The 72,089-nt window shown below is 42.8% G+C and overlaps 1 protein-coding gene across 1 annotated transcript; it reads left to right on the plus strand.

Moving 5' to 3' along the window:
• Positions 1-13,443: 13,443 nt before the first annotated feature.
• On the plus strand, positions 13,444-22,840 carry PLEKHB2 (pleckstrin homology domain containing B2). The gene is made up of 7 exons (XM_065675521.1): positions 13,444-13,510; positions 14,112-14,264; positions 15,007-15,109; positions 16,030-16,069; positions 18,440-18,529; positions 19,669-19,783; positions 20,437-22,840. Exons 1-7 carry the CDS (start codon positions 13,474-13,476, stop codon positions 20,571-20,573), a joined length of 675 nt encoding a protein of 224 aa, XP_065531593.1. The 5' UTR covers positions 13,444-13,473; the 3' UTR covers positions 20,574-22,840.
• Positions 22,841-72,089: the final 49,249 nt, after the last annotated feature.

Consider the following 72,089-nt stretch of genomic DNA (forward strand, 5'->3'; position numbering starts at 1 on the left):
CTGGTAATTCTCCTCAAGTACATTTTTTCCTTATCTGTGTTTCTGCTTTGACAATATAATGAGAGAAGCATGCTCTAAGGAAGTGACTTATTTCCATCAGAACAAGCTTCCTGAGAACCACAAAAGAGGCAGGGAGATGACCACTCGCCCCAGAAACTTTTAGGAAAATTCTAAATGGGAATCAGTTGGCAGCATGAACTGAAAACAAGTTATTCCTAAATAAAACATCTACTCAGTGAGATTGAAGCAAGCACAGAGGCTGGAAATCAGAAGACTACACAGATGGTACCATCTGTCTGTCTTCAGGGAATCATTCTGGTGCTGCAAAACCCCTTCAGAGACAGATGCTCAGAGCCACAGAAGTGTTTGCTAACAGACACACATGCTACACCTGGCAATGCTGTGTTGGATCCCCTGGGTTCACCAGGTTATCTGTACACAAACAGGCCTGACACATTCAGTGCTCTAAGGCTGGACAATCAGTGAATGAAAGGTCTGGTTACTATAGAATGGAAATGTCATTAAAGATGTGGTTAAAATCCTGTTTCCACAGTAAATATTGCAGCTCTTTGACCTCTATCACTGTCCCCATCTCAGGGAGTGAAAACTGATGACCAGTTTCACTTGTTCCATCAAGCCTTGTGTTCAAAAGAGGGCAGCAGACCAAGAGCTGCAGGCATGTGGATGTACACTGAAACTTTATGACAAGTATTTACATTTCTTTGATATTACTTCTTTATCTTTTATACAGTAAGTTTGCTCCTTTCTGTTATATACACCAGCTTACAAGCCAATAGTTCATTTTACACCACCACACAGAGCCCGATTTATATCAGGTGCAATTTACCTATTTCATTGGGAAGAAGTGTTGTTATTGTTCTATGGAAAGAAATAACATTTTCAAAACTCCTGAACTTGCTAGTTTTAATTCTTCTGGGGTACAAACTCGTTTCCAAAAGCTGTGCTATTTGATAGCTGAGTGCCCTTCAGCTTTGTCACTTTTCACAAGGTTTTTAAAGTTATTCCAAACTACTGAAATTACTGGTAGTGAGACACCGCACTGAAACACTTTCAGATGGCAATGATTCCACATTCTGCTCTGATAGATACCTGTTTCACACCTATACCTAAAACTTTCCTTAGTCCTCTATACTGCCAAGCCTTGTGGCTTGCAGGGACAAGCCTCTGATCTTGTAACACCAATCCCAAGTAAGAGAGTCAATTATTTAATTGTTAATTAGACATTAGCCACAAGGCTGACCACAGCTGTGAAGATGTGAGTAAGCACACGGAAATGGAGTTTTGCTGTGTCTGATTTGGACAACACTGAATACGTTTCACTTTCCAGTGCAAAGCCTGACCTGTCAAGTTGGTGCCTCCCTCTCATTTGTAATTACCAGTCTCATGCTATCTGTTCTACAAATAAACCTTTATCAGGTAAGTGTATTCACCCCATATCACTTTCTGCATCGCTTGTTTCTTACTTCTGAGTAATACATAGGCAAGTACTATATGTTGAAACTCCATTCAATAGGGATATTTTTCATGATTCTGATGCTGTGAATTATGAAATCCTGTTTTGGCTAACTCCCTCATTAAAAACAGGTCCAAACCAACATTTTAATGATGAGGTTAGGCTACCTTTAATGAAATAGCTCATGTTTCATAGCCCTCTACCACAGGAAAATACAGTTCTTAGTTGAAACCTTCATTTACCATCTGCTATTTTGCATGTGGCTCTGTTTAGTGAATAAGCAAAGAGTGACACTTCACTGAGCCCAGTCCATAAGACATTAAATAAATAAAACCACTGTACTGCTTATCTTGATATAAATAATGTTTTCAACTGCGATCTCTGATACTTGATGTTAAACTACCACATAAAATTAAGACTTCAGATCTTCATGGTGCCTTGGATTGTACACTTCCATTTCTGAATTTGCTATCAGATATTTTAAAAACCTCAAACAGAAACTCTTCCTACATTTATTAACCTAAGAAGTGCCTAAAATACAATTGATTCTACCAAGTAAAATAGGTAACGTTTTCAAGACAAGAACAGAACATTACTGCTTTTTCAGAGCAGTAACTAATGTGTCAAGTCTGCGACCAGCAACAAGAAGCTTGTGTATCAACCAGTTTTATGCTTTTTTAAACATCGTGAATATGTAATCCTGTGATTCTTTCATTTTCCTTTTCCTTTCCCTTTCTCTTTCCCTTTTCCTTCCCCTGCTGCATTTCTGCAAGTATCCAGAAAATGCCAGATACACCCTATCTAAACAACCTCCTGGTACATGACCTTGTGATACAAGTCTGATCAGTCCTATGGAATTTCCCCTGCACTTCCCTCCCAGTCCAGCTGGCTGACCTGAGTGTCAGTTTTTTCTCTGCCAATGCAGAAGCATTCAGCAGCAAATATTAAGAATAAAACAAAGCCCTCAAAAGTGAGATGCTCATGACACACATGGTGGCTACAGCGGCACTGTTCTTGGTTCATTCTTAACTCATCTCCTGTTCCTGAAGCCACATGACAGCGGTCATCTGCCCTCCCACTGCCTCTGCCCACATCTGTGTGCCCCCAGAGCCATCCCCTCTCTCCAGGCTACAGCCAGGGCATAAACTGCTGCAGACACGCAGAGCTGTAGGACGAAGAGAGAATGCAAACTGCCCTGATGTTACAGACACAGGGCACCTTGCTGGGCTTTGCTGAAACAGCCTAAAGCGGATATAGGTTTTAATGTGAAGCCAAATACATAAACAATATAATCAGTTATCCCCTAAACTACTGTTTCCAAGCAAGTCCAAAGCAACCATAGACATGCTCCTGCTAAGTACATATTGGTAGACTGCATATCCTCTGAGGGTTGTATTTCCGCAAGTTTTCTATTTAGACAGGCAGTCAGGCATTTTTAAGATACTGCTGACCCCTACCAACTGTATCTCACTGTAATAACAGCTCCTAGAGTGAGAACCCTTCTCTGCACAAGTGAGTCATGATGGGCTTTGTTACACTGGATCTATTCTTCCTGTGAAACTGAGTTTTTATAGAAATCAGTAATGCCTTTTCAGCTGCAGTAAGCATCTTCCATATGCATGCTGCTTTCATAGCACTTAAGCATGTGACAAGAGTGCTGGAGGATGTAAATCAAAAAAGTATTCTCCTCAGCTGTCCCCATGCCCTTGAAAGCTGTTTATTCTGTGGTAAACTGGGTGCATTCAGTGTATCACTGACAATGAAAATAATTAGGCTACTGTCCCCATCTCTTCAGTCTGTACCTTACTTCTCGCCAGTCCTCTCAGCTGAGGCTGGCAGAGATGACTCCAGCAGTGGTGATTTTTTCATCATGGTATAGTGACAGCAGGAACCAGATACCCTCCTCTTTCCTGGCTGGCAGTCTTTTGACCCAAGTATAGAATGGCAGTCCTGTTTCAACTTGGCATCATTTTTGTCTGCATTTTGTGTGAAAGCAAAGTGTTCCCAGGAGGTCAAGGAAAGTTATGATGAGGGCAAGCGCATGGAGGTAAATAGGAAAAAATCCATCTGCAAAACCTGATGTCTGTGTTGTATTTCTGTTATGTATTAGATGTGGGGATGATGTGTTTTATTCCCACGTGTGTTCCATGAATGAAGATAAAAGAAAACCAGCAAGCTCCTAAGTAAATTGTTGGGGATGCTTTTTACTGCCTCACGAGGAAAGGGCAATGCTGTAGGTCATCTAATTTACAGCTCTTCCTGTCATCATCTGCTCCTGAATTCAAAGCACAGAGGCTAGGGGTGAAAGCATTAATGACATACAGAGATTCAGTGGATAAAAACAAAAGGATAGCATACAAGTCAATTAGCAGAATGCCTCAGCAATGACACCAGCCAGCCTTCAGAGACACAAGTTTCCAGGAATGATTATTACAGTGCACAAGAGCTAGGGAATTCAGCTCAGCAAAAGGAAAGCATACTAGACTCAGATAAAGAATGTGCTGTCATCACCTGCTTCTGTGCACTTTAAGGGTAATATAAATATTAATGCCTTCCAGCAGTTTTTAAATGTACCTATGCTTTTTATAGGGACAAGTGTTATTTAGGTATGGGGGGACGGACGACTCTGTGCTATTGTAAGGTAATGCAATATTAATGAGACTACTATATATAGTTCTAAGCCCTTCCCTCTTCACCAGGGGAAGAGGGAAGATCTTTATGCAAGACTGGGAGAAATGACTACTCTCATGCAGTGCAACCACCTCAAGTCAGCAATAGTGAGTGCAATGTTCTCTTTGGGTAAAAGTGAATGCATGACCCCCCCTGCTCTATGCTCCCCAAGGAAGAAGTCAACTTGGACCCCATTTTGAAAATATTTCAAGATGAAATGAGAAGCCCTAGATCCAGGGTTTTTCTACTTAGCTGTAGGCCCCTTTGTAGACCTAAATTAGGAGAAGGAGCACTCTCACACTAGGCTGTTTATTCAAAGAGAGGTAAAGGCACCCTTAAGGAGTGACTGAAAATAAGATGGGTGGATGCACTCCCTGGAGAGGCCTTTCTGTTTTCTGGAGGTTACAGAGAGAATCTAAAGCACTGTCCCAGTGTCTGAAGTGTCAATGAAGTGTCTGAAGTTTGATGGGATGAATTGGTACCGTAGACATACTTGAAAAGTGCCTCAGATAGTAAAGAAACAAGATGATGCACCTCCTTAGATTATTTATAAAACTGATTCCTAACTGCTTCTGTAGGCACCTCATAAGTTGTCAGGTCTGGACTTCTAGCTATGCAAATGGGGACAGCATAAGGAAGCTTCCAGGAAATAATACTTTACATTATAACTTGGCTGGCTTCATTTAGGCTCAGTGGAATTATCACATTACAGTGGCTCAATGGCTGGCAAAGAAAAGGGCACCATGAAGTGACTCAAAAATGAAATGTCTCCAGATTAGCAATTACTTTCATTGACTCATAGAGTTTGAAGCCAAAAGCACATTAGGTTAATCTGAATTTCTACACTACATGTTCACCCATGTATGCAGCATGTTTTCCTTCTCCTTTACAGAAAGCTGTCTCACTTTGAATATAAAACTTTAAAGAATGACCAGTGAGCATAAGAAGTTAATTTCAAGAACTACTCACTATGCCACTGCATCAAAAGCTCCTGTTAAAATACTCTCTCTGCAATTCAAGACTCTCAACACCAACTTAAGGACTTTCAGGTTCTGTCATGCCAGGAATTTAATTTAGGGGTAGAACATTCTCATTTTAAAGCTTGATCCGGTTAGATACAAACACCTCAGAGCTCCAAAAAAGTTAGGGAAGACATATAGATATGCTGATGTGTTTGTTGCAAATGCTGTGGAAGGAACATGACTAAATGGCTGCTTGGATCTTTTGTATGGAGATCCCATGTCAGCTCCAAGTCTCTGAGGTGTTGTCAAATGCCAGTCAACAGGAGCCAATCCTTCTGTACATGAGGGATGGGGATTTTGCTTATGTATTTATTTTTAGTGCACTGTCCTAATGCTTAAATTCAACACAGATGCCGTGAATATGAACAGTCTCAGCGAAATCAATGCCTGAAGCAGACACCTTTTAGACACAGAATTAGGACTACTACTAGATGTCAAACCATGTTGATGTTGAGGGAAGATAAACTCTCTTATTACGCCTTAAACTTTGTAAGTGCCTGTTCTGCAATAAATTTTTCTCATAATTATGTTACAGTAAGGCCTGGCTGAGTCCAAAGCCCATTGTGTAGGGTACTACACAAAACGTAGCGGGAAGAATCCACATCCCACAGATCTTACATTTTTTTGGACGGTTTGTAGCTGTTTTAGAGTAAATTGACACTTGAGCAAAGAATGTTTGAAATATTGCCTTAACTCTTATGGTTTTGGCTGAAATACTTTCTTTGAAGATATGGATGTTGGCTGAATGTTAACGCAGAGTTGGAAATCAGGCAGTGCACCCTGAAATACAGACAGAGCTGGCAATAAAATCACAGCGAAACCACAATCCCTGAAATCACTCTGTTTTTCTTGCCTGAATGGTTTTAGAAAACAGCTTTCTGCTTTGGAGCCAACTTATCAACCTGTTCAAAATAAGTAAACAGCACCTTATCCAGTGAGTTGATTTCAGAGATGTGTTGTATTACTCCTGTTTTGTACCATGTCAGTTAAATGCTAAGTTACTGGGGGAAGGGCTTTGTGTCTGCATACAGAGCACAGAGATGCCCAAGCCTCTGTAGTTACTGTGATACAAACAATAGAACTGTCCATTTCTGCTTTTTGTTAGATCATGGGTCAAGTAATGTAAAGAGCTTTTAGTATGTGCTCAGAAGCCTTTTTTTTTTTCTACAGATGGGGTTTTCAGCAATTGATCCACACTCTAAAAATCGGTTGCATACTGGCTCCATGCCTGGAGGTTGATTGTTCCCATCACTGTTTTCTGGTGAATGCTTTCTGTAAGGTACATAGAAATTGTTGAGTAATTGTCTCTTAAGCTTTTGTATATGCAAGGAATGTACACTATGGAGAACATTATCCTCTCTAGATTTACCAGTTACTGCACAAATAGGCATGGTCAGTAGTATTTTTCACTACATTCTAATTAAGGGCTGCCTCTTCCAGTGCTGGCCCAACACATTAACAGGGGGAAGTACTTTCAGTGTTTCAAATGCAAATCTTCACAATTTTAACTTTGATGGTGTTTTACAGCAACGTGTAAACACTTCTATACCTGACACAGTAAAGAATCAAAAGGAGGTAACATCTCCCTCTGGCTCAAATCCAGTGTGTTGATCTTAGCAAAGCTGAGGTTGCCAGACCCTGTATCACTGTTGTGCTGTCACATAAGGGGTGAGGGAGAGAAGGAATGATTCTTAGTTCAGCCTAGGCATATACTTCACTCTTTGCAGCCTCTTTAGAAGAGGGAAACCTAGGTACAGAGTGTAAGGGAATTACACTGAATGCCTGTTAGATTCAGAGATAGACCATTCCAGCTTGATATGCAGTCTACAGTTTTGTTTAGACAGACTGCAAATATATGGTGGCTTTGCAATGGAAGGTATAGATCAATTTCATCACATTGGCATAGATTTCCTAAGTGACTGTGTCTAATTCTTACTGTCCCTGGGCTTTAGTCCCTTCGATGAAAATCAATTGCAACTGCTTTTGATTTCTCCCTCTTCCCTTGCAATGTCTTTGGCTATGAGTACAAATCCTCTCCTTGGGTATGCAGCACTGTCTTTAAATGCTGATGGAATAGTACAGCCAATGTAAAGTAAAGTTGAGAGTCAGAGCCCAGATAATTCAGAGGAAACACTCCCACTGATGCTGCCTGTCTGTCGGTTATTAGTGGAAAACAAAAATGTGTTGTACAAGGGTTTTTTCCTCTTCAGAATGGCTGTGATGAGACAGAAACTTCTCTGCAAGTTGCAAAAGACCTAGCCCATCCCTGATAATCCTGTGCTTTTAAAAACTGCCTACAAATACAAGTGAAATCCAAAACTCTGTTCCTGCCAAAAAGGCCACATGGCTAACAGTGAAATGGTTTTCCAGTGGCGTGACCTGCAGGGATGTCTGATAAGCATGTAGTCTCACTCCTGCCAGTTTGGTTTTAGTCAGATCTGAACGATAGAGGCTGACAATGAAGTCCCAGAGCCTCACCCAGAAAGTTCCTCGGCTTTTGGCTGAATGCTTTGTTTGTCTGTTGTTCTTGGTGTACTCTGCAATCTGCTGTGTGGAGATCTACACTGGCCTTGCACCAGGAAACTGCAGACAGCATGTTATTTGCATATAACTCTCCACACTGTTTCCTCTGGAATAAATGTCTGAAGAGATCACTTCACTGCAGAAGCATACTGAGGTGTCTGGAGTGCTCCACAAAGCAGAGGCCAGGAGGCAAATGGCAGGAAGCATGGTTTCAGTTACAGGTCAAGAAGGAGCACCCTCTACCTCCACCACAGCACTTGGGCAAGTCTCTGTCTTGCTGTCAGTATGCTAAAGCTAATCAGACATTGTTCTCCTTAAAGGCGTGTCACATTTTCAAAAGCAACTTAGGCTCTTCTCAACTCTGAAGCCTCAGCCCACAGACTTTCCCAAGACAGAGGTGTCTAAACTCTTGAATTACTTTGAAAACGCTTATCTGTTCTGTCAAACCAGTTGGCTGTTGCTCACGTCACCTCTCGGAAAATCCAGTTCTCAACCTTAACAAGAGCTAGGAAGACAAGTGGCAGAGCCCTTCCAGTGTGTCTGCAATCACAATATGCCTCCACACTCCACGGAACCTTGACTTCGAGCACAAGGCACAGTGTGCAGTGCTGGGGTCTATTAGTAGCTACATCCAGCTGGAGCAGAATGTTTGTGCAGTCTGCAAGAGAACTTTGTCTTCCAGATATGGTATACAGATATGTTATGCTTTGCAATTACATGTTATGTTTTGCTATATTTATGTTTATGCTATATTTATGTTTTGAAAATGTGAGTGGAAAAAAGCCCCCAAAGAGATTTAAAAATCCAGGCCCCTCACTTCAGCTCCTCACATGTAAGACAATACTGTTAGGAGACCTGCCTGGACTGTAGTTCTTCAGAGGGAAGGTGGTCCTTCAACAGAAGCCTTCACTTCCGCACATCACTGGCAAACAGTCTGAAAACAATCCACATTTGTAACAGTATTCATCTAAATATTCTAGTTCTTTTGCTCAGGGTATTATGGCTCAGGCCTTCAGCTCTGCAGCACAGCTAGTTAAAAACTTCCTGATGAAGGTTTCATCAGCAAATGCAGAGCCAATGTATTGCATTCAAACGTTTCAGAATTGAATGAGATGATAACCCTCATACATTGCCTGGGTTTCCAGCAGTACCTGAGTTTCTGGCAGACTGAAGATCTGGTGTCTTCTGGATTGTGCCTCTGTTGTGAACACTCAGACAAGACTTGAGTGGCACAAAACTTCCATGACAATGGCCTTGGCTCTGGGTTCTTAACTGAGTTTCCAAGGTTAGCACAGTAGAGGAAATGGTCCCAGAAAGCTACTAAACAAAATCTTGATGTTCTGAGCCCATGGAGGTCATTCACCCATTAAAGAACATGAAAGTTTCTCAATGAATTTTAAAATGCTTTTAAACCTCATTGAAAACTAACATTTTTTTGTGAACCCTGAACAGTGCCAACACTCTGCACACACATACATACACACACACACACACACACACACACAAAGGCAGGATCCACTGAAGATCCCAAATCCTCACATGGAGTATTTTTTTGTTCCAGAAGAAAACTGCTCCCTCCCCCATCTAAAGATTGTCTTGCCTTCTATTTCTAAACCAATACCTACAAGTTTCTGAAAATACGTTTTCAGCAATGAAAGGTGAACAGTTTTATCTTCGGAGAAAGGACACCTACATAAATAGAATTTGATCTACACAAATCTCATTTACTGGTTGTTTCTGAAACCTGCAGTTCTATTCACACATAGAGGATCTCCTGGTATTGCTTCTGTTCTGCCTTCACCACTTTTATGGCACTTCAAAAATGTATCGAAGCATGGACTACACTATAGCCATGAACAACACTATAGAAGAAAAAAGTCCAAGTGCCTTAGCACGATGGGGTTGCCACTATCCTGGCTGAAAACTACAATCTGAATTGTGAAGGTGATTAAGTAGTGACAGATCAGGTCAGATCAGATCAGATCTATCCATCAGATATATTTTTCAGTGTGTGGGCAGCACTGACCCAAGGACAGCTTAGTGCTGTCATGCAGGAATCGCTAAGGTGCAGTTTCTGTCTGTATAGATGTGCTTGCAGACTAGCTGTTTTTTTCCACCCTTGAATACTTGTGTGACTGCTTCAGCAAAGTGACCCTGCCATTCTCTGATACAGTCCCATGACATGACATCAGCAAACATCCTTTTCGTACTCATAAACAAGACGGAAAGGAAAAAGTCCAGGTATCCTAGCGCGATGCGGGTGCCGCTGGCCCGCCCGCGGGCCTGTGCAGGACATGCCTCTGAAATACTGAGACACGGCGCGCCGTGGGGGGGCAGACACGGCCGGCCACGTTCCCCCCGCGGTGCCGCGGCACCCGGAACCCGTGGCGGCGCAGCGCTGCGGTGTGACGTCAGGCGGGGCTGGCGCTGCCCGCTGGCGCACCGATCGGGCGGCGGGCGCGGGGCCGGTAGTGGCAGCGGCAGCGGCAGCGGCAGGTGGGTGCGGCGGAGGGCGGCGGTGGGTCACACCGGGCTGAGAGGAGGCCCGGCCTGGCCTGGCCTGGCCTGGCCTGGCCTGGCCTGGCTTGGCCTGACGCGGAGGTCAGTGGGCCCGCGGAGCAGGCCGGGTCGGCGCGGTCGGCGGGCCCGCAGCAGCCGGGGCGGGAGGGGGCTCCCCCGGGAGCGCTGTCGGGCTGTCCGCTGTCGGCCCGGCTGCCGGGAGCGAGGAGCCGGGGACGGAGGTTTCGGGCAGGGCTCGGCGGACTCTCGTGGGGAGGCGGCAGCGCCCAGGCCGCGGCCCGGCGGCGGGTGACGGGCAGGGAGCGTCCGAGCGCTCCGGAGGAAGGCGGGGGCAGCGACAGTGCCGTTTGCCTGGGCCAGGCAGACCCGGCGGGGCAGAGGGGGAGGGAACGGGTCCGGGGCATGCACAGCACCCGGTAATTCCGGTGGAGCTGTCCCCGGCGGGACAGGGAGGACGGGGACGGTGCTTCTCCAGACCGGCTGTTCCGAACACCGACTCGCTCACGGGTGGACAGGTTCTGCACTGAGCCGCATCTTTCGGTAGAACTAGCCATTGGCTAGTTACAAGTAAAGGCAGCGTCATGGAAAAAAGGCCTGCATGGAGCTAGCTGCAGAGCCAGAAAGTTCCGAAAATAGAAAACTTGGTTTGTTTTGAAGTGGGGGGAAAGGGCAAATAGGGTTACATCTGAACACTCCTCCGAGCCCGAAATCTCGGGAATGAAGTAACAGCGAGGTGTCAGAAGGCACAGCCGGTCACTTGGAACTCGGCTCCGTGGTTAAACCCCTTCCACCTGCCTGGACCACGGAGTCGGGTCCATTGCTAGTTTGACTGCATTAATCAAAATGGCTGTGGTAATTGCAAGCTGCAGGTAGAAACACTTGATTTGTTTTGAGGTTTGCTCTTACTAGCAGCCAGCCACGTTTGAGAACAAGAAGTGAACTGGAATAGATTGCTGGATATTCCACTTTGTGTGACAAAGGAAAACTGCTATTCCCGGAAGCAGGAAGGAATAGCCCCACCTACTTTGCTGCATTTACTCTTAACCTGTGTTCAGTTTAGGGTGCTACTACTTTTAGATTTCAGTCACCAAGGAACTTCTGTTGAGGTTGGTGATAAACTGATTTATCTTTGTTTAAATCCCATTTCCCATGTTGGTTGCACTGAGCTAGTTTAACAAATAATACTCAGTTGCATCTGATCTTGCCAAGTATCTCCTATCTCTGCAAATATTCTTTTAAACATAATGTGGGTTGACTGTGAATCAACAGGACTTCAAGTGAGTCTTGTGCTTAAAAAGGACCAGAGAAGAATATCTGATAGTCTTTGCACCTCCTACTTCAGTGCCAACAGATTGTTCTGTGCGATTCCTTGCTCTCTATGCACAGCTGAAGTTTGGGGTACTAAACTCTGTGCTGGAAGATGTTGTTGCATCTGGGATTACATGTGAGGTGCTGTACAGCAGCTGAAGCCTCTTGCTGTTGTAGCCCTAGATAGCTGTGAGCCATTCTGTAATGTGAGACTGAATTATTCTGTAATCACAGGCAAAACTTGTCAAGAGTAATGTTTTCTTCTTCATTTCCTCCTCTTTATGTGTTTGAGCTAAATCTAATGATGCTGTTGTATGAGAGTAGGGTAAATGCAGCAACAAGCATTCAATGGCCTAATCTAGCACTTGCAGCAGAACTGAAGTTCGTGCAAGTTCTTTATTGGCTCTTAGACTGTTCTGGAAATATACAGTGATTTCACCTTAGTGGACAAACTAGAAGACATAGAAACACTATTGGAGAGACCCATTCCTGTGAAAACGAGGAGTAAGAAGGCTATTTCCTTGTAAAGGATTATCCAGGGGGAAAAAAAAATATACTGGGGTGGTGGGAGGATGATACTCAGGCCCTTTGTAGTGCTTTGTTACTTTGGAAGAATAAACCGGCCTCCATTTCTGAAGCTGTCTCTCTGTAGGAGGGTGACAACAGCATGCTTAGACCTCAGAGCAGGACTGGGTGACAGGATTAAAGCAGGGTAGGAGTTTGACACTCCCTTTCAGCGGGCTGTCAGCTAAATGTTTGTTTTCCCAGCAAGCTGGTACAAAAGCCAAGAGTAAGAGGTTTACCTTGGAGTTTACACTTCAACTGCAGATGGTTCTCACAATCATACCCAGCCCTGTTCTGGATGTGGCATTCCTTCAATATGAAATCCTACTGCTGTAATCTTGTGTGTGATGGTATTTGCGCAGTACTGTGAAAAGCACACAGCTAAAAGTAATATCCAGTAGATGGCTTATATATGTATCTATCAGAAAATAAAGGGATGTTGCTAACTTTATATTTTACTAGAAGACAGTGAAACTCTTCTCCGTCCCCTCCCCAGCTTTAGAGACATTCCTTGTCTGGGATAAGTTTCTTTGTTTATCAAATCTACTATGCCACCTTCCCCACCTCCCTCCGCCTTACGCTGCTACAAGTAGAATTATCTGGTAGGTTTAAGTATCCGTCTCTCATATTGGCTTACAAGCCCCACATATAATACCTAAAAAAACCAGCCTTCTCAAGGGAGGCTTGTAATGCTTCTCTTCTTGCTTTTCTTGTTCATTTACATCCAGATAGTTGTGGTTTTATTAATCCATTTTAGAACAAAAGTCTCTACATCATTATGCTATAAAATAAAAACATCCAATTCATCTTGGAGGAAGCTAGTGATGATTTGGAAGAAATACAGGTCATAAAACTGGCTTTCTCCTTCCTCTTTAAGATAAACTATTTCAGCTTTTGTTTTGGCTGGACTTTGAGCCCGTGAATTAAAAATAAAACTGAAGAGGAAGTACAGAAGAAGGGAGGTAGGGAAGAAATGAGGGTGCTTAGTAACTTGAGACTGCGGAATACAGGAAGCACACGTATGTCCAGAGAACAGTTTTGCAAGGAGCTGGTGGTGAGTCAGGAAGCAGTCACTGCAGCCTGTCTTTTTGCCATGTTTCAAGAGTGGTACCTGTAAGTTTGTGCGTTTTCCAGTTAAACTTAAAAATGGTCTCTGCTAGTCATGTTCAATTGCTACAATTACATGTGTTAAGTCCTAGCATACTCATTGTGCCTTACTGAGTATCTTCAGCTGAGATCTGCTGTGTCTGTCTTCAATACTAGCCAGCTACACACAGCTGTAATATACGATACTATACCTTGAAGTGCCTCTTTCTAATGTATGATTGTGAAATACTGACAACTGCTTTTCCCCCCCTCATCTTCCTCTTCTGTCCACTAGATTCAGCAACAATGGCATTTGTGAAGAGTGGATGGCTGCTGCGGCAAAGTAAGTCACGGTGGGCCGTTTGCCTCTTTTTCTCCCCAGTGTGTCTACCATCACAGCAACTTAGTAATTCCCAGGTCTTTCTTAAACAAAGTCTCTAGCTCTATGGGTTGTTTTTTGTTCTTTTTGTTGGGTTTGGTTTTTGACCTTTAGGACACTTCACAAAAAGACCTGTCATGACAGCATTTCCATGTGACCTTTGAGGTATACCACTGGGAAACAGGATATACCATATCTGAGGTGTCTGACTGGCATTCAGCTTCAGATGCTGCTCTGTAATTAGTGCTATATAAGTGGGAACTTGGAAACTTCACCTGACACCTTAATGTCTTCAATTAGTTATGCCCTCTCCTTGTTCTTGCAGCAAGTCAGAACTAAAGCACTAGGTTATGCACTTAAAATAAACTCAGTTGTGACTCTGAATACTAGATAAAATATGGAACCCAATTCTGTAGTGTTCTGAAGCAGGGATGTTTTAGTACAGGATTTTGCTTGGCACCTCAGAATATCTGGGGCAGCTGTAAAGGATCTATTGGTTTTGTTAGCTCTAGGACACAAATACTTCCCAATATGTGCTTTCAAAAGTGACTGTCTGATTTTTAAGGTACTATTTTGCGGCGCTGGAAGAAGAACTGGTTTGATCTGTGGTCTGATGGCCGCTTAATATTCTATGATGATCAAAATCGCCATGATATAGAAGATAAAATCCACATGCGAATCCACTGCATCAACCTCAGAGTGGGGAATGAATGTCGAGGTAATAATGAACCCTTCAGGATTTGTGTATTTAGAGATTCTTCACAACTCCAGTGCCTTCCCAGCATACCATTTACGACACTACTGCAGAATTAAACTTGTCCAAGAACTGTGCAACTTTCTTGTTGTTAAAGAAACCCAGCAAACACCCACCCACAAAAAACCCCAACCCAACCAACTAATAAATTCCCTTACAGACACCCAGGGCATGGTAGCATCACATGACAGATTAGGTTAGAGATTGATACTTCCTTTTAAAACTCGGTGAGGACAGGGTACCATGTATGCAGGTGGCAGGCATGCACATGAGAATGGGATATTCACAGTAGACTTGTGTGTCTGATTATAACGTTACTGGAGTAATTATAGTGCTGTCTGGAGTGAGAGGCAGGACAAGAAATGGAAACCTCAGCAGATTTTCTTCAAGTATTACTGATTTCACTTCTAGCATTTGCTAGTACTCCACTTGAAACTGACACAAGTGTTGGAGAGTACTTATTGCTAAGTATGAATTGGTTCTGCCATAAGACACTTGAATTTCTTAGGAAGCTACTTTCAGGACTGTCTAAAGAGTAAGAACAGTTATTTCCTTCTGTAATTTGCTCTGATGACATGGAAGGCAGCTACAACTGGCCCTAGTTTATTTTGTCCAGCCTTTTGCATAAACTGTCTCCCTTATTGTAAATGTGATCATGAAATTCTGGTTATCGATATTTCATAACTCATCTCTTTTTCTGTCCCAGATTTCCAGCCTCCAGAGGGGAAGCAGAGAGATTGTTTACTGCAGATTGTTTGCCGTGATGGGAAGACAGTCAACCTCTGCGCAGAGAGTGCAGATGACTGCCTGTAAGTCTGCAAGAGAATACTGGTTTTGCTACCTCTCCTCGTTTATCTTTTTCTCTCTCTTCCTAATAATTGTTGTGCCTTCAGATTTTCAGAGATGCATTTTAAGAAAGTTTTCAAGCAAATAAAAGCAGTCTTTCAGTGACAAAACCACAGCTCTCTTAGAAGTTATCTAGCTCATGCAAACTAACTGCAAGTTAACTCACTGAAAACACTGAAGGCTGAGTAGTAAAAGAATCTTACTAATACGGTTAATGCAAGACTTGCTGAACAGATTGTGGGTTTTTTTCACTTTTCCCATTCTTCAAGCACTACATGACCCTGCATAGCTCGAGGACATCCCAGTCAGTGGTGAAAGGAAGAATACTCCATTATTGTGAACTTTCAGCTGAGCTTGGCTCTATATAGTTTGATAACTTCCACTGTCAGTGTTTGCCAAGTACGCGTGGTGCTTCGACCATGCTCCCAGCCATATGGCATAGGAGTGTCTGTGTGAAGTGTATGTACCTTCTGTTCAAACTGTAATAGCGTCAAGACCCACACTCTCTAGTCAGTGCAGATGCAACTGTACAGGCAGGAGAAACAAGTTCCCCTGTTCTCATCCTATTAGTTTATCCTGAGCGTGACTGCACATTACCTACCTGCTGTGCTTGCAGTGAAGACCTTCAAAACTGCATCTCTTCCTTCTCATGTCCCTCTTCATGTCTTCTCAGCTCTGCAAAGACAGTAATTCTTTGTCAGTCTTGATGTAGCATCTTTCTGCATTCATTTTAGTATCACTGGGCTTTGACCTGTGCAATAGCTTAAACTGTTCCTGCAGCACCACTAGTTGCTAACCCTTGTTTTTTTAAAATAGTCCTAAAAATAAGAAGTGGTATTAATTATTATCAGTGTTCCACTAAACAATGGGCTTGTTTTTGCAGGGCATGGAAAATTGCTCTCCAGGATGCCAGGACAAACCCAGTAAGTGCACTGGCTAGCCTTTATACTGACAGAGAAGCAGCACATCAGTGTTATGTGTGGTTCAGCAGTTTACTTCTAAAATCATGTTTCATCCCTCTCTGCTACAGAAAAACAGGGTCATGAGCATGATGGCTTGCGGGTAGGGAGACAAATGATCTGGGTCACTAGCACATGTCATCCTTGCAGCCAAGCCTAGGCACATACATGCTGGGTGGAAGTGAATGACTTCTGAGAATGATCTGTGTGTGGAAGTGAATGTTTGGGAAGCTGGCCTGTAAGGGAAGCAGCACTGAAGCTGTGAGCAAGAAGTAAATCTGCAGCCACTAAAAATTCACTTTCCACTCTTAGCGTTTTCTGCCTACATGTTCAGTGCTAAAGGAAGCTTACTGCAAAGAAGCTGTTTGTTAATGTAGATCCATTACATTGTGGGATGCTTCTTGGTGGAGAGTAGGGGAGCATGAGATGCTTGGAGGGGAGTGCAGGCACGCTGAGAAGGAGTACATTACCTCTGCACTGGCATGCTAGCTGCAGAGAGTGAAGAGGTCAGTTATCATAAAATTCTCTCTGTGAGTCCTGGAGTTTTCTAGAGAACTCTGTCTTTGGGGAACCACATCCATCCGCTTCTGGGTATTGTTTTTTTCCTCCAGACTGCCTCCTCAAGTACTCTTCAGGACTAGCTTTCCCTATACGGCTGGGCTAAACCAACCTGAGATATTCCTGTTTCATGGGGAAATGCTACCTTTTAAAGAAGTTTGTATCAGTTTTTGATGGGTCACATTCACATTGGCACTGTACTGAGGCATCTGTCTTATACTAAGATCTGTAGATATACAAAACAAATGCTTGTCATAGTTTTGACTGCCCTGGACAGAAGTGCCTCTGACTGCAGCTGTGCCATGCTGCTTCGTGGTGTTAAATGAGAAGTGAAGGAATTGTCTTCATGCAGGGAACACAACACTCATGGTCTGTCTGCTATAGCTCTGGGGGCTTTATCTTGCATATGTGAGAGATGATGACTCCTGGTTTTAGGAGATAGGAACTGCTGGTTTTCATGTCTTTTGACACTTGGCTGCTAGCCCTGATAGGATGGCATTCAAAACTTGCCAGTGCATCACCTTTGTCAGCCAAGGCAGATCCCTGCTATTGAAAGTAGAGCAGGTAGCTCTCTGCACAAGTAGTAGCATAGATTGGCACTTTCCAAAGCAATTACAGATTTCCAAGAAGGACTTGAAATAACTGGGTACCTGGGTTTGAGTCCATCCGTAGGTGTGTGACACAGCTTTCAAAAATACCGAGCATCCAACAGTGCCTTTACTGGGACAGGAGTTTGAGCACCCCAGCTTTGAGAACTATGTCATTTACAGATGTTTGCAGGCTGGTGTGACATGCCTGTACAGAGTTCCCTGTAGCAGAACAGAATACAGATGTACTGCTGGACACTTTCTCAGGTCGTGGAAATACCTGCCTCTTCAAATAGTAATTTCAAGTGTGTTTCAAGCAATCCTTAGAATCTCCAGTGTAAGATTGACCTGGGATATAGACATACTATGCCCTCAAAAGTCTTTCTAAAGTCCAGGTACAAGAGACAATAGGAACATTCACTTGTAAATGAAAAAAAGAGACCTGTTTTTTTTTTTTTTTTTCTTGGAATAGGGCACTAAGAGCATCACTGTGTATTTCTGATACTATATGCAAGAATACAAGGCTACTGTAACCAACCTTAACTGTCTTTGAGAGTAAGTTATCACCTTTGCATGATAGCTTCCTTCCAAAAGGACCAGAATTATAGGTGGCATTTGCAATGTAGTTACCTAAAAACAGTCAAGCCCCCCAGTCCTTACAGTTAAATCTCTCTTACTGTATTTTTTTTTTAGCCTTCTCACAGCCAGTATGAGAGGTGGCCAAGAACTGTGACTGTGTTCTGCTAAAATGTTCAGGTGCCACTTCTGGGTACTGTATTTGTATTCTTATCTGCTCTTGCAGAACTTGGTGATACCACTCTAGAGCACTGGGAAGCAGCTAGCTTACTTGTGAAAACTTGTTTATCTGAAAACAGAGGATGAACAAGAGGGTAATTTCTAAAACTGAGGCTATGACAAGATGGAAGGAGTCAGTGTGCTTGCATGTACATGTGTGCATGTGTGTGCACATAGGTAAGAGATTTTATGGCTCCTTCCTGCAATTGATGTGGCATTTGTATTCTCCCAGGTCTGCTCTCCAAATAGTTTCTTTTTGAAGTGCTTTGTAAGATATTCATAGTATGTCTGAAGGTTACTCTTTCTTTGGGGTCATTCAGTTTTAATCCTTGCACTGCTCTAACTGGGTGTCTGTAGGAAAAAGTGGTAACTGCTACCTTTCCATGGTGTTTAGGGCTACGTGGGATCTGATGTGATGTATGATGAGACAGCCATTTCCTCAGCCCCTCCTCCCTACACAGCTTATGCCACACCATCACCTGAGGTAAGAATTTCAGTCAGGAAGCATTAAGCATTTAGTCCTTCAAGCACTCAAACTGCACTCCTGGATGTAACTGTGAGTTCCACAGTTATATCCAGCTTTGAGGTTTGTACAAAAGGAGAGAGAGTAAAGCACTAACGATCTATTGTCACTCCTGTTTGAGATGGATTTCCTTTGAAGGGGATGAGGCAGATTTGCTTGGGAGGTATATAAAGGATGGCTGCTCAGAGAACTTTGAAAATATAGCTTCTTAGAGACAGGGCATAAATTATTTAGCTGATCTTGAAAGATACTGGCTATGCAGCTTTTAACATAAGGAGGTGGGACTACGCTTTCACATTGTGTAAGAACTAGAAGGATACAAAATGAGGAGTTTTAAAAATAGGATTTAATGACTGGAGCTGTCACATTTAACACATAAGGATTTTGTTGTATCTAAGATGTCATAGCAACATAATAACTAGCTCCTGGATGCACCATACTTTTGCAGTGGAGAAGGAGCAGCATTGGAGCTGAACCTGTATACATTGTGCATTTCTGGATGTTCTGACCAATGTGCAGTGAAACACAAAGGGATAGTTGGGGTAATACTACTTGTTGCATTACAGTTGTACTGCTCCAGCCCCTCGCTGTTAGAAACTGTTGTTAAGAACTAGATGTGGTGCTGGGAGCTGTATAAAGGCTAGTAGTGGGCCTCCTCTTTTGGAGAACAACATTGCTTCCAAAATACATAGCTACAGAGTATTTGTTCCAAATCTGACATTCACTTGCATTGTGATAGGGACAAGTTGGTTGGAGTTTCTTGGGATCCTGCCTACCTCACAGCCCTCCAGAGAGCTCTTACTGGCATGAGGGCAGGGAGGAGAAGCTGGTAAGGCTGCTGTGGCTCTGCCTGATGATCCAGAACCTGCCTCTGGCATTCAGCATCCAGGAAGGGAAGAGAGTGAATGCTGCTAAGGAGCACTTATTTTTTCAAGCAGCTGTTCTGAATCCTTCCCAGGGAGTAGATAGATTATATCAGTATACACTGGGTATTTTATTTTAAGTTTGACTGCATTAAAAATGAGGGAGAATTGAACAAAGTGTGTAATTGGGTACAAAGCAAAGAATACTGTTGTAATGGACATTTTTAATTTCACCAGGTTTATGGCTATGGCTACGATCAGTACAATGGTGCGTATCCACCTCCTGGTCCTCAAGTCTTCTATGCCTCCAATGGACAAGCTTATGCTGTTCCCTACCAGTATCCATACCAAGGTAATCAATATCAACCATATCTTTTACCTTTCTATAGAAGTTATTTGAGTTACTATTTCTGTCTTGAATTCTATTAATCACCATCCTTTACCACCCACCACTCCTGCACAACAGTGATGGAAAGAAACCTGACATGTAGCTAGAACCAATACCCCTTACCCTTTCACAACAAAGCAAGTGCAGTGAAATTTGTATTAAGTAATTTAACTTAGTACAAGTGATTTAACATCCCAGTGTGATCCTAACATAAGTTACCATCCCAGTGTGATCCCAACTTAAGTTACTTCATACACTCTTAGAAGCACAAAGAACTCTCAACTACAGTAGGCAGCATGTTTTCTAAGATAGAAGAGCCAGAACAAGATTGATTCATTACTCCATATTGGGCATTGGTGAAGATTTTTATTCATCTGTCCTCTTATACCTAGCTTAATTATTTCAACACTAATGTTCAGCTATGGCCTCAGAATTAAGCACAAGTTTCAAAGGTAAATTCACTTCCAAAGCATGGTTGTAACTGGTTCCTTCCCCACATGCTGGCATCATCAGTGGAAGGAAGAAGGTGAAATAGAGGGCCTGTTTTGAAATTGCAGCACATGGTATTAAGACAGACATTTCTCTTGCCCTCCTCCTAACAATCTTGTATCACCTAGGACCTTATGGGCAGCCCCCTGCAAACCATGTCATCATTCGAGAGCGTTACCGTGACAGCGATGGAGATCTTGCACTGGGCATGCTTGCTGGAGCAGCAACTGGAATGGCCCTGGGATCATTATTCTGGGTCTTCTAGATTACCCATTCCTTATCTTTGTAGTTCCAAAACCCTTTATTGTGTGCAATAATATATTGGCAATGTTGTTTACTGTTAAACTTTAAGAAATGCAATAGTTATTTTTCAGTAGTGACATCTTAGTAACTGATTCTTAACTGTCTTAAGGAGAGTCTAAAGGCACCATTTAGGTAAGTGGTTGGAGATGGCATGTGCTGCTCTTGAATTCTGTTCTGATGGTTGGAGTTACAAGGATTTGTACTGATGAGGATCAATATGAGCACCAATGTAACACGGTAGCAGTCACTAGGTTTATGAACAGACTGTTACTGTAAGCACGGTGGAAAAAAAAGTGATTGGGGGAGTGTTCTAAAATCTGGTCCAAATAAGAGGTTTAAAGGAACCCTGTACTACCATATATGTACTACTGTCTCTAAACATTCCCTGGCCAAACAACAGCTCAGCAGAAACTCCTTGGCATTAGGTAGCCTACCATGCTTGAGGAATTTTGTTATCAAACTTGCCTGCAGATGGTAGTGTATTTTCTTAGCTGGAGTCATGTACTTGTCTCTCACCCCATCCAGGTGAGGTTGTTTTTGTGAACGTATAAGTAAACCACTAAGAAGTGGCAGCACTCCTCAGTTCTTTTATTCTCCCAGAAATGTGAATGCCCAGTAGCAAGGAAGACCAATGTTCTTTCACCTCCCTCTTTATCCTGAATCACTCTTCTCCGGTCAGATGGAAGTAATGGATCTCTGGTTTTGAAAGTGGTCTTCCTTGTCTGTAGAACAGTCACCTCAGGCACTGTACCAACTGCACTGCTAAGAAAGAGATCACTGTCCAGTGTACTGCTATTATTCTGCAGTATGCAGGAGAACTATCTTGATAATAATATTGCTATTATTCTGCAGTATGCAGGAGAACTATCTTGAACAGCCCTTGCCCTCTTGGGCCTATCAATTGGAACCCCTTTGCAGGCAGTAATAGTCAAGAGGGGAGAGACAAACAGCACAAGCAGACCTTGCACACAGGCACTTTGATATCAGCTGCCTTGTTGAGGCTAGAATACGTCTGCCTCTTAGCCTCCAAGGTTTACCAGACCAGGTTCATTATCTGCAGCTAGTTTTGAGCACAGATGAGCCTGGGTTTGTTCTATGCACACTCTCCCCTCATATTCAGCAGGTCTTGTCTTCCCTCCATAACTTGTTAAGGAAAACACTCCAAGGAACCTGTCTGGCTTTGCTTGTTTGACTGGTTCCTTACACAATGTGCTCCTGCAAGCTGCTGTGGTATGGAGTGTAACCTGGAGTGCAATTGTTATGTATGTTATGTGGCCTATTACCTGATCCTGTTATAATCCATGCTGAGCTGTGCTTGGCAGGGAAAATAAAACTCTAAAGAAATGCACGTGCTTTCTTATTCAGGTAAAAGAGGCAGGGTGCCTAAATGTGTTGTTTATAGTAAGAGGACTTATTTTTATACTTCCACTTTCAGCTTCCTGTATTAATACTTGTTTAATATGTTAAGTCTTTCTTATGCTTTCAGAAGTTGGTTAATTTCCTTAAGGTTCATGGAGTTTCAGGTATGTCAGGAAAGCTGAAAATAGATGAGAACTTTCACCCATATAAATTTAGATCAAGCCCCAAGCTTTTCCATTTCATCCAAAAGCTGTCTTGGGTCTATCCTACCTATTAAAGCAATAGAGGTCTTGGACAAGAGTTTGGGTAGCAGCCAGGGGAAGCACTAAGCTTTCATGACTCTTAGGACAAACTCAACAAACTGAAATCATTGGAAGTAAACGGACAGATGTAATCTTGGCTGCATTACTAAGAGTGGGCCTAATCCAAGGAATGTAAATGTCTTACAAGAAACTGGCTCAGAGCTGTACACTAATATGCATGCATGTCCTTTCACTGATTAATACAAGCTGCATATGTTCTGCCACTGGTATGTACTGAAAGCACTTGGAGGTTCAAAAGAGGACTAAAGTGAAAGTTTCCTATTGCTAGTCCAAACCACAAGAAATTGGAGTACACTGCGGAAGTTCTCTGAGAGGTCTGGTACCCTGGAGGTCAGAAAGAGATTGTGACTGTTTGGAACTTAAGTGAACAAACATTTCAACCCTTTTTAAACCTTGAGATAACCTTGAAGCTGATTACAGGTCTACACTGCTGTTTAGTTTACGCTTTGCAATGTAACTAGTTCTGCAGAATGCCTTCATGTCCTCTTGTTCCTCTGTGATACTTAGCTTGTAAGGGGGGGAGAGAGAATAAAACAATTGAACAACATTGTGATTTGAGTTTCATAGTAATTGTGAAAGAATAGATCAAAGTGAATCGGCTGGTCATTTATTTTAAGCTCAAAGTTTTATTGTGGGGGTTTATGGGGTTTGGTTTTGCTTTTTTGTTTCTTGAACAGCTGTTGATCACAGCAGGGAACATTGAGTCTCTTGGTCTCTCATGAGATAACTGCATCTAGATCCCTAGTTTCTTCCAGTGAAGTATATAAGACTGTTGATTGCAAAACATTCCTGTGTTGAATTCAAAGCAAGAATTGATCTTTTTAAAAATTCAAATTGAAGTAAATCTCCATTAAAAATATAACCTTACCCCTTCTCCAGGGGAAAAAGGTAACAAATTGAAGCTGAAGATCCTAGTTCCATCTTAGTAACAATAGGCTGCTTTTCTACAAAAATTATGAGCTACTGTTCTATGCTGCTAGCACTGGCATTTAGAAGCTAGAAAGCAAGTCTACAAAACTCTGCTAGAGCATATAATCAAGAGAGCAGTCTTACTGTAGGTGCCTGTAGCCTTTCTGATCTCACTCCAGAAACAGAAGTGGAAATATCTTGATGCACAAAACAAGCACGAGGATGGCCACTTGAATTCACTGGTTGCTAAAACTCATGGACTTGTTTCCTGAAACACGGCCATACTTTCTGTTGCTCAGGAACAGAGAGGTTTGGACATATGTAGGATAACATCTAGCTAGACACACAGTCATTACTCCGTAGCCTTTTTCTGCCTAGTCCAGAACTTTATGTATCTGCAGTTTGTGTAGATGCTGGTGTGAGCTGAAGGAGCAGGGCCACAGTGGATTCTGGGGCTTGGAGGGATGGCTGTGCCAGCTTCTGCAGATGATACCATAGTGATAGGAAGAGGCAGTGCTGCAAGATCATTTTCAAAGAAAATCAAATGATAGTCCTAAATAGGTCTTTGTTTCTGAATGGTGCTATTCATGATGCCGTGATTCCAGTAAATACCTGCATAGCACCCAAGTACGTTTTCCTGCCTGGGGCCCAATACTTGACCTCCCTAAAGCTATGGGAGGTCTACAGCCACTACAGTGCCACTGTTTCTTGCAGTGCACACTGTCAGTTAAAGATGACTAATACTGCTGTATAGCAGTTACAGTCCATTCAGAATTACAGAGATCACGAGTCTGTGTTCACTGTGACTACATACTTTTGGATTCTCAGTCATGAGCAGAGCCAGGCTTCCAGAGAGTGGAATACAAATGCTCAGCCTTCTAGTAAGTCCAACTACATTAAACAGGTGAACCAGCCCCCCTCCGAAATTCTTAGTTACATGTAAAAACATGGCTATTGGCTATTTTTGCTTGAACATGGGGAACTAGGGAGCCAGCTTTTTCTAGTGAGTGGATAAAGGCTTAGACACTAGAGAGGAGGTGGTGGGAAGTATTTATGTACAGAGCAACTGCAGTGACTTTTGGACAAGACACATCTTTTCTAATGCTGAAGCACATTCTGAGCTGCGTCTAGATGGAACTGCCCTAAATATCACACAACGCTGGCTTCATTTTGTTTGTTCTTCAGTGGAGATTCAACAGGTGATGGAACAACCTAAGCTGAGTAACAGAGAAGATTCACACCCATCTTCCTCAGATGCATTTGTGGCTTTTCCTCATGTTATGACTAAAATCTGTGTAAGTCATGGAGAATAGCATACAGCAAATGTTGTCCCTGCCCCAATCCTTTAAGTTGTGCACTCTATCTTAACTGCTGTTTTTACTACGTCCTTATTCCCATTATTAATTTATAGCAAAATACCCTTAGCAATAAAATTCTGAAATTTAAGTGTAATTGTTATGTTTTGACATGTTTACCAGCCTTTGTTCAGCATTTCTCACTTAGTTAATCTGTAGATGGGTGTATGTTTTCAAACATGTGGTCAGCTTACAGGAGGATTCCTTTGCAAGGAAACAGTGCCATGGTGAATTCTGTGCACCTCCAGTCCTTCCTAAGCAACTACAAGGGTGACTTCAGTTGGTAGAAAAATGAACTAAGACAACTGCCACTGCTGGGAGTTACAGCTCAGGCTGACATCCCTCAGTTATCTCAGTTACCATTTATTAAAGATGACGTTACGTCTGTGAAATCAGCAAAGTAATAACTCTGCACTAACACCACTACAGCAAGATAAGAATTAAGGCCTATTTCTTTTTTAACGGAGTTGAAGGCTTTGATTCAGATCCTTTATCTTGGATATATGCAACGCTGATCCAGATTTACCATTAGACACTGTGTTATCAAATCAACAGACTTGTACTGCTCAGTATTACAGTAAGCAGCTTGGAGCACAGATGTTGCTCTGGGAAAAATACTACTGGTTGCTGTATGGTATTTCCCATTTATGAATTGCTTCAGTGGAGTTGGGTACAATCAATAAGTTTGCTTAGACAAAGACACTAAATGACCACAACTAGCTCCGCCACCTAAAGGTGGACTACCTTGTACATTTGCTGGGAATCAAGCTGTTTGCCAGAAGGACCACAGGACATTTTGTAAACCATTATCCTTGCTTTATGCACATTTTGTTTTACTGTTGAGGGGTGGTGGGTTTTTTTAGCCACTAATCTGGGGAAGGGATGAAAACAAAACTGCTATTTCAACCTATCAGTTAATGTGGGAGTACATGTTGCTCTTCTCCCCAGCATGCTATGTTTGTGATGCTTGTTTTATCAGTCATCTGTTCCATATGATGGGTTTACTAGGCTAAGCAGACTGTTATGTACTCTTAAGCCTGCCCACCAGAGAGCTCACCTTCACTGAAATTTCTGCACCACAATTCAGGGAACTAAATTTGCTGTGCAAGGCTTAGCAGTTCCATACCTTCCTGAACTGCCATGCTCCTGAACTGGCAATAGCTCAGAGAATAAGCTTTGCATCTGTAACTGCTTTCACTTCCACTACTTCATTCCCTGTCCTATTTCTGGTCACCAAATGCAACCACAGTAATTAATTTGGGTTGTATTCCTAAAAGTACTTTTATTTGTCCTTCTCTGTTGTTGCAGTTCCACTACAATGTGTTGAAGTGGAGGTGGAGCATTTCCTGTTCCCCTCCATTTAAGTGCAGCTGAAGGTCCCATACCCTACCATACTCCCCCTGTATGTTGTAAGCACTTACTAACTACAAATGAGATCTTTTAATAACAGACTGACACTAGTGCACTCGTTTGGGAGTCCTGTGATTACCACTTTATCTCATTAGGTATCAAAAGGTTAGTAGGGTTACCTCAATTAGATTTCAAAGCTTTTGAAGTATCTCTAAAAGACTCAACAGGACAAATTAAAAAAATCAAACTGTATCTGCATTAATCACTTTAAGCTTAAGATCCATTTGATCATGGTTTTTATGGCTGTAAAACTTTCAGACTGACAATACTGGGCTTAACCCGATTGAGTATCACGGATGCAATACTGATACTGATACTCTACATAGTTTACGTACCACAGTTAACTATGTGTTTTGCCAAGTGCTGAGTCTTTACATATGACAGGTAATATCAAGAAGAGTCATGGAATCACAGAATGGTTTGGGTTGGAAGGGACCTTAAAGCTCATCCAGTTCCAAACCCTGCCACAGGCAGGGACACCTTCCACCAGAGCAGGTTGCTCCAAGCCGTGTCCAACCTGGCCTTGAACACTGCCAGGGATGGGGCAGCCACAGCTTCTCTGGGCACCCTGTGCCAGCGCCTCAGCACCCTCACAGGGAAGGGTGAGAGTGACTCAAAACGATGACCGACAAGCACCCAAAGCCTTCAGGGACAAAGAGGAGCTCACCCTGTCTGCACTGCCAGCAGAGCTGCACCCCGCCTTGCCCCAGCAGCAAACCGGCCCGCACCGCGGGCGCTCCCGGCCGGGAAGGCCGAGACCATCTCTAGGTTACCCAGGGCGGCCGAGATTTCAGTGCCTACAGCGGCTGCCCCATGTCCCGGCCCGGCTCTCCTTCCTTCACGCCCCTGCCGCACGGCTTAATGGCTGCCGTCGTGCGCGCCCGACCGGCACAGCCCCGCCGCTGCCGCTAGATGGCGCCGTGACACCGGCGATAGCGGGTTGAGGCCAGGCGAGCCTCAGCCCAGGCACCCCCTGCGGCCCCCGAGGCGGCCTCTGCTCGGGAGCCGTCCCGAACGGGGCCCACCAGCACAGCGCCCTCCGCCGCTGGAACCTGCCCTTGCTGCGCCTCAGCAGCGCGGAACGAGTCACAGACTGGTTTGGGCTGGAAGGGACCTCAAAGCTCATCCAGTTCCAACCCCTGCCACAGGCAGGGACACCTTTCACTAGAGCAGGTTGCTCCAAGCCCCTGTGTCCAACCTGGCCTTCAACACTGCCAGGGATGGGGCAGCCACAGCTTCTCTGGGCACCCTGTGCCAGCGCCTCAGCACCCTCACAGGGAAGAGCTTCTGCCTAAGAGCTCATCTAAATCTACCATAGCTCTGTCAGTTTAAAGCCATCCCCCCTGTGTAAGCACAATCCTGCAGGAAAACAGCAGCATTCCCCTTCCCCATTTATAAATGAGTGTGTATCAGTGTTGTCTCAGCCCTCACAGGAGCTCTGAAGCACTCCTGCCCTGCAAATAACAGTCTGGGATAATGATCCTATTCATCGGCATAAAAAAAACCTTGCAGGTCTGCAGTTTGCAGGGTTGCAATCTCTGCAAGGTAATACTTGCCAAGCCTGCTGCTGATCAAAAGCAGTTTTTCATGGGAATGCTCAGAGACATGATTGTAATGAAAGGCTATTTCCATGCCAGATTTCCATGCTCAAATCCCTAGGTGCTTCAGCTGAAGAGCTGTTGATGACAGAGTCACAGGATTTTTCTGTTACTGGAAATGAAGGGGTATTTTGGTTCTCCTCCTTGTTCTGCCAAGCTAGCAGATGAACTGGCTTTGCAATAACCAAAGTCTAATCCTTGGGCAGCTACCACACTTAGGAAACTTCAGCCCCCCAAATTGGGGTGTTGATACCGTGCTGGGAACAGACTGGCATCAGTCTTACACAGGGGCTGGCCAAGCAGATGAGCTGAATAAAAGCTGGCGATAAACATAGCAGGGCTTTGGAATCCGGCTTTCCCCAGCCTGTGCTTTAACACAGGAGAATGGGCTGAGAGCCCCGGCATGAGACTAGGATGTTCTGGCTCAGTTTTCCCAGCTGTGCCACAGGCAGTTTGCATGCTGTTGGAAAAAGCCACTTTACAAGGTCACATCTCACTTCTCCCGTTCCCAAAAGACGGACAGTAACACAAAAGAAGCAAACAACTTCATGAAAAGCTGTAAGCTGTTCCATTCGGTGCATGCACTCAGGATACAGGGATATCAGTCTTGGTTGATAGTTTAGACACCTTTGATATCATAAACAACAACATCTAACAGTGTTTAAAGAAGAAACAGCCTAGAATACAGAGGGCAAGAGCTGGGGTATTTTAAGGGAAGGAAAGGAATCCAAGGAAAGGCCATGCATGATAACAAAGAGACTCTAAATACATTAATTGGATGTCTGGATCATGAGTCTTTTCAGACTGCACTTTAAATTCATTTGCTTTTGCAATGACTGGCTGACAAAGAAGGGGAAACATGGATATTTGTTCTTGAGCTACCCTGAAAGATACTGAAGGCAGCCATTTCACTACCTGAAATTTCTCCTGATGTGGAGGTTCAATACAACGCCACGTGCCACCCCTTTGCATAGGTATGAATTAAGGCAGTTAATCAGAAGCCTGAAGAACACACATCCAGGTAAAATCCCTCTAGAACAAATTCTAGTACCCGTTTCTCAATTGGCTGCTCAACACCACAAAACGCTTCCTATTTCCATGTTCCTCCATTTACAAATCTCCCAGTCCAGGGAAGTGATGTGCACATGGACTTTCCAGTCAGATTCTGAACAATGGCCCTTTGTACATCTTCCTAATTAAATCTAGGTAATGTTTCCCATCTCAGATTTGGATAGCTGAGAAATAATCAGGAAAACTGGCTTCTTCTGCTCCTCCATAGTTTTCTCTGAAAGATGTTCAATCAACCCCTGCTGCACTGTTCTTCCTTACAACTTTCTTTAAAGAGATTATTCTTAAAGTTCACACCACAGCATCCTGCTGAATTAAGAAAGCAAAACTGTACACTTACAGGCCAGAAGAATCCTCTTCAGTCAATCAATAGCTATATTTCTGACTGGCTTAAAACAATTGTTTCAGATGTCACTATTCAAACAGTTTTTTTCCTGATCAATATCTCTGGCAGCTCCTATCTAAACTGATAATTTCCACTGCTCAGTTCAGATAACCAATCAGTGGAACTAATAGCTGTTAAAGCTATGCACCTATGATCAGCCAGGTTAGGATGTGTTTTCCTTATGTAATTCCAATGGAAAACCTCACATAAATTCAACCCCTGCAAAACATAACTGCTTTCAGATATGAGCATATGTGAACTGAGTGGAACAAACATTTTTTGGTGCTTCATTTGCCCTCACACATAAAAGAAAACCAGAAATATTTCTATTATTCCAGCTCTGTCAGTGCACTGGCCTAATAGCCAGTGTGCTTAAACTTTAGGCATGGAAATAACATGCCCTGCCATGAATGGCCTGCTCCCTGCCTCTTCAAGTGCTTGTGTTGTTGAGTAAGCCAACAGTTTTGTAAAAGGCAAAGCTCCCAAGAACAAATTAGTCATTTGGGGTGTGGGGAAGTGCGGGAACCCTTCAAACTCCCAGGACTTGTCTGCAACATGGTGCAAGAAAACAGGCCAAAATCTGCACCAATGTAAATGAGCAGTACACTAATGAATCTACATGCCAGCTTGCACCCTGGTTTTACAGCTAAGGAAGGCTCTCAAAGATCCATTTTAAGTAAAGTAAACGTCTGTGCTGTAAACAAAACAGTCTGCTCCTCCCTTCACAGAAGTATTACCAAATGCTTCAGAAGTGACCCCAAACTAGCATTTTGCAGAGATGTGTATATACTCCTTCATGCATGGAATCACCTACAGATGTTGCAGCACACTGCACTATATTGTAGTGGCAGATGGGGAAAATGAGCTCAGAGCTGCGTTTGATTGTTTCTCTCAAAGACAGTAAGACACTGTGGGCAGGGAGGCAAGATCAGAGTTTTGGTCAAATCCTAGTAAACCTGAGTTAATGAGACATGGTGAGGCAATTCCAGAGAAGGGAAGTTTCCTGTCCTGCGCTGGACTGATGGTGAGGTCCTGAATATTGCTGGTATGAGCAGTTGCAAGCGGACCTCACTGCTGATGAAAGCATCCTTTCAGTGAAAAACCTGATGGACTTAATATTCAGACCAGAGCTAACGCCTGCTCTTCTCTGTGGGAAGGTTTCAAAGCACAGCTCTCGTAAGGACCTTGCCTGTATGTCCAAGCAGGATCTCATTTACAATGAAGTACAGCAATTCCCTTCCTCTTCCCCCACCCCAAAACTGGAAACATCAGTGTCCAGTACAAAGTAGGCAAAGTTGAGATTTTATGAGTATTTCTTGCTGGAAAACTCCTATTTTGACCAACTCCTCTGAAAGCATTATCCAGAAGGCAGGTGTTTCACACAGAGCTGGTCCTCACTCCCCCAGCTAAGCCTACCTTCTCATTATCCAGCAAGCCTTTTGCCTTTCAGCCTAAGGGGATAACTGTAACACCAACTGGCAAATACAAAGGCTTCAGTTCACTGATGCCCCCGCCACATCTCCAGTTCCGCTCCTCTCCATGCAGTGGGAGGCCAGGCGGCAGCAGGGGCTCTCACAGGAACATTCATGTTTGATCAACTCCTGAGGCAAGGTTGAATGAAAACCTTCATTTCCATCCTACATCTCATCTCCTTTTCTATCATATTCCTCTAATTAAGAAGTTGTCCCCAGTGCATCAGGTGCAAGCCATTTGAACAGAGCTTCAGACTGAGTTTATGATCATCTCATTTATATCCAAAAGCCACTTACTGAGTGACCTGCCAAGGCTAACTGTATTACAGTGTGGTGGGCACATATGTGAAAGACAGCAAATGGCACTGCAACCAGCTAGGCACTACCACCAGGACTATGGAAGAGGGAGCAATTTTAGTTCTCCATCAGGGTCAGTATTAATCAGACTGCTATTTGTATAAAGAGGCTCATTTTCCACCCTGAAGAAAACAGAGACAGTAGCAGCCCCAAAGCTTGGTGGGGCTCATATCTGAGTCAGTCTCTATGCAGGTGAGCAAGTTCTGCAGCTGTAGCTGAAGTGCTGGCTCAAACCCCTGACCCATGCACCTTATAGCAATTGTGAATTATTTTCCAACTATTTAACACATTTTGTAACTCTTTTGCATCCTGCTATCGACAGAGTTTCTCTTTATAGTGGAATTTTCTAGCTATCCCCATGTGAAAATTCAGGTAGTTAATACAGCAATTTCTGTAAATTAAGTAATTATTTAATAAAATTATTTCATTTGTAATAATATTAACATTTATTATATATATTCTTATTTTTTAAAGTACTTTGGGTTTCTTGCTCAAGGATTGTCTTAGTATTTGTTCCCTGCTTCCACGATTTGGTCCTATTTCTGTGACCATCCAAGCCTTACACTACTGCACTGTGAACAACTCCAAGTTCTTCACTCTATACAGAAGCAACTGCATTGGTATGCTACCACGGTTTGCAAAAGTGCAATTACATCAACCATTAAAACCGAGAAGGGAAATTGAGAACAATGCTTTACATTAAGTGATACCAATTACACAGTAAGTACCTGATGCTAGGAAAAGTGACTGTTATATTTATGTATTCATATAGCTAACAGATTGAGCAAGCTCTTGCCCTGTGCTTATCTGTTGGGCTCTTACCATTCCAGGAAATGAGAGTTTACCTCCATGGGTGATCTCGTAAGCCAGGAAATGCAGATTTCAAAGTTAGATTGCTGACAAGACTCTTTGAATAAGAGCAGAGCACTAAGTTATGTTAAAGATAATGCTCCAATTGCTGTGCCTGCACTGAACCACTGCCTTTTCAGTGAGTCACACAAGGCACCTCTGGAGATCATCTAGTACAGTGTCCTGCTCAAAGCACGGTCACCTACAGCAGGCTCTTCAGGACTGTAGCCAGTCAGGTTTTGAATCTCTTTATGGATGGAGACTCCACAACTTACCCTGGCAACCTGTTCCAGGATTTGACCCCCCTCACAGTAAAAAAGTTCTCTTACATTTAAATAGAATTTTTGCAATTTCAGTTTGTGTCCATTGCCTCCTGTCCTTTCACTGATAACAACTGAGAAACATCTGGCTCAGTAGTCTTTACTCATCCCATTAGGGGTTTGAACACATTGATAAGACCATTCCTGAGCCTTCTTTTTCACAAGCTGAACAATCTGAGCTCTCTCAGCCTCTTCTGAGAGATGCTCCAAGCCCTTAGCTGAACTTGTTCCTGTAAGTCCATGCCTTTCTTGTACTGGGAAGCCCAGCACTGGACCCAGCACTCCAGATGTGGGGAGTGGCCTCACCAGTGTTGAGTAGAGGGGAAGGATCCCTTCCCCCAGCCTGCTGGCAGGACTCCTCCTAATGCAGCCCCTGATGCTGTTGGCCACCCTTACCTTCATACACTGGTGGCTCCTGCTCAACTTGGTGTCCTTTTCTGCAGAGCTGCTTCCCAGCCTCCAGAGTGTACTGTTAGGTAAGGTTATTCCTCCTCAGGGGCAGGACTTAGCTTTTCCCTTTGCTTAATACCATGAAGTCCCTATTGCTCCAAGCCATCAAAGTCCCTGTGAAGTGACAGCTCTCCCCTTGTCCACCATAGTCAGGCTATCAAGTTGGCCAGGCATGATTGCCCTGTTTGTTTTTTTTTGGGTGCATCCCATCAGGTTCCAAGGACCTGTATCCGTCCAGCTCATTTAAATGCATTCTAGCTTCATCCTCCTCTACCAAGGATAGATCTTCCTCGCTCTAGAAGCTCTCTTCAGAACATTAGGTACTACTCTGGTTGTTAGGAATTAAATTCCCCATAAGAAACAGAATTTAGGAAAAGATCCTACCCATTAAATAACTGTATTCATTCAGTGCATATGGACTGTTTAACCACTGACTTGCTTACATTCTGCTGAATGATATATTCAGGTGGGGTTTCCATGAGGACAATTACATAAGCTCTTTGTTTAAGTCTCCCCTTCTATAAAACAGTGTTATTATCCCTTTATTTCAGCTTAACAGTGCAATTTAAAATGAAACACTCCGAGCTTCTCAGCTAGTGGTACTAGTGATGCTGAGCACCACAGCAAATTGCTAGCTGTAAACCCAAACCTTACACAAGGGCAGCACTGGGCTGCTAAGGAGAAGCGGTCTGCTGTGGATACACACTTCTTCGTTGTGTTAAGTGCTCATTTACTCACCACACAATCTAAGTCTCTTCCTTCCAATTATAGGTTTAGTCTCTGGACAGACTACTCAAACACAAGAGACAGGCAGTGCCCCCAAAAGCAGGCTTAAAGGCATGGGAAGCCTCCCTCTGCTACCTCTTACCTACCTCCTCCCTCCAAGGCCTGTCACAAGAACCCTCCCTGTGCATCTCTTCCTTAAACCCTCTGCCAAGTCAGGTCTAAACATCCATTTCCATAAGGTCCAAGTCCTTATGTTCTACCACCAATCTGGAGAAGCTGAGGTGTTCATGTTACATCAGTAACAATGGCACTTAGATGTGACAATGGCATTTACCAGTTCAACAGAATTACAGCCCCAGTGCAGACTGAGCTGTTTGTAACCCTGGCCCTGTTTTACTTCGTGCAGTAAATGAAAACAAATGGCTTCCAGAGACAAGTAATGCATTCTGGCAATATTTTAGGCCAGCAATAATTCAGCACAGCTATAAAGGCCTCCAGACTATACAGAGTTCTCAGATTTTAAGTACTGGTGGTCTGCTATCAAACCTCCAGAGCTTTAACTCATCCTTCTTTCCAAATGATACTGCAGGGGCTGGATTACTCCCTCACAGCAGGGTTTGAAGCAGTACAGAAACAACTGGTGTTGTAAAGGCTGACTGGGCATAGCTAGAGGGTAGGGACTTTAAAATGCCACTCTGCTTAACCTGTGTCAGCTCAGTGCCACTTTCCCAGGCCCTACTCCATTCTAAGAGTGTAACAAGCAATGTAAAAGTAACAGCATCCCCTCCCCATAGCCCTCCTACAAGACAAATCTTGTTTATTCTGCAGTTCTTCATGACCACTGGGTATATGAGTTTGATATGGAGGTTTTGAATCCTTTTCTCTGAAGATTATTTGAAGCAGAAATATGGTTCAAAGAAAAAGAGAAACAGAAGCTTAGATGCTCTGTTGGTTGCATGCCCAGAGTTGGGATATTCCTGTACACAGGCCAGCAAGTGTTTGTGTCACTGTCAGCAAGCTTTCTGCAAATTGCCGTGCAACTAGTCAAAGTCACAAAGGATGTGAAGCACAAGGAACAGCTTGGCATTCAGGTTTGCAGTCATGATTATGCTGGTTCTTTGTAAGATGGAGCAGGCTTTCAAACCAGAGCAGGAGTCCTGCTCTGCAAGCCCCTACATTAAATACAGCATGGGCTGAAGGGATCCAAACACCACCAGGTAAGAAATGGACATCAGTGTGATATCAACAGATCACCCCGACTGTCCGCACATTCTGCAGGATTGATCTACACCTCTTCTGGGAGGGCTCTGCTGGGCGAAAGAGGCAAGATACTAGAAGAAAAGGTACAAAAGCACAGTGCTCCAGTGTAAGCATGCCACTGAGCACAGATAGACAGAGCTGCAGGAGGCAGGCAGGGACTGTACATGTCCTGTCATGATGGGGGCCTTGGACCAGTCCTTTTGAAGGAATGCTATTTTCATCATTGCTTTGGCTTCATCAGGCATAGCTTTTCTTCACTGCATGACAAACATTAGTGTTGTCTCAGACTGTGCACTGATCTGCGTTTGGGATTTCAGCTTGCTTGACTATGACATGCATCAAAGACATGACCAGGCATCCTGGGGCCATCTGCTGGAATCCCAAACCACGTGTAGTTTTAAGAAGAGACATAAAGAGATGGGAAACATCCCTGAAGGACAGTAAAACCAAAATCAAAACAGAATAATAAAGAGCTCAGAAAACAGAAGAGCAAGAAGAAAAGGAGACTACAAAACAGTGCAGAAGTCATCAGTGCTCTCAGAAGCAAAAACATCGAGGACAGAGGCAACCACCCTGTTGTGGGTCCATCACACTGAGTGGCCAAGGAAATGAGTCAGCCCTGCAGCTCTGCATTTCATGCCGCTGGGAAAAACTTTTTGGCCTCTTCTATGATCTCCTCCAGCTTCTCCATGCTGGAAACAATCTAACAATCTCCTTCTGCCTTTTTTTTTTTTTCTGGCTTTCCACACACGTTACTCATTAAACGTAAGAAAATACTAGGCTTGACTGTGGTGGGTGAAGGGAACAGCTGGAGCACATGTGAAATGGCAGGTCTCTTCTGATCCAGAATGCTTGCACCGCAGGAGAGCAACATAATGGAAGCTACTAATACAGTACTTTAATGAAGACAACCCCCATGCAACATCTGACTGTGCGAATATTCATACTTAATATTTATATGCTTTGGCAATTCGTGCTTATAATATCACCTACGGCTGACACCGTGCTGATACTTCACTTACAGACTGGATAAAACCTAGATATCATTTGAAATTGAAGGAAGAAAACAATTACCTTGCTTAACAAAGTCAATCTACACTGAAGGGAAATCTGCTTTACTCCTGGTTCCTGACTGGTAGAAAAACTGCTAGGCCAGATAAGACTACAGTAGGTGCTTAAAAAGTAAAGTTCCTGCTGTCCTGCAGTCACCTGATGCCCCAAATGCTAGTGATCTGACAGAAGTTGGAATACTCTGTTGTTAGAAACCAAGTCATTAATGCCAGCTGTGAAAGCATTCTTTAGCAAAAGAATACAATTGAAAGTCTCACAAAACAAAGTTATTTCTGTTGTTAAAAGCAGCTGTCAGAACATGACTGTATTACAGAATAAGTCAAGTAATATAAACTTATTCCTCAAGTCTAGAGGTCCACTTGCAACAACTTTATCTCAACACTCAACTACAAACAAGCTCAATGTGGACAGCACCACAGCAATAAGGCAGAAACATCAAAAGTTAGGGTGGCAGACCAAAATGAGCTTCAATGCAAGTTTGAACAGTAATGATAGAGAGGTGATAAGTGCCCTTTCCCCCCAGACTTGCTCTTCAGTGTTAGGCCATTCATCATCCTAACAGCATATCAGAAAGTTTTTGCCCTGTAGCAACTCCATCTAACATGATGTCTGCTAAAACACTGAAATTAAAATACAAGACAGTTTTTAGTGGTTTCCTTGTGTAAGAAGCTCACTTGTCTATTCCTGAGGCTAAGCTAATGGACTTGAGCGTTGTTAGCTTCAAAGCTGATGATGGGGTGTTCAAATCCCACATGGGGGAGCTGCAAAAAAGTTCCTATTAGGACTCCAGTAGAAAATGCAAAATAACTTTGCACTAGAATTCAGTGGTGTGGGGAAAGCTGTATTGTTCTAAGTCCGTGCAGTGGGAAAGTCCTGCTTCAGTATTTGACTACACCATTGCCTTTCATGAGCAGCAGATGCTGCCATATGTTTTCTCGAAATACTGGCCCAGAAAACTATGCTTCCTGGTGTCTCACTCAAAACACAGATTGGTTGATGCTAACATCCCTGCTGGGACCCAGTGGTTGCCTCTGTAGGAACAATGAGAGAGCAAAGCTATTTGGCTTACTTCCCTTGGAAGGGATTTTTTAGGAACCTATTAGCAGCAGGAGTTTCAGTAATGACCCCTATATAACTATACACACACGACTCATTTTAGCATGAGCTATAGAATGAACTGGATTATCTAATTTTTATGGTTTGGATGAGAAGCAAGATGAAGATTTATACCCTCCATTACATTTGCCACATCAAATCAGCACCCAGGACTGCACGCAGACAAGTACTCAGTGGAAATTCAGGCATGTCCAAAACAGTCCTGTATATTTAGTCCAAGCTCAGACACTGCAAGCTCTTCTATGAAATAAATGAAGTAGAAAAATCATTGACAGGACTGCTTGTGCAAAAATGCACAGCAAGCATTCTCCTTAGCTTGCAGCAGTTTGCACTGCAAGGCCAAGTTCATCCGCGTCAGCAGCATTCTCTGAATGTGGAAGTTTGAGTTGATCCAACCCAAGTTGGGCAAGCTACAGAGCTGTGCTGCTCAGTAGCTTTTCAACGGCTTACAGCATATCTAGAAACCCACATGCGCTCCTGGGGAAGGGAAATTCATAACACAAAACCTTCTCTTATAGTCACAGTTTTACTCTTAAAGGATTTCAGGAAAGATCTCAGTATCCATTATTCACATGGATTAGATGCTGTTAGACAGCTGCCAGCAACAGAATATGCCCCAAATCTGGTTTTAGTAATTCCAGTGTCAGTAACAGCCCAAGGAAGAGGCAGTTCTTGGTTCCTGGCCATAGTTTGCAATATGCTGGCTTTTATCAGTGAGCCCTTCTGTCTTCTTACAGCCCCACCTGTGCCACCACATAGATAACACAAAGTTTGAACTGCCCTCATACCATCTGGTGGGAATTTGCTTTCTACTTCCTGCCAGGAATTGGGGGGAGAGAAGAAGCAGCTCATGTCACAATACAATCTTTTGCATATACATGGAGTAAATCAATAAAAGCAATTTCTTGCCTGCTAATTCAGTTCCTGCAAGCTCTTTGTTAATCATGTTCCCAGAATATTTGATGTGGCAATAAAACATTTTGTTGTGAACACTTTCCAAGTGAAATTAATACAAATTCTTTAAAATAAATCAACTTTTATTTCAAAACACCTTTTTCAGTTGTAGGTGTTAGGCCCTGACATAGCACAGACTGCAAGTAAACCACCAAAGTTATTATTGTGATTACTTAAATTAAGTACACTCTTCAGTGGTGTGCTGAACCAATGCTCACACTCTCTAATCACTCTCTCAAACAAAAAGGTCACATTCTTGGCATCTATTCCAACAATGTACAATGTCTTTTACAAGAGATCATGCATTCTAAGCATATACAGACACTGATTATTCCCCCCGCTCCTTTTTTCTCCTTTGAGCTGTGAGGTAAGGAGCTAGGCAAGGGTTTACAGCCAGGAAAGAAACATCCTTGAGGGGAGGGAAGAAAAAAACCCAAAAGAGCTGCAAGAAGGAATTTAAAAGTAGTCTGAAGAGCTTGATCAGTACCTCAGAAATGATCTTTGGTTAACATGACTGTCTTTCATCCTTTGTTTTTCTGTATTTTAGACAGGATTATAAGTAAAAATACTTTGTTAACACTAGCAGACTGCTACTCCAAGCATTTCCAGCACAAATGGAATAAAAAAGACCTACAGAAAGATGTCCTGTTTCTTTAACAGTGATTCAAGGACTAGCACGTGGGCCTGTGTGCTCTGTTGATGGTTCTGGTTAAAATCAGTTCAGCAGAACAGCCTATTTAGCATTTGAAACCATTTATTTATTTATATTTCTGAGGCCTTAGCAAATTGTTGAATACAATGCAAGTCCCACATCATGCTCTGACACTATTACAGGCACTGTAACTACAGTCACCCCATTTATACTTCCTATTGCAGCCTGCAGTGTTTAGGACATAAAAGTGATTACCTAGTCTACTTGCCATGGCAATAAACTTAATTTCAGGAACAGGATGCAATGCTATGAGATATGTGCACAGAATACTAATTTATTTGAACATAACCCCAGTGTATAGTTAAAAACATGAGTCTCTTCCCACATCATGATACCAGCTTGCCTTATGTACCTAACTGCACCATGTTACATATTTTTACTGAGTTCAAATGCCAAGTGAGTCAACCTGTAGAAAGTTGTAGCTACCTTGAGTCCTAAATGCATATCTCCAGCAGTACTTCTTGAGTTTAATAAAGGGTAAATACGTGTTAACAACAAGATTAGAAAAATATTACCTTAATCAATATATAAGGTTCAGTCAAGTTCAGAGCTCAAAAGCAATCCAACACCTACCACTAACTCATGTCCTGACTTAAAATCCTCATCAAAGTTTTCCCAGATTTCATTTAAAATACTAATTTTATTTGGAACAATCCCAGGATTTGCAGTGCTGCCTCTCCCTCCTGTTTATTGAGACACTTCCAAACAGTCACAGGCCCTGTTCCAGTCAGCCTTGCCCATGTCAGTTCAGCTGTATCATACTCAGGGGAAATTTCCCTCTCCTCTGACCATCTCCAAGTCTGGCTGGAAGACATAACTACCCTGGAATACCTTGACATTGAAAGCAGGGTCTAGCTCACCAATTTTCTTCCCTCCTTGCTCACAAAAATAACTTACTGCTCTTCATGTAACTTTGCAGAGACTAAGTATTCGCTAAGGTTTGCAGGGTGTGAATGGGTTGAGGTTCAGGTGTGGTCAGTGCTACTTGGCTTCAAATAACTGCCTCAAAAGACAATTTTCCATGTCCAAGTCTGGCTCTGCATTGTTATTTTGCATTCAAAGGAGTTAGGGAGAGGCAGCTTTGACACTTAGTTAACATACACTAAAAAGAAATACTAAAAAAAATCCCCTTTTACCTTGCTTCTTGACGTGAAAGAAGGGTTTGTAAACAACAGCTTGCAGCTTTCATTTACCTTCCTCATAAATACAGAGCAACATAGCCACTGATTGCTACTTGATGCCATACAGAGTTAGAAGTTCATCCTACCAGAGCACTAGGCTCTGAGAGGGTACCACTGAAGGGCATTTCCTTCATGTCCGCTACAGGCAAATAGTCTGCAACTCTTCATAGAAGAATAGCATTTCCCACATGAAAGAGGCTCTAATGTGGGTGTTGACACAATGGGAAACCCTGAAAAGAGAGAAAAAAAAAAAATGCTTCAAGAACCCATACAGCAACCAGAGGAGTCAATCTGAATGCTAGTCTTAAAACTTGTTATTTCCTGACTCGTGTTTCCTGACTCATAAAAAGTCTCAAGGAGCACAAGCAAAACAGTAGGCTTGAGTAGGCATTGATGAAAGGGCTTTTTACCTTTGAGAAATTACTTTCAGCAGAGCAATTAGAAGAACAGAAACAAACACAACCTTTCCTGCTTTGAGTCATGTGTGAGCCAGCTTGACCGTGCTCCTACTTCTGTCCTTGGGTAGAAGCTACTGCAGTTAGTATTCAAACACTACTAGCAGCATTAAAACTGCCAGGGGGAGGCAAGGGAACAACTAGGCACCTAAAAGCAATACAGTAGCAAGGTCCAAAGGCTTACATTCAGCTTTGGGGGTTTGTTCCAGCCTGACTGGTCAGGCCAGCAGCTGAACTTCACAGTAGCCCACGCAGCCTGATCATCCTCCACTAGAAATAATTTCCACCTCAAAAATCTGAGAGTAATTACCAAAATGAGCACTTTCCACAGCTTCCTTCTGGAACAAGATAATAGTGCTGGGACATAATATGCAATAGGAGGTTGACAATTTGTCTGAACAGAAACATTCAATCAATGAAAATGGAGAATGCAAAAGGGAACTGATACCATAATAAATACAGAGAGATTTTCACCTTCTTTGGCAAGACTTCTTATATGCTGCACGGACTTCCTCCATGCTATCTAAACAGTGGAGCTTTTTTCCCCCACTCTAAGCAGAGCCCACAGCAACAAAGCTGACAGACCCTAGACTTTCTAGAGTAGAAATACAGCCCGTACAGAACTGATGGCCAGCTGTAGGCAACTCAAAAACTCAAGCCTCATCATCTGCTTCCATCTGATGGAGAACCCTGCTTAGTTCATTATCCCCCTTTTCCTAATTTGTGGGGCCTGGCAACACAAAGGGCACGGATCTGTTTCCGTTTTCCCTAGTGCTGAGATGCCTGTGGCCCAGCTCAATTTGAGATTACAGAATTCAGAGCCTATGCAGGGAATGCTGTTATTTGCCTGCTTGCTGCATACTGAGCACCCCTCTGCTAATCACCCCCTTCTTGGTCTGCTCTCTGTCCTGTAGATGACAAAGGAACTCCTGGGTGCTAGGGAGAAGATGCAGGAGCTGATGGTTTTACAGCCTGATCTGGGGGTGCAGCTGAATGTTGTCTACAAAGGCCTGGGCACAGTAGGGAGATGACGGGATGCTGTGACTAGTGCCTCCCCTGCTGCAGGGGGTTAAAGATCTGTGGCAAGGGCATGGTTAAGCTAGGTAAAAGGTGGAGGGAGCTGAGCAGGAGCAGGGGCCAGCTGTCCTCCTTGCAGTGTCAGTCAGAAGCTGTGGGTCTGGCAGAGTGATGGGCAGGAGGTGACACATCTGAGGCCAGGGGACAGCATGGCATGAGCTGCCATAGCCAAGGAGCACCATCCCCAAAGCGGAAGGCTGGGACAGGCATATGGTAACCATCACCTGTACAGCGATCTTGCGCTGCCCCAAAACATTGGCTGCTGCTGAGCATTGACAGTGGCACCTCTAATTTAGTCTTATGGCTGTGGGGTAATGCGTGGCTGCCTGTTCCCTGTCTTCCACTGTGTGACCAAGGCATTGTGTCCAGCGGGGTGCCAGGGGCACAGACAATTGTGCCCAGCTGTGCACCTAGCAGACGCTGCTGGCAAATGTGAGAGTGAGGATGGGCCAGTGTGCAGAGAAAGCCCCAATTTAAAGTTGGGCACCATAAATAACCAGCCCTCAAGTAAGGATCAAAGAGAAGGAGAAAAATGGATCTGTGATCAGGTCTGATTTGTTTGAAAGTTTCCCTCTGCACATGCTCTTCAAAATAAAGCATTTCTGAATAGGCCTTATGTATACTGGGGGTGAGGGAGGGAAGAGTGGTGGGAAACCAAGTGGAAGAGAAAAATGCTTCAGCTGACAATGACTGAGAGGGAGAGAACTGCATGGTAACATACCATCCATCTACCAGCAAGAATCGTTATTTACAGCTCAGTCATTTGGTTCTAAATTCTAAATGTCTTCTAAAGTGCTTTTTGAATCCATCAGTTAAAAAGATATTTACTAAGAAGCAAAACATTGTGTTATTACTTAGTGGCAGTGAGGGCTGCGGGATGGTAGGCAACGTTGTCAGGTGGTGGAGCAAGAAGCCAGCTAAACTGGGTATCACTTATTTGCTATTCAGAGGCGGCTCTGCAGGTACAGTGCTTGTTGGCCCTTGAAGCTTCCCATGGCTACTCAAGAAGGTGCTCATCCTTTCTAGAAAGCACTTCACAGATTTCAGTCAAGCATGAGCGAAGAAGGAACAAACACACCTTGTTTGCTGCCTCACACCAACCTTTGTACCAGTCACAACCAGTTCACTAACCTGAGCACCCAGGAAATCCCAAGAACATACACTATCACACAGGGGTATGAACTGCATGATTGGATTTTTACATGACCCTGTGGCTGTCTCTTAAGCAATAATAAAATCTCAGCCACAGTATTTGATTAGCAATTAGAAATCAGGCCTGAAAGAAGGTACAAAACTGTTTATAACCACTGCAAATGGGGAGGCTGAGTATCAGGGTGCTGAGGTTTCCTGGGACCTCTGCTTGCTCACAAACCTGGCACAGTCCCATTAGCATAATCATTCCTGTACTAATGTCTTCTACTCACAGAGTAATTTCTTTACTAGCAAAATCATGCATATCCTCAAGGTATTTAAGCTATGCATTGCGTGACAGTAATAGCTTTGTAATGGCGTTCATTTATCATCCATTTTAAACACCCTTACTCTGCCCGCTGACCCATCTCCAATGGCTCCACTCATCAGACACAGACATTGCTGAGAAGTTTCAGAAAGGCACTTTGGGAAAAAAATGTAGTGCAGGGGAAGAACTAAAATGAAAACTTCCCAGGCAGGTGTTTAGTGATGGGTCTGGGACATATGAAGTGGAATCTGGCCTGACTCAGACCTGAGATCTGATGCCTCGCTCAGAGGATAGCATCAGCAATTTTGTGGAAATTACTTTATTCCTTTCTTCTGTCCATGGAGTTTGTCAAACACAAAAAATCGCAAGGAGCTTTCAAGAGATCTGTGCCACAGCGAACACCATGGAAGAGAACTGTAAGTCGTACCGTAGTGATTCTTTCTTCATTTTGTCTGGTTTACCTGTCTCTGCTGCTCCCATTGAAAGCCCACTGGCATAAGGAAAGACCCCCACAGAAAAAGCAGTTTTCTGTGGCTGAGCTTAACTTCTTACCCTAACTACAGATACAAAATTTTAGTTCTATTTTGGCTCTGGGTCTGCATAAAAGATGATTCCAATTTTATTTGAACCACTTCACTCACGGAATAATAGAATTATAGGGATTATCTTCAGCACTCCATGGGATCAAGGCACTATTCAAACACTAAGCAAAACTCAAAGAAGATGGCTTGAGTATTACTATCCTCATTTTCCAGAACAAGGATGAGAAGACATGACTTGAGAGCACAGGGATTCTTCCCAGGAGGATTTATGTTGGGAATCACATAGTTCAGGCTAGCTCAGGGACTCCCTCCTTCCCGGTGTCCTGCACTGAATGCTATGGTTAGAGCCCAGTGCTGTGCCTGGCTCAGCGCTCCCCTCCTTACCTCTACCACACTGCTGCTTAAAGCACTTCCCTGTCAACTGTAGCATTTGCCAGTGCTACTGTATTTATAAATAAAGAACAAATACTAAATGTCTGCATCACAGACTGTGGCTGCTCTCTGAACTAGTCCATCCAGGATGAGCTTTACGCAGCATTCTGAAGCCCAGCTAAGGTTAGGGTCCCTGTGGTAGGCACAGAAGATGTAATGACACAGCCTAAATTGCTAAGGCAAACAGGCAAAGGATAGAAAACATTATCCTCCACTTTGTGATGCAAGGTCACAGAACTGGTAACATGCCCAAGGAATTCCTTTATCATCCTGTCACCAGGTCCAGTCTTTTACCTGCAAGACCAAACTATTTGTCACTAGTTTAATGACTGGACATTCGGGCATACAGAACAACTTTCTTGTTAGCATGTTATGTGTGCTTAAGGCACTGCCAGGTCACCTCCTTTAGCAGTAAGAAACATACACTGCAGCTCACGAGCTGCAGGTAATGGTGATGTGGAGTAAACAAGTGATGATCACAAAGAAGGAGTGAGGAAACAGAAGGTGGCCATACTGCTGTACTGTGTTCACTTAAGTAGTACTCTTGAACAAACAAGTTTCTGAAACTAGAAAGCAGGGACTCCAATTTTCCGGACTGAACTGCACAAGATCATATATATTAAGGAAGATAAAGAAATATAGCTGAAAGCCAAATACAGGTTACAGTGGCTGGAGATCATCTTCAGGAGATGAAATATTCCTTAAATGATGAGGACGATAATTCAGGAGAATGAGACTCTCCAGTGAATTATGGGACTCCTCTTCCAGTATGTTAGCAGAAATACGATTCTAAAATTTAAATGCACTCATCCATCACCGATTCTGCTTAAAGAGATTTATGGATATATACATATTTTACTATTCCTTATATTTTTATAAGCCTGACATTTTAGTTCACCTGTAAGTGATAGTGTTACTTGAAATGCACAGAAAAGGATAATTATACCCTTGCCCCAATTGCCCTCCCTCCTGCCCTCACGTATTATAGGCACAGAAAGTAATTTTAAGCTCAAGGACCAACAGAGCTGACAAAAACATAAAATCAGGTACAAAGGAAGCTTGAAGTTATTACAGCACTTTAGGGATGGAAGAAAAGGAGAATACCAATAGATTAACCTTGGGGCCCTGTAAAAACTTTCTAAATCTGAGCAACAGCCATTAAGGGAAGTTGATACAATGGGTTCTGAATGAGCAAGGTATCTAAAATCAAGTACCTAACCTCAAAAGTTGTATCATTAACATCAGCGGTGAATATTCATGTGCATAAAGTTACAGGATCTTACTAGACTGCATTATAGATTAATGCAGTTTTTCTTATGCTGGATAAATCTCTGGCCTTTTAACAGTTTTTCCCTGATACAAAATGCTCATCAGATGTCCAAATATTCATTCTTCTGTCCTAAACTGAGGGCACCTTGTCTGCCATTTCTAGTATTTTCTCTGACCTGCTTCTTTATTTTATTCAGTGATTACATGCAATCTCTTTTTTGCAAAGAAAAAGAAGGAAAGGAACCAGTCCTAGCTCCCACTGCACAGTTCTTCATGCACCTGCACACGAACTAACCCACTGTGACCCAGTGGTCAAAGATTGTAATTCATAGATAAGTAAAAATCTCAGTACAATGTTGTTTCTGTAAACTGAGGATGGGGAATTATCTGGCATGGAGAGACCATGTTAGTGAAGGAAAGGCTGCCATAGGATTTCATGCTCCATTAGGCACATGAGCAATATTCCCTCTGAAGGCAACGGCTCTGGATTTCATTACATCCAGTTTGGCTGCAGGCTCTGTTGAAAGAAGTGGTCCTGTTGTTCCTTCTCTCCTGTTCCTGCCACATACGTTGGCAACCTCCCTTGCCTCAGGTTGTGCAACTGTGTAGTGCATGGCTCCAGCTCACTGAGCTCGTAGAAAAGTAATGCACCAGAACAAAACCAAGATTTTCTTCCAGATCGGCAAGCTGGACCAACTGCATGTGGCCACATAGCTACTGGACATAGCAGATGCAGAGCATGGAGTGGGAGGCTCAGACCTCCCACCCTCACTCACCTAATGGAGCCTTCTGCACTTGTATGGGGTTCAACATACAAATGCCAAATGTCCCAACAGCAGGGAGACCTTTGTCCAGAAGTTGCACTCTCTGAGTCATTAGGAAGAAATCCTTCCCTGTGAGGGTGCTGAGGCACTGGCACAGGGTGTTCAGAGAAGCTGTGGCTATCCCATCCCTGGCAGTGCTCAAGGCCAGGTTGGACAGAGGGGCTTGGGGCAACCTGCTCTAGTGGAAGGTGTCCCTACCCATGGCAGGGGGTTGAAACTGGATGAGTTTTAAGATCCCTTCTAACCCAAACCATCCTGTGTTTTTATGATTCTTTGATACACTACAGTCAGATCTATAGGTATTTTATAGAGCACTGAGCACATATCCTAAGTTTTGAGTGCATAAGTGCATAAACTTCACCTTTTATGTACATATGCAGTATTTGCAAAGTTCTTTGGATTTTCTTTCCAATGAAGGTAGTTTCCATATGGACACAAATATATACTCAGCCTGCAGCACCAAACCTATGTGCATTTTTGGGCATATGCTCTTAAGCAGTTTTTCACACACATGCAAACACACACTACTAATAAAATGGTCGATACATCTTTTGGTGTAGGTCAGATAATATCCTCCTGCCACCTAAATGCATACCCTGCTCACCCAAACAGCTATCCCTAAACCATGCAAATATATACCCAACTGCACCAACTGTATCAACAGAAAGCTATATCCATCACTGCTTTCTGCTGAAAACCTTTATTGCTAGATATATCATCAGCTACAGCTCACAATCGGCATGAAGATTCACTCAGCTGTATCTGTATTGATATTTATAAAGTTTGAGGCACAAGCTAAACCAGATCAAATGCATGATTTTATTCTTTATTGAATAGTTACTGGTAATGTAAGTTGGCAGAAGAATGCACTGTCAAAAAAAAAAAAAAGCTCCCCTAATGTTAAATCAATAATTCATTTACTCTCTTCATGATTAATTGCAAAGTATTTGGAACTCTAATGACTTCTATGGATGCAATATAGTTTAATCAAAAGGAAAAAAAGATCCAGTCCTCATGGAGATACTGATTTTTCTCCTATGTCAGTAAACAAGAAACTGTTTCCACTACTCCAGGTGCTTGGGAGAGCCACCAGAATCAATATGGAAGGCTGGACACCTCAATACAGGAAATTCAAGGCTGTTTTTCTTTCTGAAAGGTGGCTCTGTCTGTTTGCTGGTGTACAAGCATGACCAAAACAATGCTTTGATTTACACCCATGTGCTGGCAAGAGGTGGCCTCTCTCTGAAGCATTCCAGATTCAAAGGGAATCCCAGACGCTCAGCTCTTGTAATAGCTAGCTAAAAAAAAGACCACAACCCAGCAGGTGCCTCCAGTAGCCTGCAGACTGACACTGAGCTTAGGCTACAGCTGCAGCTGCTGCTGTCTTCCCTGTGGATCCTCCTTTCCAAGAGCTGGATTAGCACTGATCCCATGTAAAGCACTATCATGGCCAGGTGAGGACTTACACTGCCACAGGCCCTTCCAGATGTGGAGAAATCTCTGAAAACACCAGGCCACTGTATACACTTTACCTACACACTGGAGCATACTGATCCCTAGCACTGCTCACTCAGGGCGCTGTGTGCACAGCAGTGGTTTGCTTTGTTTCAGTGTGAGCCATGAGATCACAAAGTCTGTTCTCCAGAAACCCATTTCACTGATCACCCAGAAGCTCACAATACAACATCCCCATCCCTGCTATGATCCAGTGGGGATCCACGGGATCCTCACTGCTCTTGCTGAACTGCAGAGAGCTGTAAAGGCAAGTCAAAACAGGGTGACCGAGCCCCAGCCTGGCTGCTGTGCTTGTTGTGGGCAGTGTGCCAGTGTCAGGCCAGCAGGCAGCCACAGGCTCTGTCCCTCCTGCTCTGCCCTGTGCTGTACAGAGCTGGCAGCTACACATGGGTTTCTGTCCTCACAGCAGGGCAAAGCCCTGGCTATGCATCCATGAGAAGAGAGGAAAGCAGGAAGCTTAAGGGATGCTTAAAGGACATTTAATCAGGCTTTTTGAGACATATTTAACCCTTAACATGTAAATGACTGAAAAGCTAATCCATTAACATACTCTTCTGTCCTTCTGCAGTGTGACTGCACTACCACGAATTCAGAGTGGTTTTGCTGGCAGAGGGCTGTAGAAAGGAAGGCACACACAAAAAGCATCCATGATGCTTTCTCATAATCTGCAATGATTTTGCCTTGTGACAGATACTCAGGATCTGCTCAGGGGTAAGCTGGTGGTCACAGAGGACAGGCCTCCCGTGGTGCTCACCAGCAGTGTGTGTAGCCAGTGACTTTCTGGCTTTTCCAGAGTGCAGAGCTGGAGAGCTGCTGAAAGACTGGGTCCCTGCTCTACTCTGTCAGCAGCAAAGTTCCTGCCCCTCCAGAGTGATATTTCTGTGGCAGAAGAAGGCAGGCAGCATGTGTCCAAGGAGATCTTTGCTAATGTGAGGTAACACGGAAAAAAAAATGCTGGAAAGCAAAACTAATGCAGAATGAGAAAAGCTGCTGGCATTGGCAGCAAGGAGTCTGACTGCTTCATCCCATGCAGATGGAGAGCAGACTGAATGGGAGAAGACACAAAGCACTTGGTAAAGTGGGCAAAGCTTGAGACTAGGACAAGAGCTACAGCCTTGGGTAACACTCCCCTCACATTTGGCACTTAGCTTTTCCTCTCTTTGGCTGTCTTCCTTCTGGGACTTCCCTCCTGTGTTTCCAAAATTTAAAGCCCCATTGTGCCTCTACTCAGGGAGCCAAGCAGAAAGGAGGTGTCAGGCCCAGCCAGAGTGAAGCAGGAAGCTGAAAGCAGATTGCAGGGGAGTACAGGGAGAAGCTGAATGGTCTCAGCTGTCCAGAGCATGTACATGGCACCCCTTGCCTCAGCCCTGAGTACTAGTTAGCCTGAAGTGAGAAACAGAGATAATTCTCTTGCTTGCAGAGCATCCCATGCATGTTAGGCCCATGCCTGTACTCTGCATGCCATGCTGGTACTTCCATTTCAGTTTAGGCAGAGCTCCAGCATGGATCCGGTCCTGTTTGCTGCACCAAACACTCCTGAAGGAAGCTGCAAGAGCCTCTATTGAGAGGTCAGACATCAGGCCAGGTTATATGACTGCAGGAGACCAGGTTTTCAGCCTCCTGAAGCCACTGGGTCTCTTTGGAATGCAAGTCAAAATGTTCCTGCTGTGTTTAAAAAACAGTCACAGCATATTGCAAAATGCTTCATAGAAGAAGGAAAGAAAAGAGCAAAGTTCTGTTTTTACATAGGTCTGTGCCATGTTTGCCCACTGCCAGCCCATGCTGGCAGGTGAGAGGAGGAATAAGTGAGGACTCCATCTACTGCTACAGCCCTGAGCTGAGAGAGAGGAGTGTGAGGATGCCAGCTTGGCACTGCACCCTGTGGCAACATGGTGCCACTTGCAAAAACCCAGCTGAAAATATGCCAGACATCTGTGCCCTCACTGTGTGAACCAAAATGGAAAAGAACCAAGTATTTTTCTTCCCACTGAGATTTATAAAAAGCCCCTGTGTGATCTAAACTGACAAACAAAATGACAATCTTCTACTGATTACTTTTAACCGAATTTAGATGATGCTGATTGTACTGGACCTCTGTAATTGTGCACAGAACTTGGTAGCAGCAGTAGGATAGAACTATCATCAGCTTCACAGAGATGTTATGACAATATTATCTTTGACCCATGTTTGCAACACAGTAGAATGTTTAACCGAGTACCAGAATATCAGCATTTACCTCTCAAGGGAGTTTATTTTTTCATATCCTTTCACATTTCCTTCCACTTCAGACGTACCACATACAACTTACTGCAGGTTCTCCCTGCCCATCTCACAGCTCTCCACCAGACTAGACTCCCCATCTGCTTTGGTCAGCTGCCCCCCTAAGGTAAGATTCATCTCCATGCAGCCTTGAGCTATTTCACCCCATCCCATCTTTAGATGCGTGCAAGAAGGGGTGAGTGTTATCTTGTGCCAGGAGCACCAAGACACTGAGGCTCTGGCTTGAGAGGGGCAGAGAAACTATTACTCCTCATAGCAGATTGGCCACAAAGGTGTCAGTAGCTCTGGAGCATGGCACTGATGTCTCATGAGCCTCTGCTGCATGCTCGAATGTACCACAAGGCAAGCAAGCCAAACATGGCCCAAGCCATTTAGGGCTTAATGAAGCAAGACTTAAGTTCCATCTGGCAACCAACAGCAGGAAGGCAGAGACCAGGGAGCCCAAGTGTAAAAGCACCACTTAATAAATGGACAGATACACTGCGCATTAACTGAAGTTTACAGATGGTGGTCCCAAGTTAGGTGCCATATAATTGTCTACTGACACTAAAAGCCTCAAATTCATGGATAACAGCGCTGCCCCTGAATGTTTTTGTACATTTTCCATTAGACAGATGAAAGCACTACCTTAGCTGTAGCCACTGTTTCCAGAAACATTTGAGAGCCTAATGTCTCTACACTGTAAAGTGGAATAATAAGCACTAAGTGTGCTTGCTCTTACCAAGAAGACAGACGTAATCTCCGCCACTTCTCCCAGCAGGTTCTTCCAGATTACTGTCTCCCCTCCCCTCCAGGCCCACTTCAAAGAGAATCTTCTCCTTCCCCATAAGTCCAAGTGAGCAGTCAGCATTTGCACTTACGGCTGAGCTCAAAAAGCTGAACTGAGAGGTAGTCTAAGGCCCTTAACTGAATTTCTTAAACTGTAAAGTTAGCAAAATGGGGAGATAGTGACAAAACACAGGAGGAAAAAATATATCTCTATTTCAACTATTCTTTCAACCCTGGATGCTGGACACATTTTCATTCCACTGTTTTAAATATGTCTAACTCTCTGCTGCTGTCATTTCCATTTACAAGCTGTACACAATGCAGTAAGAAAAACCAGTAACTGCTGCTCAAAGTACAGGGAAGCACCATCATCTTTATTTGGGCAGTCTGACCACTTCTCAGTGCATGGCTTGCAATCAGAGAGCTCATTCTCTTTTTTGTTACTATAACCTGTATGACCAGCATATGTCCCTAGGACTCTTACAAATAGCATCATTTGTGGGTTTAGAAACAAAAAAACAAAACAAAACAAAACCCAAACTGCTTTCTAATGGACTCCTCTTGAAAAAACGTGAAGGAATAAATCCTGCACTGTGCCTGCAACTCAGAGTGGAGGCCCAGAGCAAGGGATTTGCTGCTTGTGACCATCATTACCCAAAGGAGGCCTTCCTTTGGATCTCAAATAGCATTAAAGTTCAAAGTCATCACTAGGTCACAAACTGGTACTGAAAGAATAACCAGAAGGGCAGACCCAGGAAGAGAAAAAGATGCCCTTTTCCCCATACACTATTTTGTTTATGTATTTTCATTATAGACTACTTTTTAGGACATTCGGTTCTATTTCACAGAACACCCAAACCTAATTTTTACTCCAAATCTTTACTGCTCATAGGAGGAGACTACTGGGGAATGATATGAAATCTGCTAAAGTCAGTACATTCTTTGCCAAGGACTGCAATGACTGCAGGGTGAGCAGGGTGAGCTCGGGAGGAGGGAGGAGTCATACCATGTGCTTCCATGAATAGGTTGCTAATGCACAGTTAATTGCTCGCTACATTTAGTGAATTCAAGATTCTGCATTAAAAGTACTTATGCAAAAAGCATTAGACTTCAGAAATCTTATACAAACAACACATCCATCCACATACCATTCACCTGGCCACTTCTGGACTACCTTAGCATTGTCTAGCAGGAGTTGTGTGTCTCCTCTTCATCAAATTATGACCATGAAGAATCATCAGGACAAAACATGAACTATAGCACTTCACATCAAAAATGCACATACGCAAAAATGCTTCATGAAATCTTGTTAGCCCAGCTGTGATCTTGCATCCAAGGGAAAATAAGAAAAGCCCTAAGGATGACAGCCTGTCCATCTTTTCCAACCTAGTTGATGCTATTTCTCCTTTCCAGAAAGAAAAATTCACTTAAAAATCTTTTATTTTGATTTGATATAAAAGCATAGATTCCAATATAATTTCTCTTCTCTGTAAAGCTGTGAAGAACCATTACACTGGATTTGGAAACCAGACTATAAATGCAGAAGTACTTAATGAACACATGAAAATCCCTTTGTTAAGGCAATCTTTTTGATACTCTCATGTTCTGCTTGGTGGAAGCAATACTTGCATTTGACTGCAAGAGTGATATAAAGGAATTTTACAGAGAACAAATAAATTAAGTGATATTTATGTTAGTATTTACTTAAGTCCTGAAGATGACTTACTCAGAATGTATTCACATAAATTTTTGGAGAAGGTGTAGCAAAGATTAATTGAAATATTAAATCAATTTTATGACTATAGGGGAGAATGTAGCTCATCCCTATTTGTCACTGTATTCAATAAAGCACTACAGCTTAAGACTTAGATTTACAAATTGTGGAGAAAAGAATCTGAACACTAGAATACTGCTGCGTGCCTCTACATTAAAAGATTTGTATTAAAAAAAGAAGTAATTCTTATCTACTGCTGTTAGACTAGCATCACATAATATAAGTAAAAGATATAAATAATCAAAAGGACATCCGCAATGAGATTTTTAGGAGGTCTCGGACGTGGCCTGATTCTGTTCCCATTGTACTTCCCATGCAAGGAGTCATGCTCACTGCATTCCTAAAACTCATGCTACATTTTAGAACTGCATTTCTCATTTTTCATCATGTTCATCTGATGCCCTGTGAAATAACCTACAAGGTTAGAAACTATGACTAGAGGTACATGTCCTCCTGGACATGCTGGTCACACTCTGGGAATGGAGCCCAGGACACAGGAGGTTTCTGGGCTCAAGTGCACACTGCCAGGTCATGGGGAGCTTCCATCAACCGACACCCCCAAGTCCTTCTCAGGGCGGCTCTCAGTCCAGTCTCTGCCCTGCCTGCGTCTGTGCTTGGGATTACCTCAGGAAATCCCAATTGAGTTATGCGTGGGATTTCCCCACAAGGTTGTCTGAAACCATTTGAAAACCTCCTATTAACCTTTAGAGACACTGGGGTCAACCTCTATGGCTCCAGTTAACATGTTCTTGCTCCTGATCTTGCCCTCATCCTTCTCCATTTTGCTAAATGATAAAATGCTGTGTATTTAGCAACCATACTTTCACCTCATCACATTCCAGTTTTCCTGGCACACAACAATGATGAGGTTGCTTATGAATCCCATCACAGAAATGATGTATTCAGCATCAATGGCAGAAGTACAGAAATCGAGGTCAGAGATCAAAGCTATCTGATATTACAAATAACTGTTCACTTCTGAATGATCTTCAACATCCACAGCTGCTGTCCAGTGTGTCACTGGCTGCCCTCACATTCATTAAAAGGGTTTAAAATATACTGAACATACTGAAACACAAACACTCAGAGCAAACAGGGAAGAAATCTGTGAGAAAACAACAGAACTATGCAAGTCCAGCATATGTATGAATGCCTTGGCAGAGAACACGGCACCAGGACCTGGATATTTTGCAGGTTTTCAATTAAAATAGGAGTGCCCTGGCACAGAAACTGACCTTAATTATCAGACACATACTTCCCTGCTCTTGCCACATTTCCTTATAAACATTTCTCATTCTGGCTTGTGTGGGTATGCTTCTTCTGAAGGATTAGGGTTTGGAGCAGAAAAATGAGTTTTAAAACTCCTCTGCTCAGTTTTAAAACTTGTTCCTTGGTCTACACTGAACTTTGCACCAGCGGGGCAGTGTGCGGTTGGGAGTGTATCAATACAGCTCTATTGATTCCAGACAGTTTAATACAATTTATTACAGAGAAGAACCTGGTCCTTTATTATATGTCTGAGCTAGACTGCAAGTGGCTGAGCGAGCTTTCCTGAGAGCACCAAGAAAGTCAGGGGAAAAAAATGATGACAGAAGATTGCTTAACATCAATGAAAACCACTAGACCTAGAAATACAGTTGAAACAAATCATTCCTGTCTCTGTATTTTGTCTCACATGTCATAGTGTTATCTAAGTGCATGTGTGAATTAAACTAGTAGAGCTATGCACTCTCAGGAGAAGGTGATACTATAGAATGAGCAACTACTGTGACAGTGGGCTCGGAGCTTACAGTCGTATTTGTTAGCCAGCCTCTGCAGGCAAGGATTATAGATCAGAGACACTATGAAATGTCAGGAGCTATCTAGATAGCCATGCACTGGTGATTTTTGCTGAAATATGGGTTGGAGGGAGGCTTGCCCCCATGAGCAGCAGTATGTGGATTTGTGCTTTCTTGGCAAGCCAGAAATAGAAGCTTTGGCCACATGCTGATGGCCACCTCAGTTTGCAAGTCAGAAATGACAGGTTTCCAAGGTTCTTAGTTGCTCTTTTCAATACATGGATAGTTGAAGAGGTGATAATATAGAATCTATTTATTTTAGAAAAACACATGTAGTCATCGTCCAGGCATCTTACAGCAAACATGTTCAGTCATACACAGTTCAGCCAGTATCAGCTTTGAATGGGAAGATGACACCAGCTGCAGCAGCCTAACAATTCTGTGCACCTGAAAAACATCTTAGTTAATTTCTAATGGCTCATCTGCAAAGGGCGTCTGACTGTCTTTAACTTCTCATTATAGCTTATTGAGCAAACTGGTTTTCCATCTGCTGCTTTCGCATATCCCAGGATGTGAGCAGTTCTGAAAGAACAGACAGGTCTCAGTACTTGTTTGCATCTTAGCTGTCTAAAAAGATTCTCAGAATCAAGTTTCTACTTAAACATGTGGAATTGCAGCATTTCATATTTAATATTCTTCAGCAGAACCCAAAGACACCCTCTGAGTGATTACAAAGTTTGTGTAAAAACGGTGTAAGCAAAGCTACTGTAAACTCTCGTGTACTTGCACAGCTCATCTGCAATATACTCATGGTAATACTGCAGCTGTAACACACCTAATGCTTTCATAAGCTGTTCTACAAACAAAAGGCAATATGCTTCAATTTCTGAATGAGTTCTTTCTATATGTCACTGCTGTACATTCTTATTATCACCTACAGTATATGCTTATTTCAATAAGATTATCTTTTGTATGAGGTGCTCATTACATAGTACTGAATTATTTTTTGGTCAAGCAACTGTTGCATTGCTTTGGAGCTCTCAGGGTAAGACAGTAGCTTTTCTTCAGAAAAACTCAACACTGGGCCTGTTGCTGAAAGCTTCAAACTTTGATATGGCTGAATAATTAATTCATGGGATAAAAGGATTTTCCAGATTTCTCATGGAAAAAAAACCCCTGGTAAGTGCAAAAGGGCTCATGGCACCCTAAAACTTCCCTGACTGCATTTAAAAAGAGAACTGCAAGAGTTATTTTATAGGAGACCTCTCAGGCAGAGACAGGATATCAGGCTTCTCTCCTCTTTCCTAGACACACTTCTGTCTAGGTGCACTATATAGAGTGCACTATATAGAGTGCACTATGAAAAAGCCTTAAAAGTCACAGCAACACCTAAGAATAGGCTCTTCCACTGGCGAATTTGGCTAGTACATAAGAGGGAAAAGGAAAAAGAAGACCCAAAATCTCTGCAATAAATACAGTTAGCACCTTTCCTCCCTGTGCTGTATGAGGAAGCTCCAATGTCTGGTTCCAGTGAATGGCCACAGCAATGTGCCCTTGGTGTGCTCAGAGCCCAGCCTGGCCCCCTAGCAGCAGAAAGCATCTCCAGACCCTGCAAGGCTCCCCAGCTGCAGTGAAGTGAGGCACGAGCAGAGGTTAACTGCCCAGGCAAACCCACCTGCAGCATCTACCCAACAGCAGCTCTAGCTACCTTGGGCACTGCCAATCAGACTCAGGTGTACATGGTGTGGACGATAGAAACGAGATGCCCTCATGAATTAGGCAACCAATGCTCAAGGGTATTTCTAGATAGCAATGCTGCTGCTTAAACACCACAGAAATCCTGCTTTAGATAGCCCCTTTGCTCCTGTGCTTTGGATTCAGCATATTAAACCCCTGTGCAGATCTAATCTAGATATAAGACACTTTATACTCTTGCTGATTAATTTTCCCCTCAAGATTAAGCATCAGTGAAATACACTTGAAAGCAAGCATGTATACACACGCTTGAGTATTACACCAGCAATAATCCCGTGTAAGCATTCCTGCAAAGCACACGAACTCCGGAGACTGGCAATGTGTGATTACTCCTTGGTCTGCACAAATCACCCCTGCCAGTCCCAGGAAGCACAGACCCCTGCACTCCTCCTCCCTATGAGATGGGGGTGCTGAACGGAGCCAGGATAACTTGAACTGCTGCTGTATTTGTGATGCAGATGAGAAATCTAATTGTCTGTGGCTTACTCGGGCTTCTAAAATGTCACTGTCCCATCCAGGAAGAGCCAACCTTTGAGGAGATGGAAAGCAGAAGCCAGCCTGCAACACTGCTTCCTTCCTCAATTTGAGCCTTGACAGGTCAAAGGTGAACAAAGTGCATCATTAAATGACCTTTCAGTGATATGTCCTTTTAGGTGCCATGCTCTCTGAAGCAGCTTTCTCTGGTACAAGCCTCTATCCCATTGCTCCTGTGCAGTAATCCCATCAACCTGCGCTGCTCCCAACCCCTGCCAGCCAGTGGCATAGTTACTGGACATCGCTGGGAAAATATCCTGACTGGGAAAATGCTGTATTTTAATTTCAGGAAACTCTAGGCCAAGTTTATAAGTACATTTATAAGCAGATTCTCTTTGTGATTCTCTGTGAGAGAATCTTGAGATGTTTTCTGGTAGTGGACTTTGGATTTTTAGTCTTCATTGATTTTTGGCCTTAGTATTGACACATGACCTTGTATTGACACATGCATGCCTTGAACTGTGCAACAGCTTTTACTGACTTTGTAGAACTCTTCACAGCACAGCAAAGAAAACTAAAACTCTTTCTCTTGAATGACTGTGCACTCAACTTCATGATTTTTCATCACAATACTAGATACTCATCGGGTCTAAACCAGCCCATCTCTGTCTGAAAGCAAATTCCCACTCATGCCAGCTAAGAATTCAGTTCAGGGAGGCATAACTGCTTATGACAATAACAGAATCCTGTGGGAACAGCCCGCATGTAAATACACAGAAGTTTTTTTGTCTTCAGGTATTTACTTAAATCACTAGTAAGTGCTAACAGTATTTCAATTAAAAATGGAGTTGAAAGTTTCATGGAGTAGGTCCATCATAGCTAGAAAGACAGAGGAACAACCCAGCACAGTCTTCAGCTTAAAGCAGCTCCAACTATATTTTAAAATAATAGCACGAACGATACTGCATGAGAGTATGAGAAATGCTCCACAGTGAGGTGATCTGTCAGGGGGAAACCTTGAAGCCTGGAAAGGAGGGAAAACAATAAATCCCCAGAATAAATATTGAAAGGGGAGAAAGAAAGAGAGCAATTTCATTTTATTACATCATTTGATGTCATGAGCATGCACAGGGGAGGAAATTTATTTATTAATGTTTCCTAGAGGGGCAGGTTCTGTAAACAGATGGAAGAGGGGCTGGAAAATCTGAATTCCAAACAGAAAAGGCCAAGGAACAACAGAGATGTACTTTCAGATACAGTGATGTAGTAGCCATTGCCAACATAGGGTTTGATTCCCTATTAGATTTTTGGTGGTTTATGGATGGGTTATGCCAATTCCTAATCTGTTGGAAATCTGCGTGTATAATCTCACGACTGCCACACAGTGTTCCCCTGGTGCGGTGGCAAGTCTGTAATTACACTGGAGATCCTGACACGTCTATTGGAAAACCCTGTGTTTAGTCACTTACAGGTGTCTCATGACAATAAGTTTCCCTCGCTTGCTCTCAGACCAGAAGGTGGACATTTAAATGTAAAGAAACTGTATCTGCTAATCTAACTGTTCTATAATATTGTATACTCATTTCCATACAAATCAGGATGCTAAAATGGATCTATTCATGTTCTTTCAACTGTCATATGCTAGCTTTTAAATTTGGAAGTACCACTTCAGCAAAATGTGATTTTGAATTTCAGACTTAGGTTTATGTGGGTAAACTCACAGAAATGGCTCATGGTCTTCAAATAAAAGGCCAGGCTCCTTCTCAGTGTATAGCATCTTTTTTTCCTTCCATACCTCTTTTGCAGCATCTGGTAATGCAATCAAATGCCACATGCCCTCATGCAAAGGAACTGTCCCTCCAGAACAACTGACACAGTGGGTTCTTTCCCTTTCTCCCAGTTTTGCTTTGTCTTTTTTTTCCCCCTACTTTAAGCCTGGTCACCCTTACCTTCTTTATTTAAATGATAAAGAACTTTCAGGAATCTTTCAGTCATGTAAAATGCTAAACACAATGGCACCATGCTCTCAGCTAGCATGTAGCCATGACCATAACAAATGTAAGAGTAAGGATTCACAATGCTGTTACATCACTGTAGGACTAATTATTATAGACACTGAATAATCCCATTCGTTTCAAGGGAAGTATGCATAGCAGGTAAAGTTAAACATGTGGATACTGCATGATACTTTGCATACTCTGGATGCTACATGATCAGAACGTAAGCACACAGATCCATTAGTACGGTCTGTCTTGCTGTGGATGTATATTAAGTTGCACAACCCAAACCAAAGAGAACCAGAGTGCAAATATTCATGAGCAGCTATTTTCTCAGACCCTTTATAGTGCTACTGCAAAAAGCTTTTAAAAGCTATTAATAAAATAGATAATAAATAACATATACCATTATATATTAATATATCCATGAGCCAGTGCATAAACCTTCTATCAATATATTGTTAAAGTTTTAGTCACCATTGTGTGTGTCATCAGAGGATATGTTAGGTCTCTTGGTGTGTTACTAATGAAGCTCATCAGGCAGAATGTGCTGGGGTTTTAAACAACCTCTGCTCACAGAGCTGCCTAAGCTGTTACGTTTTTGTTCCTTGGTTGGGGTTGTTCTTGTACAAATGATATGTCATGGTCTCTCATTTTAACTAGACAGCTAATAAAGCAAGCAGTTTCCCTTGGGTTAGCCCACTGGCAAAACAATGCTGCAAAGAAAACTCACAGGCAGTCCATCACCCTCTGCTGTGCTGCCTCATAAAAAACACAGAGCACCTGGGGCATGCCCTGGTCCCCACTATGGGCAGAACAAACCCTAGCACCCTCAGCAAGGGCGCCCAACCCTGAGCCTCCTGGTCTCAGCCTGTAGAATGTTCTCTCATGTGGTCCAGTAAGATTTGGGTTTGCTCTGCTGTAAATCTCTATCGAACAATGCATAAAACAGGCTGCATAAAACCAATTTGTCTTGGTTTAGTCTGCATGCAGAAAAGAAAGAGCCACTGGCAGGCAATATAATAGGCTGTAAAGGATTTGGGAAGAATGGAAGAAAAGGGCAGCTGTCCTCTGCAGAGAGAGAAAAAAGGAAAGTATTTGAAAGTGGAGATATTAGATGGCCCCAGTTCCCAGCTTCTTGCTCTCCACCTGCTCTCACTCATTTTCAGGAGTGTTTTCAGTCTTATGCTTAACTGCTGGGACTTTAGAAGTTCCAAAGACCTATAGACTTGGAGGGCTGTCGTCCACTTCATTAGGTCTAATTTATTAATGAGAATGTATCCAAGAGCCTGATCCAAAGCCTCTTGTATTCACCTGTCCTGGGTTTACCAGGAGCTGGTTTGCTCCTTCTTAGTAGGTGGTGCAGGCTCTGTGTTTTGACTTCCAGCCTGGGCAGAGAGCTGGTAACACTGATTGTTTTTAATTGTTGCTAAGTAATGGTTATTCTGGCCAAGGACTCTGTGAGTCTCATGCTCTGCTGGGGATGAGGGGAGGCTGGGAGGAAGCAGAGACAGGACACCTGCCCCAAGCTAGCCAAAGAGGTGTTCCATACCACAGCACGTCATGCCCAGGGAGGTAACTGGGAGTTACCCGGAACGGCACACTCTCTCTCTTCGGGGGGGTCGAGCTCGTTCGGCGGTGGTATCGTATTCTCTTGTTATTTTCTCTTATCAATATTATCATTGGCGGTAGCAGCAGTGATTTGTGTTATACCTTAGTTACTGGGTTGTTCTTATCTCAACCTGTGGGAGTAACATTCTCCTGATTCTCCTCCCCATCCCTCCGGGAGTGGGGAGGGTCGGGGGGGGGGGGGGCGTGAGTGGACGACCTGTGTGGATTGGTTTAAACCATGACATCACCAGAAGGCTCTGAGCAACTGTGGGCTATCTGTACTAAAAACTGAATAAAAATAAAAGAAATGGCTTTTGCTATTTCTATACTAGTCACACACAAGCAGATAATCTTTCACAGTGCTGTCAGGTAAAGTCAAACTGTTTCTCTGGGAGATTAGCGACTGATTAAAGTCCTTGCACTCAGGGATATATCTCTGTATTAATCTTGGAATTATTTGTCAAACACCCAGGATCTGTGCTCTGATCTGTGGAGTATATTCTGAAGGTCACCACTTAAAGTAAGTCAAGACTTCTCAAATTATTTTTATGTTTTTAAAGCAAATGCACAAGCAGCTTCTTTGCCCCCAAACTGAACACTGTTACTTTTAATACAGTGCTCTTTTTGCTTTGAAATTGCACTTATTGTATGTTGCTGATTGTAGGGAATACATCTGGGAAACTAGAAAAGAGAGTTAATACACCTTTGGACAAGTCCATAAATCATAGTCGCTGCTTCAAACCAAGAGCCAAGGCCAGGTCAGCACTGACAGTCAAGAAAGTCAGGGGAAGCCAATGAAGAGCACAAAAGTTGATCCTGTTGGGAGAAACTTCTCAAAAGCCACTTTTGGGCTGCATCAGAAGCACCAAACTTTGACTTGCCATGCCCGCAGCCTGGTATTCAGAAGATGTTCCGCACACCATTCCCCAGGTCTCCTTGGCATTGTGCAAACGTGCCGGGGCTCTGGAGCATCCGCTTTTTGTGCTTTACATTGCACAAAGCAGTAAACGTGATAGGAGGAATACAGCTGGGTATCTCTGTGTGAATGGGTGCTACTATTTCAGTGTAACAACTACCTTGTTGTAATGTGGCTATTAACCAGAACTGAAAAATGATGGAGCCACAGACGACAGTACTGGAACAGACTGCTCCAAGCCATCATTAGTAATGAAGGTCAGGTTTCATTTGGCCATAGCCTCTAAAATGAAATAAAGAAGCATGCTACAGTTATTTTTCACAACTTGTCAGTCATTCTTGCTCACATATAACAGAAAAATGTCCTGCATAATCTGTCTGCAGTTCAATAAATAAGTTGTGATATGCACTTCCATTTGAGATATCAAAATTTTCTGGTATAGCAACGCCTGGCAGAATAATCAATAACTTGCACCTTGAGAGTGATGGGAAGGGGGAAACAGTGAAGTTAACAGACTGGAGCAGAGCATCGGGACTGCCAGCAAAATTCCTGGACAAGGATCTTCTGGCTTTTTGCCTTCAGAAAATTAGGGCTCATTGGCAAGGTAGGAAAGATTTTGGGGGGAGTTTCCTGAGCCAGGGAAAATCACTAGTGCACAGCTCAGCATACCTTCAGTCCAAGCCCAGATCTGGAGCATTAACTAGTGATTAGGGTTCACTCAGGCTCAAATCCAATCCTGTGCAGGAGTTAAGGTAGTGTGAGCACTTTGTAAAGGATAAATTACACCCCAGATGAGAACTGTAGACTGGGAAGCCGCAACACAGGAGGATCCAGATGGGAAAACAAAGGAAAATTTAGGCAGCCATGTCATCTGCTGCAAGGGTCCCAAATTCACCTTGGCTCAGCTGGGGCTACCTGGGCTTCCACCTGGGTGAATAAATTAGTACAGCTCTCCTTAATAAGCAAGCGAAGAAGGGTACTATCACACTAACAGCCCTATAACATCCCAGCCAAATTCTGTGAGATAATGAGCCCATACAACTCAACCAGAAGTGATTTTGTGACACAGACACTGAAGAGCTGATATTATCTTGCCTTAAGGACCACAGCAGGACTGAACCTGGCCTATTGACTGGGATTGTCCAACTGTAAATCAAACGAGGGCCTGAGGAACATTAAGGAAAAAGCCAACTAGTTGATACACCAAAGAACGGATTCCTAGAAATAATGGTTAGAATCAATTCTCCTTAAAAGAGGAAAAAAAAATAGGGGCAAACCAGAAAATGCCCCTAATTTAATAGGGGACTAAGGTAAAAAAAAAAAAAAACAAAAACACAAATGCAAACTATTCAAGACGAAACAAGACAATGATCAGCAATCCTGACCTACACAGGGAAGAGTGAAGATGCACAGTTGTGAGTAGCCATGAGCCCAGCTGGTGTTTGGAGGAAGCTAATGGAGCCCCAAGCTCCTGTCCCTGGTCAATCTGAGCCTGCCTATGAGTAGCTCTGAGCCCGGATAACTTTCAGTCTTGCTGAAACAGAGAGGTCACCAAGGCGCTTAGCTCTTGTGCATTAGCCATGTTTAACCAGGCTGATTTCCCTCAAATTACCCAATCCTTTCTGAGCATTTTAAATCATTGACTTTTACTACGATTATTTATTATTTACTCAGGTTAACTACACAGTGCGGTTACACATCTTGTGATTTCTAGAAGGACTGATGGTTGCTATAGAAAACAAGGAATTTTCACAAGATGCTGATAAATGAATAGAACACTTCATCAGCCTCCTGCCCAAGTGATTACCTTGCAGCTTCTCCCTTTCCTGTACCTAAAGGGAATTTAAACCTTCTCCAAGGTGTTTATTTAAACAGCACAGTCTCTGGCCATGGAAGTGATTTCCTAGCACAAAGCAGGCCTGACTTCATTTGAACTCAGCTGGAGCCACGATGGTAGAAATACAGACTCAAACACAACTTCACTATCCTTCTAACAGCGAAACTTTAAAACCCACCATTAATTCTTGCTATTTTCCTATCGTTTTCAGTACCACCATGAAACAATGGCGTCCTGAAAATGGGCTGGATGTGTTTGGCCAGCAGAAGGCACCCAAGACAAGCTGGACTGCAATAAGCTGCAGAGACAGAGGAGCTTTCTGTAGCACACAAACCTGCCTTCAGTCATGCACGGTAATGAACAACTAATAATGCAGTGACTAGATTGTTGGTAAAACATAAATAGTCCTACAATACAATAATACCTCATAAAAATAGTGTCCAAAAGGGCTTTGAAAAATTCTGCTGCTTAACAATATTAATGAATTTTTGCAAGCTATTAAACTACTGTTGTTTTTTTTATCATAAATCTTTCCAATTAAGAAATCATCCATAATTTGTGGCTCAAATTCCCCCAGAGCAAACAGATGCTATGGCAAGTCTATAGGATTCTTATTACCTATTGATGATAAAGAACTTGATCTTTTTCTACTAAACTGACTGTGACTTTGGATATTTCCTTGGGTTTCCATTCTGCTCTGTTGCACCAGCATCAATTCAGAGAATTGCTGTGGTATTACCCTGGGTTTATATCACCTGTAGCAGGAGAGCAGCATAAGGCAAACCTCTTTAAGAGGGATGCTTAAGAAGATTTGTTCTCTTGGCTAGGGACATTAGTGAGGCCCTCTGGGAATGGGTCACTGCTGATTTTCTGCCCTGAATCTTATTTATAGATTTTTTCAAACCCTCCAGGACAGGATGGTGTCAAACAGGTTGGTTTTAGGAAAAGCTCCAGGGAGGAAAGGTGGCCCAGGAGGGCTGCTTACTCTTAACAGCTTCCAGCAGGAAACCAAGACCAAGCAAAGCCTGGCATGCCCCCTGCTTCTTCTTCAAGCACATATGTCTAGAACAGTGTTTCTGCATGCAAGCACGAGTCTGGGGAGGGATTGAGTTTAGACACCATCCGTCACCCCCTCATCAAAACATGCAGGAAGCCTTAATACATCTCAGCGCCCATGGAGTTTGCAGTCAAGCCCCCTGCAGCAAGAGCAGCCCAGGAAGAGCCCTCATCCAGGTTTGTATGCACAGGCTGAGGCACACGTAACCAATAGGCATATGTCTATAGCCATTAGACACTTAGGTTTCAGGCAGTACCACACAGTGAACCTTAAGCTGGCACTCACTGCAGGAGTGCTGCAGGCCCAGCAGTGTGCTTTTGTGCCCAGTGCAGCCAGAACCATGAAGGGCAAGCTGTTTCCCCCACAGTGCTATTGCACAGGGAGTATGGAGAGTACTGCTCTACAGCAGAACTCTGCTTAACACACACCTCCAGTCACCAAACACTGGAAACACCTTAATTTCCTACAGGCAGCACAGCAATCTTACACCCATTAAATCCTTCTCACCATGCATTTTCTCTTATCCTGTGTGTTTATATAGTGTTAGAAATTAAACTAATTGCTGGGAAGTTACAAGAGTTTTTAGCATGCAGTGGCAACTAACACCTTGGATAGACATAAAAAGCCTTTGCTGAAGAAAACATCACAAACTATTCTAGCTCTCAGGTAATTATTCTTGTTGATCTATAAGAAGTGGGAGTTCACTGTGCTGGGTGCTCTACAAATGTATGCACATGTGGAACTTTGAGGTTATTATGCTGTGATTTAATTGCAAAGATGTTATTAAAATCTTTTATATTCATCATGCAGCTAAATTCCTGTACATTCTCTGTACATTAGAATAGTGAGGTGCCCCCCTCCCCTATGTTAACTAGTGTATGCCACAAAGTGAATTCAAAATGCCCTTTTGCTCTCCCCACAACCACAGTCAGCAGCAGCTCTGCAGATGATGAATGGCTGACCGTTGCACACACGGTCAGCAGGGAGCAGGAGGTTCATGGACACATCTGGTAGCACCATCACCCCCAGCTTGTCCAGCCCTGGGGAGCTCCCCATGCCCACTGCTGCTGCAATGAGGTGGGTCACAGCTTGCCATCAGCATGCCACACAGCCAGTGCAGAAGCCGCAGCATGAGCAGTGCCTAACCCAAGTGACCACAAGGTACTCTGCTTATCAATGCCTTTATCTGGGTGTGTGTATTTTGAATTCATTTCATTATCATCCCCTCCCTGGGAAGGGGGTGCAGAGTTGTTGAGTAAATGTTAGCCTTCAACAGAGAGAATTCTGCAAGGACAAGTGACTGTGAGTGCTAATGTTGGCTTCAGCTGCACTGCCAGGCACATGGCAAAGACAGGAGGAGAGTGTGGCCAGTTCCTTGCTAAAGCCTTGCTGACTCCTTGCCCTCCTGCCAGTGATAAGAAAGTGCGTGTGAAGCCTGGGTTGCCTGCTTTAAGGGACAAGAAATGCTCCAGTAGGGAGGAATCAATGCCACCAGTGAGGAAGGAGACACTATCTAGACAACTCTGCAATGCACAGGAAACCTAATTCTATGCAGCCTCCTTGCAAATGTCTTACTTATAATTGATATTTTATTGTTTACTTTGGAGACTTGCATTTATCAATGACACTTTGCTGCACAAAACAGCTGGAATGCTTCTACCTCCTTTTCCAAATCCTGGGGCGAATCATGGTGATAAATGAGCCCTGGAAAGGCATGATTTATGGCTCCGTTGCCTCAAGGTGTACTGCAAATCCTTTTGTACAAATTAAACCCTGCTTAAAAGTCCTTAAATTTTTCAGGGCGACCTCTCTTCTTCCCTGTCACAATTCTCATTACAAATCACTGAAACTCTCTCTTCCTTTTTAAAATGTTATTTTAACTAAAGGTCTCATCTCTCCATGTATTTTCCCCTCCAAGTTACACTAAGCCTCAACCACTGTCAGCTCAAAGTGGATGGGCAACGTCTGATCAACAGAAACTTCACTTGTAAAGAGAAGAAGGCAGAAGGCTCGTCTCCTTGTGATAAGTGCATCACCAGAGATACTGCATATGCATGGTGATGGACTGTGTCTCACTACTCCCTTGTTTGCAAAGGCTGCTAGTTAAAATCACAGTTGGACACATATTGCATCTGACTTGTCAGAACACAGTATCTTTGATAGTTAGTTAATGAAACTATCTTTGATAGTTAGGAAAGGAAAGCTAACAATTCTACTGCAGAGATCACCCATCCAGCTTGTGCTTTTAATGCAGTTAGCAGGTATTTAACTGGGAATTGTGACTGCTGGCAGGGCTAGCAGCTAGCACTCGATTCTGCTTTAATTCTTTCCCATTTGACTTGGGCAATATGACTGAATGACAAAAGCCCCAGTTTCCTTGGTTACCTTGTCCCAGTTAACCGATGTTTCTAAGTTGCCTTGAAATTTCCAGGTGAGAGATGCCACACAGTACAAAGTACTTCTATTTGTGCTTAGAATTAAGATCTACTAATAAAGACAAACAGATCTCTGCAATATGCTTAAAATGTCAGCCTTGTAGCACCACACTTGGGCTGAGAAGTCCTTCAGACTCTTATATGTGGGAGCTATCCAGGTAATGGGAAGAGTGGTTTCCAGTGAGAAACTGAGTCTGTTCTGCTTTCAGGGTTGGGGATCTGCACTGACCCCAGCCATAGGGTAGATGTTCACACGGCCCATAAGTGCCCAGAGTTGGATTGATTTTGGGGAAGATGTGTTGCATAAACAGGTTGTGAACAATCCCCACCACAGTAATTCTGTTGTCAAAACCAACTATTCTGGTTTTGTCTGCAGAGCTTCTCTCTGCCATGTGGATGGCTTTCCACAGACTGCTCCATGCTCTGAAGGTGACTTTGTGTGTGCAGATAGTATAAAGTATGTACTGCCAACCAAGGACCTGTCACAACATGTCCTGACATCCTATCCTGCTCCCCTAGTCCAAAATGTGCACTCTGCCCACACACCGTTACTGGGAGGGATTTCTGCCCCTACCCTTCATAAGGGTGTCTCTTCCCCAGTTGTTGATCCCACAGCAGCCTCATAAATAAAAAGTTTTTTTGCCTGGGGTTGCACATTACGTGTATATATATGTGTATATAATATAACGTGCATATAATGCAAAGCTGGCAGCAGCTGGCTTTGTAAACTCAGGACACTGCGCCATGGTATGTTACAGGAAAAGGAAATTGAAGACTACCAAGAAACTGTTCTCATGGTGAAATAAGTAACTACCTGGTCAGCAGGACTTGTACACTCAGCAAGGATGAAACTGAAGGACAAGTAATGGTTTTTTTTTTTTAAAGAAAGACATGTAAGACTTGGCTGTTGCAAACATAAAGGATGCCCAAAGATGTCAAGATTTGGCCTATGAAATGTTGAAAAGTCGCTAACTAAGCTTAATGATTCTATAAAGTTGTCCTAGCGCCATATAGGTTATTACTGATGAGTTACAGAAGGACCTGTTTTGAATTTAAATCCAAAGCAACCCCATTAGCAAGTACTTAGTAAGACACTGGTGAATTATAGGCAGCAGTAGAGTATAACTATGTTGTGAAATGTTGTGGGACGTTTTCTGAAGATATGGTGTTGATCTGTGATAGACCCCTTGCATTAGAGTAGCATTATCAGAAAAGACAGCTGTGAAGCACTCAGATGCAATGGCCAAATTCTCATCTAATTTCCACTGGGTACTCATGATGCAAGTCATTAGAAGAGCTGCAGGCCTACATTCAGCCACAGAAGAACCTGGCTCAGCTCTGCTGACGCAGCTCAGGCCAGCAAATCCTCTAAAATGAAAAGATGAGCACCCCTCTTTACATGGCACTATTACTGTGCCTTTCTCAGATTAGAAAGTAAATCAGACAAACAAATAAACAATGAAGTCTGGATAATAGATGTTCTAGATAAAAGAAGGAATGAATCTCACAGTGTTCTAAGACATAAATATACAATCAGGCAATTTTCAATATTTAGCATTTTTGCCAGCAGCCCACACCATATCCTTATGTTAGCATAAAATTTCAACAGAATTAGAGGAACTGGGTACCTATAGTGATGAGAACAACATCCAATTTCATTTATTAATTTACCTAATTATTTGCTTTAGAAATTATACCATGGGCCATGCCTATGGTTTAAACCAATCTCTAATGACTAGGAATTAGGATGACTTTTCTTCTGGCGCATTATCACCATTACTAGGTATACCTGGCCTTCGTATTTCTGATGCAGGTATCTTGAATATCTCTGACGCAAATTTCCCAAACTCAACAGAATGTTACACAGTTCTTTCTCTATTTAATTCTGCCTTTAAGAGAATATAGAGTGTGGGTTGAAAGGGTAGAGCTGTTCCTAAGAAGCCATACACTGGATATCATGTCCTCTGTCACAGAAACACATGCGACTGCCTGCAGGTTCAAACCACGAAGGGTTAAAAGTTGGTGCACTGGGACAAACTTTGACAACTGACAGTGACTGCAGTGTAAGTTTTGCCTGCCTTGCCCACCATGAGCTTTGCTCTGCTCTCTTGGAATAATGCACCAATATGAAACCTTTCCTGGGATTAATGCCTGGGCATGCTACTTGGGAAAGCAAGATTCAGAATACAAAGCAGGGGTAGCTCCCAGGTCTCCTTTTGTCTTAAGAATATTTTTGCAGAAAGAGCTGTCTGGATTTCTTGAGTAGTTACATATATGTCACACAGACTTTTACTTGAGCCCCAATGCAATTTGGCATTAGTTAAATGTACCATTAAAGTAAAGCGCTAGCTAAAAAGCTCCCCAGTAACTCTCCACCCTTGAAAAGCATTTACCTAAGCCATATTATGTTCTTGATTGCATTCACTGTATTTTCTGTGGTGTTTTTTCTTTCAGCTGATTGGAATTCTGAGATATAACAAAACCTAAAAAGAAATGTGCTTTGACTTCTCTGGAGTATGACCTTGAGAGTCAAGCTGGTGTATGTCATAAATAATGAAAAATTAGATACATAGGCTAAAACAACCAGGAAAGTATTTTATATGATTTTCAAAGGCTGTAAGCCTAAGAAGAGCTGATGTATATCAGACTGTTATATAAATAGTCTTGTAATGAGGAAGAGCACATAAGATGCAAGATAGATTTCTGCTTTTTAATGAGATGGGAGAATATATTACTTCAGAATTTAAAGGCTATTTTTCTTCTTGAAATTCAGATATGGCTTTATGAATATTTGATTTAAAAAAATCCAGATGAGGGTAATAAGTTTTCTACTTCTAGGACGTTTAGTCTTTAACATGTAAGAACATTGTTGACAAACCTGATTTTCCACCAGAAAATGCACTTCAAAGTTACTAACAGACACTTTAAATTCAATCCATTAACATTTCCAGTGCTGAAGCTTTCTTCCATCGTGAGAAGTTACACTCGAAATTACTGATAGCCCAGAAAGAATAACCTCTTCTACAGTCCCTTCTGGGAGCTTCTCACAAGGATAACCTTGCACCAAAACCATATTTTTTGAACAAGCTTGCATCTAAATTAGAACTGGAGTTTCTGGAAAGAGGAAACACTGCCTCATTTAACAAGTAGCCTTGAATCTGTACTGTGATTGAGATACTATTTTATTGCATTGTCAAATAAGTTTTGCACTGTAAACTTGTTAAGCAGGAAGTTTATTGCTTTATTGGGAATTCATTTCAAAAGGATTTCTCCGGTTAGAGCCAGAACAATAGCTGCATTTTGCAGAATATGAAGATTTTCTTTTCATTTGGAAATAGGAGAGATTCCCTTTAGGTTAATTTCAGCTGCAGTATAAAGAAGACGTTGGAACATGCAGGCACAGGAGTCAGTGCTGTCCATTATTTTGCCAAACGTCAAAACAAGGACCGTATTTCCCCACTTGACTGATATATTGTGGGTAGATCAGTCAAATTTTCTCAACCAGAAGATGCACGGTTCAAAACTGTTTGAGCACAGACATGCTCATGTACAGGTGGGCACACACATAATCAGCCATTTTTCAGGATATAGCAACAGATCTTCTTGCTTAGGAAGCCAGACTCAAAACCACTTCTTTTCAAAGCAAGTTAGAAGTTCCAGTTTGCATTTCAATATGCTGTTACAGTAAGTGGTCACTCAAAGTAAACATGTTTTGCTTCAGATCAAATACTTCATAATTCTTTGCTTGATCCCCCATAGAAATATTCATGTCATAGAAAAACAGAATAATGAAAAAATAATCTGAAAATAATTATCCCTTTCCCGAAATATACAAGGAAAAAAAATGGCATGTTCTAATCACTAAAATGCTAATTGTAAACTCTCTTGTTCTGGCCTGAGGCCTCCAGGATGGAATGCTGAATCAAGACATACACTCTATCCCCTGTTCATCTACTGATTCATTATTTGAACATGGCAAGTTGCTTTCTTCTTGCTAGCCTTCATTTCCTCATCTATGAAAGAGAGATAAAGCCTTGTGCAAAACTGTAGGAGTGCTGTTGATGAACCTCACTATATTACAGGAAGGATTTTAGTATTATTTTCTTATATTCTTCTGTGATTTTTAGGTATTCACCAAAACACGTCACATTCTAGGCCTTTTTTTTTCATGTTCTAGAAAAAATGAGCAGATTCCCTCTTCAAAACTAGAGAGATTAAAAATCCCTTCAGAAATCTTGCATTTATATGATATACCACCATTGCCGTTTCACACATAAGTGCCATCAACAGTGGAGAAGGGAAGATGGAAAACCCCTCTGTTTTAGGCTCTCAACATTGCTAACTAAACAAATGAAATGTAACATCCCATTTTGTATTCCTCAAAGTCTCTGAGAAGAGACATAAGAGAAGAGACTTACGAATCTCAGACAGTGCTTCAGGTGAACCAGATACTCCTGTCACACATGGGGTACCTGCCCCTTTCTGAGGTGCAACAATGCTTTATAGATGTGATACAATGCAACATGTGCTTTTGTTCTCATGAGGGTATTTTACTACACTTCTCAACATGACCCAGCAAAATGGAGCATCACACCCTATGCCAGACACACCTGCATGGCTGACCTGCTGCAGAAGGCAGCCTTCTAAAGTCTTTCTGTATGACCTCAGCTGGCTTCTCTTGCCTTGACAGCCATGCCTTAACTCAACACACTAATGTTTCTCCTTATGAAAAAGTGCTTAATAACGTCTGTTCCAAATGTCCTGTTCTTTAATTTCCACTTGTGCTCCTGGTACTATCATCTGATAGACATTATCTGCAGCAAATTAAGAATTTATATACTCAGGAAAATCTTGACTGGAGGCTCACCGGGGGAGGTTGAATGGGGGCTTTTTCATTACACTTTTTCATTTCGTTTAAAGATTGAAAAATGTATGAAACAGCTTCTCTGGGGAAAGAGAAATTTCTTACTCTTTAATAAGCACTATTTATCAAAGACATGTAATGGGAACGGTCTGGCAGATGTAGAGTACATAGTCTGGAAATTCTTGTAGATGAGCTGCCTGAAGGCTTGCATCTGCCTTTATATGTGTTATGTCTGCTATGTTCACCTTTTTCTGACAACTCTGAGATCTTGGGGAAGCTCCCTACAGACATACACACACTGCCAAGGCCACTTCCTTTCAGTGGCAGCTTTCTTCCCGTCTACAATCAAGACAATCTAACCCACAGGATGAGACACAGACCCACCATGAGCTTCTGGAGGCAAACACAAGTCCTGTGCAGGAGGACAGATCAGCCTCAGGTTCAACACATTGCCCAGTACAAGCACTGTGATGTCAGCTAGCACATCTCATGGCAACAAGGACATCAATGTTAGTAAAAGGAAAGTCACCATGTGGGAGATGACCATGATTAACAATTACAGAAATAAGAACACTGGATTGAGTCAAGGAAGGTTTTAAGCCTAGTTTTCATTTAAATTTGAATTTCTACTACCTTTATAAATGGTTTTATATCTTTATAGCAGATATATTCATGGAGCTGACTTACAGGATGTAACTTTTCAATATGTAGCCAAGGTAAATATTTGCATAGCTCAAATATAATTAAATTGACCCATAAAAGCTTCATTATATTTCAAGAGTCAAGGTCTCAAGTGTAATGGAAAGCTCTTTCCATTGCTACTACACTGTAATCATATTACTTATCTAATCCTCCTCATTTATCAAGCACATCAGAATTGATCTGCAATGAACAGGAGCTCTTGGTAATTTCTGAGCTTTGGGGGAAGTGGGGGATATTTCTACCTCCTGTTCCTCAGCTCATTCATTGCAGAAATAGAAACAGCAAGCTGCAGAGCACTAGGTCTGTACAGATCTCTAATACATATCAAAAGGGACTATTAGGCAGATTCACTCTTAAACATCAGTGTCTTTCTTGACATTAAAGTTGGAAAATGGAACAATTATTTTTGCATTAGCAAGTCATACTGACAAATTCCCTCTGCACCCTCTTCCTGTCATGCCAAAATGAATCATCAGCATCTTATTAAAGTGCCCAGGCTATCCCATAACAGTAATAAAGTGTAAATGTATCCCAATTATTCATTTAATGACTTCATGAATATTCAGTATTAAGAAGCAGTAGCTGAGCTCACTACAGCAGGTTACAAAGGACACAGGCTGCATATCCCTTCTTATTTCTGAGATGACTTCAGGTTTATTCAGATCTTTCCAGTATCCATAAATGATAATCCACTGGGATGACACCTATTCTGTGACAGACACAAATCCATACTTTTAGTGCTGTCATCTACATTCTATTTGCTGTCATATATACTGTGTGCT

This window comes from Lathamus discolor, chromosome 3 (genome assembly GCF_037157495.1).
Source record: "Lathamus discolor isolate bLatDis1 chromosome 3, bLatDis1.hap1, whole genome shotgun sequence".
Taxonomy (NCBI): Eukaryota; Metazoa; Chordata; class Aves; order Psittaciformes; family Psittacidae; genus Lathamus; species Lathamus discolor.

Coding starts and splice junctions, on each gene's coding strand:
- PLEKHB2 (XM_065675521.1), top strand. CDS start 13,474: ATGGCATTTGTGAAGAGTGGATGGCTGCTGCGGCAAA. Junction 14,265..15,006: donor AGTGGGGAATGAATGTCGAG/GTAATAATGAAC, acceptor TTTCTGTCCCAG/ATTTCCAGCCTCCAGAGGGG. Junction 19,784..20,436: donor CTACCAGTATCCATACCAAG/GTAATCAATATC, acceptor TGTATCACCTAG/GACCTTATGGGCAGCCCCCT.